Source organism: Aptenodytes patagonicus, chromosome 1, assembly GCF_965638725.1.
Source record: "Aptenodytes patagonicus chromosome 1, bAptPat1.pri.cur, whole genome shotgun sequence".
Classification (NCBI taxonomy): Eukaryota; Metazoa; Chordata; class Aves; order Sphenisciformes; family Spheniscidae; genus Aptenodytes; species Aptenodytes patagonicus.
Genome location: NC_134949.1, coordinates 72,169,574 through 72,241,662, shown reverse-complemented (window position 1 = coordinate 72,241,662; position 72,089 = coordinate 72,169,574). Strand labels below are relative to the sequence as shown.

At 39.7% G+C, this 72,089-nt stretch overlaps 1 protein-coding gene across 3 annotated transcripts; it reads right to left on the bottom strand.

The window, feature by feature from the left end:
- Positions 1 to 50,781: 50,781 nt before the first annotated feature.
- On the bottom strand, positions 50,782 to 59,733 carry MGST1 (microsomal glutathione S-transferase 1). Of its 3 annotated transcripts, none has more exons than XM_076342198.1 (4): positions 59,716 to 59,733; positions 56,703 to 56,850; positions 54,482 to 54,576; positions 50,782 to 51,398 (listed from the first exon to the last, which is right to left on the bottom strand). In XM_076342198.1, exons 2-4 carry the CDS (start codon positions 56,826 to 56,828, stop codon positions 51,152 to 51,154), a joined length of 468 nt encoding a protein of 155 aa, XP_076198313.1. In that variant the 5' UTR covers positions 56,829 to 56,850; positions 59,716 to 59,733; the 3' UTR covers positions 50,782 to 51,151. The 3 variants fall into 3 exon arrangements, with proteins under 3 accessions (XP_076198313.1, XP_076198294.1, XP_076198304.1); XM_076342179.1 differs by lacking the exon at positions 59,716 to 59,733 and adding an exon at positions 59,430 to 59,491; XM_076342189.1 differs by lacking the exon at positions 59,716 to 59,733 and adding an exon at positions 58,613 to 59,001.
- Positions 59,734 to 72,089: the final 12,356 nt, after the last annotated feature.

The window sequence follows — 72,089 nt, the reverse complement described above, 5'->3', positions numbered from 1 at the left end:
CACAGATTTTGCAGATTGGCTTCTGAGAAGAGTAGCATCAGTGGGGAGAATCTGGGTGTTTTACACCTATGCACTAATCCTGCAACAAAATGACTAAAAAGCATGCAGGAAAATAATTTTTTATTCATTTGTTTACCTACAAGATTTGTTTTAATAGGATCAGAAACACACGCACCCCCAATGCTCAACAACCCTCCAGGAGCAATTCTGTCTTAAGAATCCATTCTAGTCAAGAACAAAGCCGACTGTAAAGCTTCCCGCTACGCAGAGAGGTGTCTTTCCACAGTTGCACATACAGCCTCCTACACAAAGCAAAAGTTTTCCAGATGTCTGAGACTGAATCTTTTTCTGTACATTAAGAAAAAATTTTTAGAAGTCTAAGGAGACAAGACCATTTGGCAACACCTACCATAACATAATTATTTAATGGATATTTTATGGCAGCACATAGAGGCCCTAAATGATATCTGAGCTTCTCTGTGGTAGGTGTTATACATGCTAAGAGATGATCACTGCCCCCAGGAAGTTTATAAACTAAATAAATAGGACAAAGATCAAGCCAAGAGGAGCTTTATTATCTTCAGTTTACATATGGAGAACTGAAACACCAAGAGATAAAAATCTGGAAGTCCCACAGCGAGCCTGTGGCAAAGCGACGTTCTCCTAACTCCTAATCCATTGCTAGCTCCTTCCTCTCAGCCACGTCCTTTGCAAAACAAGGAGCTGTTTGAATTCTACATGCAAAGCAAAGCTTGGGCAGTGAGTGACAGAAAAAAACAGCAATTTATAACTGACATATGTCCTTTTCAACACAGATCTCAAAGAGCATTACAGAGACAGGTAATTCTCTCCTTTTCACAGAGTGGATTGCTCAAGCAGGGGAAGTAATTTGTAGCTTCACAGGATAGTTTGAAAGCATAATATGGTTGAAGTCTACTGTCCTCTGAACCTAACTGGATAGTCATGATTTTCCTCCTCTTGCAGAGTCTCATAGCAATAAAATGGTTTAGCCATGGTGATTCCTGTAGTGCTTTCAGTTGTCAGAGGATGCAGCCCAGGACTAAGGAATAGGGACCAGAGAAAGCCATTTTTTACACCTCCTGGACGCTAGGTCTGTGTCTTTCCCCATTCCAGTATAAATTAACACACCTCAGAAAGGTTTCTCTAATTTACCGTGGCTTTGAATGGCTTGTGATCAGCCAGAATAGTGGAGTGCTCTGCCCCCTCCCTCTGTCCCAATCAAGGGAATAGTGTGGGGTCATCGTGCCAAACATATGCTACATCCTTCTTGTGAGGTGTATTCCACACGGGGTGATCAATCTAACCCGGTGGCTCCTTTCCAGCAGCTGAGCCAGCACAAAGAGAGCTACACCAGAGCCCAAAATTGAGTACATTGTCTCTCATTGTGGTCAACTTCTGTTTGAAGGGACATGACAATCTTCCAGATTTTCTGTCTCTGTTACACAGGGGCCTGATCTCGTCTGCCTTGAACAGCCTCTGTCTTTTAAGTTCACTATATTCTTGATATTGCTAGAGGCAGAAACGGTAACAGCTACTTTATTTACTATAGTAGGGACAAATTAAAAAAAATCCTACAACTTTGTATTTAGAATACTGGGTATAATTGCATGTGGGTCATCATTTTTTGAAGAAGTCACTGCTATACGTATATATGTTTATATCAGGTACAGTTATCAGATTGGAGATGTCACTGCTTGGTTTATCTTTGTTTCCATTTGTCTTCCTAGTAAAGGACTTTTATGTTCTTCATAAGGTGAGATCAGAAAAAAGGAGAATGAGAAAAAAATCAGGAAATAATAGCAGCATCACTCCGTATTCTTTCCTCGAAATTAGCTGTAAGTCACACATTAGCCATTAACTCCTTTGACCTGTTCCTCTTTGAAAGATAGGTTCCACTTTAGGTTTCAACCTAAGACTTCAGTATCTTCAGCACTGACATAATCTTAATTGTTTTCTATATTTCTAAAAAGACATAAATGGGAGTTAGAAAGTAGATTATAGAAAAAATACATTTTCAAGGTAAGCCAAATGATCATAAAATCAGCTCTTGAAAACTCCCAGAAGTAAAATAGTACTGGGTAGCAGCAGTAGTAATGATTTGAAACATTTAAATTAAATATATGCACTCAAGACATCACTGTATCATGTGCTTAAAGTGTTGGGTTCAAATGCTAATTGGAGTATAAGATGAGAAATCCAAACACAAGTCAATTTTGATAAGAACGTGAATGCATTTATCAAAAAGATTTCAAAATGTTGATGTGAAGCCTCCTGGGATTGTTATGGATACACAGAAGATATGAACATAAAAACATAATTCATCTGTTCAAATTCCAATTCCATTCTGTTTATTTCAAGATGCAACAAATTTCTGCTCCTTCCCACTCTTTTTTTCATTTTTTTCAATGATGAGCTGCATCTACTTTTTAACTGACCCACATAGACTTTTTGAGTCCTGTCTCAGTGAATTATGGTAAGGAAACAACCAAGTAAATGTATGAGAAATAGAAGATCGCTTCTCTGATGGAAAGGTTATGGAAATAAAACATACCTAGACTGCAGTCACTACCAGCATTGCGTTCACAGAGGAGGGTAAAGTTTGGTCACCTCCCAAGCTCCTGCCTCCAGGAGAGGTGGCAGCTCACAGCTCCTGCTGGGTTTGGGACTCAGCCCATTTGCCGTGTTCAGCCGCACCGCTCAGACCACTGACCACTGTGGTGGACATGCCAAAGCTTCAGTACCAGTGGCAGCATCCTGTGGTAGCATGGGTTCCAGCAAAGAGCTTGCGCTGACTTTTATGCTCTCAGTATCAAGACTGCTACAGTACCTAAGCTGGCAGTGACTCCAGAGTAGTCATACCCAAACAAAATCCTTCACGAGACGAAGCTTTCTTCGGGGCCCTATGGCAACCCTTCTAAACAGAGCTGCTTGAAAATGGATTTACCATCCTCTACGGTATTTTGCTACTCCAGAATATATTTTTCTCTCAGAATGGGACAAAGTATCAAAATAGCTACACTTTTCACAGAACAAAGGACATCCCAGATTATTTAAGTGTGGACACTAACTAATGTAGTGCATCATGAAGATCGCCTCTAGCTGAAGAGGTCAGGATACAGTGCTGCATCCTAAAAGCTATACAGTGGTTGTGCAAAGGCAGAGAACTTTTATCTCAGTTGGAGTGAGAATTTTAACTCAAGTTTTCCTAGTGGAAAATTCAATTGAAAGAATATTTTTTCCTGTAGTAAAAAGTAATGTGATTAATATTTTCAAGAAAAATCTGTTTTTCAATGAAAAAATGTTTTGAAATTTTTCAGCCAGTCCTACTGGTATGTGAACACTGCTTGGTGCCTTTGTTTTCTTTCCATCAACAAAGCAGCAAAAGTTGAGCCCAGACTTTAAAGCCACGATAGCCCCCAACTCATTTAAAGGATATCAGATACAGACACTAAGCAATCCAGAAGTATCTCTCCATTGAATAAAAGAGGAGATGGTATATAAGACACATCTTTAGGATATGGATCAGTGCCTTCATGTGAATATTCATACTCATTCAGTGGCTACCATACATGGTTTCCAGTGAAAGAGGGAGAGCTTCCATGCAAAAACTGATGTGATCAAGCCCATAGAGACCATATCTTTCTGATATCCATCTATTAGAGAAATTATGACTGCATGAATTTTCTGAGTCCAAATACAGAGAACTTGATCTTGTAGCTTTAAAGTTCTTTCATGCAGGGTTGGTATTTTTTTTTCGTCAGTGAATATGTACACATAGTTTTCACAGGGAATACAGGATATAAGGGACAGTAAGTATGCTTCAGCATATGGTGAAACCATATGGTTGACTGCTTTTCTGCCTATACCATTTTATTTATTTATTTTAAATTATGTTATTCACATTATTAGTTGAGACCTCTTTAATTTATACAGCTATAAATATGATAGTTTAATTATGCTTAATTTTAAAAATATTATTTATTATTATTTGGGGTTAAGGAATGTGCACAGAACAGGGAAAAAATGGGCTGAATTTCCTACTGATGTAAATGAACAAAGCAATATCAGTACTTCAGATCAAAGAACTACAATTTTTATCATGCAGAAATCTTTGATTTGTCATGCAGATTCTGAATCTGGATTCCTCATAATATATTCTGCATGATTCTACAGGAGTTAAAAAACAGAAAACAATGAACATAGAGGTGTGCGAAATCTTGGCTTCTCGGTTCCTTGCCCAGTAAGTCACCAAAGAACGAAGCCCAGAAAGCCTGTCTATGTGCTGTTGAGGAGCCTGGAGAGGGAGGCAGGAGAAAAAGGTAAAATAGTAATTCCAGGGAGACCAACATGTTTCTATATAATTGGCATATTTTGATCTAAAAATGTTCCCATCATAAGCTGTGAGAACAGTGATGCAGCAGAAATTTTTCCCTAATTTTCAAGCTATTTCAAATTCAATTAGAAATACACTCCGAAACAAGGAATAGTCACATGGCAAAGAATTACAAAAAATATTATGCTAAGTGTCATTATTTACTATTCTATAACAAATATCTTGTTAGATCACAGTCCAGTTGCTAACACACTGGTGTCAGCCACCTCAAACTACTCTCTCTGTCTTGACACTGTTTTTTCATTGTGTCTCTCCTGAAGGGCTAGGGACCTGATCGAACAGGGAAATCTCCCATGCTTTTTGATCAGAGACTTTCTGGCTGTCATTGCCTTTTCTGTAGGAGAGAGGTGACAGTTCCCATTTGGATTGCTACCTAAGGAGATCAGATGCCTGGTCTAAAATCCCTACTTCAGCACAGACTTCTAATGTGAGCTTAAATATGTCACTTTGCCTTTTTGCACCTCAATTCCTTAACGCTAGCAAAGGAAGCGGAGCACTTCCCCACCCCTGAGGGCTAGACTGTGGGATGCTCCAAGGCCACGGGGACATGTAAGTAGCTCAGCCAGCTGTAAGACTTTGATCTCCAGAGTCTTCAATCCAGCATTTCAAAAGCACTTAATTCACAATGAGAGATTTTATATTTTCAAGAAACAGTTCAATTTTTTTAACAGAAGTTTTTTTAAACAGCTTACATAATCGCACATACAAGTTTCAGGACTTGATCTTATTATCTGTCTTTTACTGTAAACTCTCTGTTTTGGTGCAACATGAAGTTTGACCAAGAGGCACTACATCTATGCTGGCAGCAAGTCTGTGGATGTTGATATGCCAGGCAGGAGGTAGGTGATTTTTCTGGAGACATCGCTCACTTTCTCTAAGGGAAAATATGAAATAAAAAAGTATAGAATGACCTTGCACTAATAAGCCTCTGCCTCGAGACAATGATTAAACCTGGTAGCGCAAGGGTTGGTTTATGAGTAATATCAGCTAAGGCACTAATGAAAGTATCCCATTAAAAAAATGTATAACTTAGGGACTTGTCTGCACTGAGAAATTTGGTCACTGCCGTTGCTGCATTAATGTGGTCTGAAGTACAAACAGGAAGGTGTATCCAGGTATTGCAGCTGGCTCCTATTATTTCTAACAAAACTAATCAGCCAGTGGTCCTGCATATTTTACCAGGAGTGAAATCTGGATGTGAAATCTGCACTTTGAACCTAGTTCTAGTTCAAGGACTTTATTGTCCAAAGGTTCCTCATCACCAGTGTAGCTGCAATACTACTGCCAGGTGCTATGACTCGTACACTATGACTTGAACTGGTTTGTCCTGCACAAATATCAATGCAGTCATTCAAAATGTTATTCTTACACTCAGGAATATCATAGGAAAGGATCCACTTGAAAACATGTGCACAGCCTGGGTCAGAAATTAAGTCGTTTCTTTATTTTCTTCATTAAGGTTATTCTGAAAGCAAATTAATTTTCCCCATTTCATTTGAAAATTTCCATAGAAAAATAGACTTGGCTACTTCTGGTAATGATTAACACATACCCACAGATCTGTTGTGCACGCACAGCAGGTGTGATGGGTCCAGGCCATGCCAGGGTTTCTGTGCAATGTGCAAATCAGCTGCTGTGCACACGTACAGTAGCTCTGACACATCCAGTACCAAAGCTACTACCTCTAAATTGGGAAATTCTGCCAGCTTGTGGGCAACCAGCAAGACAACAGTAAAATCAGTCCAGCTGCAGAGAGACAACTTGAATGGCAACATACTCGTACATGAGAATAAGACCTCAGACATGTAAAGTACAGTTCCTTTGAGGTTTAGTGGCACCATTTTGAATTGTAGTATTTCAGTTGCCCATTTAAATCTTTCAGTGCATGATTGAAAAAAGCCCAAGAAAAATATAAGTCCATTTTCATAGGTCCAGAAAATTAAGAGTATCTTACCTGGGAAACTACTTTTTGTGATTTTAATATTTTTGAGAATCTTTTTTTAATCAGAAAAAAAATTGTTGGGAAATTCCAAGCAGCTGCAACATAGGCCCTGTCTAGAACAGAGCTTGGCCAGTGCCTCTAAAAATTGCTATACAACAAACAAAAAAGAAATAAAAGAAACCCAATAAAAGTAGCAGTGGTCTGTGACATCATTTAGGTCATGTATATTCTAACCTGTTTCTTCTCCATTGCAAATGTTTAAAAGGATTGCTATAACCACCAAATACCTTTTTATTTTCCATGCTATATTAACAATTGAACACCAATGAAGAAAGGTTACTGAGTGGTTATTTCCCACCCCTTGAGATTTAAGCATAAGCATGTTACAACTGTGTTTGGAGGAGGAGGGTAAGAAAACAACATATTGGTTGCAGGAAAAAAAGGCGCATTAAGCTATTTTTTAAGAAACTTGAATTTCTATACAGTAGAGTTCATATATTAATTCCTTTTATCAGGGAAAAATTGATGTTATCTATCCTTTGCTACAAATATTAAAGTAATTTTTAAAGTGACCTGAGACACAGCAGAGTGGAAGGACATCTATTTGAAAAAGTAAATGAAAAGCAAAGCAGAGTTCTCTGTATAATTCTGACTCTTACCAATGACTTGGACATATCTTTTCAAACAGTGAAAGGAAAGAATCTGCAGTTTCTGAGATTTTCTACATTCAGTTGCAGTACCTGAAAAAATTGCTAAAATAGAAGAGTATCTAAAAGGAAAGAAGAACAAATTTATTTTCTGACACAAGGACTCTTTTTGCTACTGGCCATAAAAGTTAAAGCAAACCTTCAACATAGTATCGGAAGGAGACACAAACAGCCACTATATCTCAGGTCAATCTTACAAACTGAAATCAGCTATTTTCCTACAACCATGTAAAACAAACTCCAGAATGTGGATTTTCTGTGTTCAGATTTGATTTGCAGACACTTCCTCATGCTATTCTACTTGCACGGGGAATAAACTTTAACTCCCCTTTTTTAACTCAGTCCTCCACAAGGTATGGCTTCATGTTTTTATTTCAACAAATCGAGAAATTATCAGATAAACGCATTAGTCAGCACTCTGTACATATACCCCTAGGTCACTATGAAATATATCTTTCTACCATGAAACAGTTATTCATTTACCAGCCACTGTGAACACACCAGATCATCCTCTCGGGGTCACTGAACTAACGGGATCTGTACCTTGGAGGACAGGCAGATTATTGGGGTTTGTGTCATAGTTTCCCCTTTACCTTCTACTCAGCCCCACTGGTGATTGGCAAAGATTTTATCGGTGGGACCAAAGTGGGTAAGGGCAGAGCAAAACACTCTGATCCTCCAGATTTCCAAACAGAAATCAAGTGCCACCGAGTTCAAACAGTTTCAGCTGCTGCTGGCTGCTGGTGGGCTGCTCCAGGAGCACCCGCATCTCTCCACAGAACTTGGCTTTCACACATAGCCCTAAGATCTATGAGAAACAGAATTTCACAGCCCAATTTGGGCTGCCTGGTCAGAAATCCCATCCAGATAACCTGGAACAACAGGAAGGAGAAACCTTTGCCCACGTCATGCTGGCTGCCAGCAGACAAGGAAGGGAGCAGCGGTGACACAGCCCTAGGTACGGCACCGCAGGGACGCAGAACCGCAGAAGTTGTTCACTATGTCTCTCTCGTCCTCATGACCTGCTGCAGGGAGCAGTCCCATTCCTCTGGCCAGACAGCATGGTGTGGCCCACACACTGTTCACGGCTTGTGCCATTTACAGTGCTCTGCCCACATGTACTTTTGAAGGGATCTCTGGCTAAATACTTACCACAAAGATCTTTGTACCTACCCACTTTCAGGTCTCTCTAGCAGACTGTGCTGTGCTCAACAGTTGTCCACGCATTGTTTGCCACATGGTCATGGCCTTCGTATTCCCACCATGGACCTTCATCTGGGCTGCTTTCATTTATTTTTATTTCTAGCAGCATACAAGACTGTGCTCCAACTTCTCAGCATGCAGAAGGCCATCCCTACAGATGTCCAGGGAAAATTCTGCAGCTGTAAATACTCTCTTCCCCTGTCTACACACTGTCACAAGGGCCCAACTCTTCTGGCTCCATGTGGCCCTCCTTTTGGCCTGGGACCCTTAAGAAATAACATTTCCATATAAAATGACTATGACAATGAGAGAGGTCTTCTGCAATCCAACATCCTTGTGCTTGGACAGCACACTCCTAAGAGTTACTGCCCTGAAGTAAAGAGCCCTCATGATGTAAGGGTGTGAGATGGTGTCAGGGGTGTTGGGACACTACTGAAAGACTAGGCTGGGTAAAGGGAGTAAGACTTGGTGCCATCACATTCATAGTGCGTATTGGCTCAATCCCTAAATTAATGTAACTGCCAGTCCATTCCTAGATTTTTCTCTGGAGAGAGACCTAGTCGATTCAGAAGGGATCTCAGGAGCAATCTAATATGTACATGACGTGGACAATCAGGGGAACAGATTTAGAGTGAAACGATGTTACTTAACCTGGCAGCATAAACATACTCTTCTGCTGTGATCAAGACCTGAATAGTAGTCAGCTAATGATGTAACACCCTGGTAGTATGCTACTGGAAAGAGGAATTATACGTCTCCTCCTTCCTAAATTTTTTGACTGCGTCTGCACATGGCTGTTCTGCTTGAAAGTGGTGGGACTTGTTTCAGGAACTCAGTGAGAGTCAAGGAACAACTAAATCAAGCCCACAGCAACTAGAACTGGGAAAGTATATATACATCATGCAGAAATCTCACTGATGGCATGTGCTCTGCTTCAATGGACCTGCACCCCATTGCAGAAGTTAGTTTGAAAACCCCAAAAGACAATTGTTGATATGGCAACTGATAACAAAAATACCAATTAGCAATTTTCAACATGTGATTGAGACCCTGGAAGTCTGCGTACTAACAAAACACGCCTAATCCCAGCAGGTTATCAGTCTTTGTTCAAGAATCTACAGCTCCATCAGATAATTCTTAGGGATACACAAATTATCAATACTTGAAAACCACTGACTAAATATGATTTGAGAAGCCAAACATTTTGAAACTCTTCTCTCCACACTACAATTAAATACAACAAATTTTAAAACTTTAAAATATAGCCCTCCACGGATAAAAACTTTGGAGCTATTGGTGTAAACAGCAGAATTCTTCCTTGTCTTCCGGAGACAAAATTACAGCCTTACAGTTTCTGGCATCCTTCAGGATGTTTCAGGTTTTCCATTTTTTGAGGGCTTGTCTTTGTTGTGTTTTGCATACATGAACATCTCTAAGAGGATGCATATGCGGTAGGTATGTGTGCATGTTGGAAGGTGGTGGTAGTTACACAGTCTCGGGAATTTTTTCTCATGTCTTCTGTGGGCTTCTTGTTTTGGTTTATAATTTATTGTCTGTATTTAGCTTACAGGCCTAGAGGTCTCTGAGTCTTCGATGCTACGAATATAAAATTACGGTATATTTTAAATGCTTTTCCATTTTGATAGTTCAGTATATCAGAGACACTGGTGAAGAATGATTCATTACCAAGAACAGTAAACTCCAGCCTTGCTCAAGGATCAGCCAGCACTTTATTGAGACTCCCATTTGGGCAGAAAAGTCCCTGAGACCTTGCCTAAGGAGTATAATTCCATGTAATGAAATCAATTCTGTTAACAACCACAGCAATTATTTTTGTATTTGAAAACATGAAACACTGTAGCCTCACCGCTAGCTGAACTGCAGCCACTTCTGCAGCAGGAATATTTTTTGTTTCAAAAGAAGGAAAAATGCAAAGGGGAGTGCAGAACTATGATCACTTATTGTGTTGTTGCACCCAAAATGAAAATGCTATGGGCAGGCAGAAGTAAGTGACAGCCCCCATTCTCCAACCCCAAATTTCTGTCTTAACGGTACACAACAGGTTAAAACAGTATGGAGAAAATACTATATTATTCAATCTTGTAATAAATTTCTGCAGGCAATATTTAGTAGCTCAGTTCAACCACTGGCCCCACTGGAGAGTTTTAGTGCTCTGAAGATTAAGATTAAATTCAGAAATAGCAAAGCCAAATTTTCTAGTTTTTTCAGGGGGCGGGAGGAGGATTATATACCCCTCTTATATGTACAAAATAAGTTTCCATTATTCAAGATTTGTTCCATAGATCAGTCACAAAGACAAGCATGCTTTTTCTGCAGTAAGCACAAACACTACCTTCATGACACAATGAGGTTTTGATAAACAGAAGCCTTTTAAGTAACATTATAGAAGTAACCATTTTTCCTTCATACCCTTTCAAAGGGGCACTGGCATTTTCAAAATGGCACACATGAATTACATACCAATCTAATGATCATACAGCACATTGGAAATTTACTCCTAAATGGCTTCTATTGTAAAAAGGTAGTCAATTTACATGTCAGAATAAAGAGGTCTAAACAGAAGGAAAGCCTGAATATCCTCACTTACACCAGTTTAATTCCACAGACTTCATTGACATTATTCCTGATTTGTGCCACTGGAAATGAAAAGAGAATCAGATATGAAGCATTGTAATGAATGATGATGTATTGGTGATCAAAGTAGAGTAGCCTTCCATCAAAGTACAGTGTGCATTACTAAGCTCATTTTGTTGTACTAAATGACTTAATTCTCAGAAGAGGAATAGTGCCAAGCCAGAGAGCTAAAATTAGTTCAAAAGTACACAACATATGAACATATACAGAAGAAAAATGAAAAAACAGAGAATAAAGAGTTGGTATTTTTCTCTCTCCATCTAAAGAACTCAACACAATTTACCATCTTGAATTATGTCAGCCTCATCACATTCCTTTAAGGAAAGCATTATACCAATTTGGAGATAATGAGAAGGCAAGATGTAAAGATTAAGGACATCATTTTCAGAATCACATCAATTATTTGGGAGCCTCAGTTCCTAGAACATATTGAAAGAACCAGAACTTCAGAAAAGCATTACATTAAAAAAATTTCCAGCAACTTAATGGGAAGAATGAATGTCCACAGTTTCTGAAAAATCTGGCTAACAGTTCCCGTAACTGAGCACCATGAAATTCAGTGGATACTTCTGGAAACATTAATCAGATCCAAACAAGCTGCATCAGAACCAGGACGAGGGCCTGGATCTTTTGATTCAGTCTTGCATCTTAATCACAAGATCTTTTATCATTCTTGTTCTAGTTCAGGGATTTAAATAGGGCCATTTTATAATTTGATGGACAGTTATCACATGGGTACAAACCTTCTCAGCAAGGATAGTTTGATCAGTAAATGATAAACCAGCTACACATTTTTCCAGTTAGCTATTGTCTCTTTTACTTTTCGTATTACGGATAAGCTCATGATAAGCTCATGATATCAGCCTGTACTAGTCACTCACTGTAAGAAGCAAAACTTCCTATTGTGCAGAAATAGATGACTGAACAAAGCCTCTATTCAGGCAGTGCCAGTAACAACTGTGGAACTTGTTTGCCTCACTCTTCGCTCATTTACCTGTAAACTCTGCTGCCTCTAACATCACACAGCTCTCAAGTAGACTCCAGAAGTACGTGACGTTACAGGGTTAATGGACTCAGTTGCCAAGATTCAACAGCCAAATAGAGATGGGTGTCAGATCTCTATATATAATCTCCCGTACATCCGGAGCTGGGAAATGGAATCTGTGCAAATGAGAGAGAGATAAAACTTAACCAAGTATGCCCTTAATGTTAAAAGCCTCAATCAAGACAATAATACCTCCATTTCGTAACTACAGGTTTTGCTTTACTTTAGCACCTGTTTATTAAACTCCTTGCCTCTCATATTCTGAAATGGAAATAAGCCAATTTTTGAAAGCGGTGGCAAAGGGGTTTTCATCACTGAGAGGCTCTAGGTGTGGATGAAGAGAAGCATGCTGATTACTTTCACTTTGTATTTTTATGTGCTAATTGTACTGCTCTTTCCTGTTCTTGAATGGTATAGGTACTTTGGAGATGTTTGATCCCAGTACCCCCGAATACTAGTACCCCCTGAAACGCTGCCACCTCTCTCAGTTTAAATTATCAAGATGCAAAAAAATAAAATCTATATCTGATAGGGAAATATAAAAATCCTAATCTTCGAGTCTTTCAAAATTACACTGGACAACACACTAGAAAAGATTACAATGAACAGGAATAATTTTTCACTGGCAGGGAGATGGACTAGGTAAATGAATCAGTCTTTTCTGTATCTAATTTCTATGATGGCAAGGCATGAACATTCTGACCAAGCAATTTACATTGATTTACAAGTATAAGTTATAAATCTGTGGGTTCATACATCAGGATTTCAGATCAGCTTATATAATGTGTATAAATATATTTTCACTTTATTTGTTAATGTATTGCAAATGAGGATATAAATCTGACATGAACACAAGTTTACCTAATTTTATTCATTTAAAATGACAATCACTCCTGTACAAACGGGTAGCAGAGGACTACAGCACAGGCTTTGCTCTGTTCTTTAGCCCAGGGTTAAACCTGCAAACTAAATTTGAATCACTTACTTGTCTTCTGAGATATTTCCTCTTGACTGCTTTCTTACCCTAAGAAATACATGCATTCTGAGGGCCAGATCCTCAACTATAATGCAACTAGAGCATCCTTCAGCTTAGTTCATCATCTTCAATAAAGTTATGTTAGTTTTCAACATTTGAGGATTTGAGGTGAAATCTTTGTTCCAATTAAATCAATAAGAGTTTTCCTATTGAATTCAAGGATTCAAGGATTTCATCCTTGGCCTTTCTATGTATACACATTTTTTTAAGACTAAAGTGATATACAACAGCTCTGTATAACATGCATGTAGCAGATCCTTTTATGGAAAGAGTAGAAAGCTCCTCAGACAGTGCACATCCTGTCTCCTTGCGAATAGTTTCTGAATGTTTATAAAACAAAATATAGGATGAGTTATGTCAAAGATTCATATAAATTTTCACCATTTATAAATATTTTCGACATATTTTGGACATAAATTAACATTTAAAATGTCTTTAAGCCTATCAAGCCAGCCATAGTCTAATTTTATATCAGCTAGCACATAGAATACTGTTTTATTTTGAGAGTCCTTCTTGTCTGTGATCACATTTTTGAACGAAGGGTTTCACATAAAACCAAAATGACAGTGGACATTTAACAGGAAAGGACTGAAGCAATAAATGTCCAAAGAGCAGCTGGATCCTGTTTCAGCCTGCATGAGCTGTACCAAATAACTGACAGTCTTATTGCCTTTCCATTTTACACAAAACTACAGTAAAAAAGTGGTATCTTCTGGAAGCTATTCCATGTGGAATGTAACTCATATTCTGGGCAGAGCAGTACTGTATTTGAGCAGCAGATAGTGGATCCATAGGTGTGTATTTCGAGAGAAATGTAATTGTGGAAATTAAAGACAGAAAAATTACCTGTAGGACCCAGCTCCATTTAAATCCATAACAGTTTTTCTATCTACTTCCATGGAAGTTGGAACAGGCCTCCTGGAGAGAAATCCCAGTTCCTTTTACCTTCTTTTAGCAAAAAACCTCCAGGACTGTACTCACAGAGTATAAGCATGACACAGTCATGGAGACTGCTAAAAAGAAAGAGTGATGTATCCTTCATTGTTTATCAGGTAGTACTAACTTGAAGTTGTTTTTGAATGTACTAAATTTCTTGTTTAATACCTTGTATATTTTATCAATTTTATATCAATTTTCTAATTGCAATGTGCTTTTCTCCCCTCCTCTTCTCCTGCTCATATTTCTAAGGGTGTAATGCAGTAAGAGTAAGGACTTGATCCTGTATGACCAAACACATGGAAGTCTTGCCTGAGATCAGTGGGTGTTTAAGACCTATAAACATTTACACATGCTAGCACCTCCATAGATTTAAACAACCTCCCTCTCTCCCTAAATTCAACACCTGGCAGAATCAAAGCAAGCTGGAGAGAAAAGGGCCCCACAAATTTTCACCTTTGTGCTTCTGCTTATATCTTATTACTTCTGCTAATTTTGCTGCAAAGCATAAAGTAAACTCTGCATTCCAATGTAATGTAAATGACATAATTTAATGTGACTAAGAGATATACAGATGGCATTGCATTTCCTCCGCAGTGTGGAGAGGTCAGACAGCAATTGGCTGTAACACAAACTAAGCTAATACAGAGCTACAAGCTGCCAGATCTTGGTCCCACTTACTAACAGCCTATACTATGTGAAGCAACTTTCTCAACTGTACTTAAGCAAGGGACAATGTTGGAAAACGTCAGTGTTCCAACTTAACAAATCTTAACATAAATAGGAAATATTTTAAAAGATTTTCATGACAAAGGCTTCAGAAGGAACAATCTTTTTGTTAAGTGTGCCTAGATCTACAGCTCATATATTACAGCAGTTTAGTCTTACCTTCTTTAGGAAAACTGCAAAAATAAATCTTGAAATTAGAAATAATTGTTCTTCTATTGTTCACTTTGATACACAAAAAAAGTTAACAATAATTTATGATCACAATTTCTCTAGTTTTTGTCTACTTTTAAGTGTCCAAAATATAACCAGTAACACTGTTACAAAATTATCTAGTTTCTAGTATACAATTCCCCCTTTAAATCTGATTCTAAGGAAAGTGGATTTAATAATTTTTCAATGCAAAAAATCTATACAACTTTGACTATGACTCCATCTACAAAGGATCCTGACTAATTTGTTTTATTTCAGAAATGTAAAAAGAGGCTTTAAAGCTGCCCCATCCATGTAGCTAAGGGATTCTACCTCATGACAAGCTGTTGAGCAAGGCAAGTCCAAGTAGAGGGAAGGAAGAGGGTCTGACAATACAGATGACCAAACTGTGCTGCTCTCCTAAGATTCTTAGCACTATAATGTGCTAGGATGTCCTTAGGAGATGCTACAAAATACAATAATAAACAAATACTTCCCTTAACAATATAATCAGCAGAGCAAGCCCCCTCATTCCCAGGGAAGGTGCAAAGACATTTTTGTCCCTACACATATGGGCAGATAGATTGTTAGATATTTGTAAACCAGCTGTTCAAATCTAAAACAACTTGGTTACTTGTCTTCTGCTGATTAATCATTAGTAATCACTTTCTGATCAGTAAAATCCACAAATATAAAAGCATGTAAAGAGTGAAACCATCCTCTATAGACACTGAGCTCCAAGTATCCCTCTGAAGATGTGCTGGAAAAGGCATCTGGGTTTGCAGCTGTGAATGAGTCTCAAACCACATGAGATTAATTTCTGGATCCAATCTGGAAATAAATTGGCTCTCTAACGTGCCTATACTTCAACAGAAGACTTCCAAAGAGTATATGCCCAATTATAGCAGCTCAGCTGAAATATGGTAACTTACAATGCCACTGTAATGTCATCACATACAGTTGTGTTCCCCGTTACTATTCAGCCACCTGAACCCTACGGAGCCATGGAGTAACAATCTGAACACTGTTGCCAATACTTGAACTTTTTCCACGAATATTGGAACACTTTATACGTTTCTTAAATCTCCAGATCCCCAAATCAGAAGATTATTAGAGGATATAAACTTATATTAAAAAAACAATGCTATTTCTAGACCTGGTTGCCTCAGAGAAAAGCTTAAAGTTTGCATAAAACAGAAGACAGTAAAAAGCATCCAGATTAATAATTTTAAAGGCAATCTAATGATTTCCTGAGGCCTGATTCATGCTTTTTGAACCTCTGAAGCTGTCAAAATTAATACTGACTGTAGGAAGATCTCACAACACTAAATGACTGTGCAATAAAATGGTAGAGGAAATTAAAAGCTGATAAACACAAAATAATACACAAAGTAAATGTATACTACAATGACAAGTTCTAAACTAGCTATTACCATTACAGAAGGAGATCTTGAAGTTACTATGTTTGCTCAGCAGTGTCAGTTTAGTGATCAATGCTTGTCAAAAACACAAACTGAACATCAGGAATGACTGAGAAAGGAACACAGATTAAAATGGAAAACATCATAATCTAGACCCAGTGCAACCACATCTTGATTATTGCTTGCAATTCTGTTTCCTTCCATGTCACACAGTAGGATCAGATAAGACACAAGGAAGGACACCCATCATTCCTTGAGTTATGAAACAGCTAATTCACAAGATTAAGTGAGGTTAAATAAATATCAGGTGAAATTAAAACATTTTCTGGAAAAGTTAGATGGATTCACAGTCACAATTGCAACTTCTTACATGCAATTTTGTAAACATTGACAAACACATACAGTAACTACAAAGTTTTTTAGATAAACACTGTCAAATACTTCCCTAATACTTACCCAAAACACGTTCTAGAGTTATGTACAATTTACACATGCCAGGAGTACTTTTCATGCTCCTTTTAAAAAAGACAAGCCCTTCTGCATGATTTTCCTGACCCATCATAGCTTAGATAGTTCGAACTTTGAGTAACAGTTGGAAATAAAAATATATTTTCCAAGTCATTCAGGCAAGACGTGTGGGCAGTGTTACACTCCTGAAGAGTGGGTGGCAGATGAAATTCACAGGCGGAACATATGCTGCTTTCTGTAAAAGCAATGCATACTGCCTGCTTTAGTGTGCCAGACCAAAGTCCTTTTGGCACCTGGGCTACCAAACTTCACGAAGGCATTCACGAATGCCCTTCAAAGATACAGCTGTAACAAAGCAGCACCAACAGTTATACATCTATTATGAACGTAAGAGGGCCAGATTTTATCCTTGCCTTTCCCTAATCCTATTCACTGCCCAAACTGTCAGTCAGTACAAACCAAGTAGCAAATTTGGCTTTTAGTTCTCTTTTTTCCCCTCGATCTTGTTGGTCATTTAGTACAAGACACCAAGCCTCTGCCCCTTCCACCCTGGTGCAGCAGTTCTGTCTTAAACCAGAAGCTACTCAAGTTAAATGCCAGTCTTCAATGTTTCAAATTTAGAATCTTTTTGAGGTGCTTGCTCTCAGAGTGCATTAGCTGGCTGCACTGCTTGATTAGCAATGCTTTTTCTGAGTGGTATATTTACTCCCAGGAGCACTTTATCATTTATCATACTTATGTTCATTTCACTCTTATCCCAATCGTGGCGGCTTTCATGTAAAATGTTAAAAAAAAAAAAGAAAAAGAAAACAAGATTAATACCTATTTAGTACACCTTTAATACCACCTTTAATGCGCGCGTGCGCGCGCACACACACTTCAGAGACAAATGTGTTCTGTAGCTTCTTTATGTTTGGCTTTTTAATTTTCTTCCTCAGAGTTATCTGAATGTAAGTACTAGGCAGAGCTGTGAGAAAATATAAAGCAATATAGAAATCTGCATATCACTAGAGAACCAAGAGGAACAATGGAAATTCAGGCCAACCATCTGGTCGAACACAATGCTCCATTTCAAAAAGTATCTCTTCGAGAATCCTGCTGCTGAAGTATAACGTGATTTTGGGTCACAGTCATTCTGACATCCCTGTTGCAGAGATTGCCTATGTACAGTTGGGTCAGATCTCTGGAATGTAATCTAACTCAGTCAGACATTTTCTTTTAATCTTTTGTCTTACAGGAACAATTGACACCATCTGTTTTCATAAGAAAGTGCTTTAGCAGACCTTCCATAGGTGGTATGGCCCCCAAGGGTGCAGCTGGAAGTGAGAGGAACCAAATGTGTTCTATGTTACAAGACACAGGAATCACAAAGCTACTTAAGCATCACAGAAGACAACTGAGGAGAGGTACCTCTTCATATAAATGAGTATTTTAGAGGGTAAGTTGGAAAAAAGTAATAATATTAATTTCTCAGAAATTCCCCTAACAAAAAGAAAACAACACTTTTACTATCTAGAGCAAGATTCTGTTTCACTCTCCTGAGTCCCTAAAAGAAACTTTTAATTTTAATTTGGAAACTTCTCATTGAGTAAGTTCTTGAGCTTACTTATTATTTCAAATCTGAGCTTTCCAGGGTCTTCTTTTCTTGTGTTCCAGGCTGGCAGGTTGTTGGAGTACTATAAAAATGAATTATCCTTCATTTACAGCTATCTAATTATATGATTCAGATTCCTGACTTACTACAACTAGCTTCAACACAAACTGTGTATCTTACTATTTAAATAATGTTGTGAAAAAGTATTTTTTACATATAAGAGACACAGAACAAGTACTCAGCAAATGGAAGGGAGATGGCTACAAAATAGGTATTTTAGGGCTGTGTTTTTTTAAGTTCTGTGAAACGTAAAGGGCTAAACTAATCAAAGTAGACTGAAAAAAATTTGTCATAGAAGGGCAGCTCGGTGCTTGGGAGAGTTAACAGAGCCCATAAAACAGTAGTTCTTTGGTTGTAATAATCACTACAATATTCCAGCAACCATTGCCAAAGCGGTGCTTCAGAGTGAACTTGGCTAAAGCATTTACCCTTTCTGGTTAATTCCAGCTGTTTCAAAAGTTGTTGAGGAACTTCATCAGAAGAGAGATTTTAAAAAGCTGTTAAGACAAGAGTCACAATGTTTCCTCTTCAAAGGACTGCTGTTATACAAAAGGACAGCAAATAGGATATTAGGCCCATTTCATGGGCCCCCCAAATTATGTTCTGTATTGTCAAAGGGCAGAAATCATCACAATTCCATGCAAAATCCATCACAGTTGTACACCAGTTATAACCCTTCAAGGCAGTGGAAAATCAGAACTAGTATCTCTACTAAGATATGATCTGCATTATGGAAGAAATGGTATTTTCATTCTACTTCATCATCCTCTTCCTCTTTCTTTTAGACATTGTCATATCCTCTCCAATCAACTGCTCTCCGAAGTTTGCTTGGCTTGTTTATTTTCCATCCTCCTAATCTTTCTTCCAGTCCTGAGGTCTACCTTATGGTACGTTATAGTGACTGAAAGATAGGAGGAAATTACATAAAGACCCCCACTAACGCTAGCAATTTCACCTTCAGAAGATGTAGCCCCTGTGGTTTCTTAAACTCGGAGGTTAAGGTCGAGGCACACATATGGGGAAGCCTGAGTGGCTGCTGAGTGAACTAGATGGTGCAGCACTGGGGGATGAATACACAGGTGGGCAGTCATCCTTATAGAATCATAGAATCATAGAATCATAGAATCATTGAGGTTGGAAAAGACCTCTAAGATCATCGAGTCCAACCGTCAACCCAACACCACCATGTCCACTAAACCATGTCCCTAAGTGCCTCATCTACTCGTCTTTTCAATACCTCCAGGGATGGGGACTCAACCACTTCCCTGGGCAGCATCTTCCAATGTTTAACCACTCTTTCAGGAAAGACATTTTTCCTCACGTCCAATCTAAACCTCCCCTGGTGCCACTTGAGGCCATTTCCTCTCGTCCTATCACTAGTTACTTGGGAGAAGAGACCGACCCCCACCTCGCTACAACCTCCTTTCAGGTCGTTGTAGAGAGCGATGAGGTCTCCCCTCAGCTTCCTTTTCTCCAGGCTAAACAACCTCAGTTCCCTCTAGCCGCTCCTCATAAGACTTGTTCTCCAGACCCCTCACCAGCCTCGTTGCCCTTCTCTGGACACGCTCCAGCACCTCAACGTCCTTCTTGTAGTGAGGGGCCCAAAACTGAACACAGTATTCGAGGTGTGGCCTCACCAGTGCCGAGTACAGGGGCACGATCACTTCCCTCCTCCTGCTGGCCACACTATTTCTGATACAGGCCAGGATGCCATTGGCCTTCTTGGCCGCCTGGGCACACTGCCGGCTCATGTTCAGCCGGCTGTCGACCAACACCCCCAGGTCCTTCTCTGCTGGGCAGCTTTCCAGCCACTCTTCCCCAAGCCTGTAGCGCTGCATGGGGTTGTTGTGGCCAAAGTGCAGGACCCGGCACTTGGCCTTGTTGAACCTCATACAATTGGCCTGGGCCCATCGATCCAGCCTGTCCAGGTCCCTCTGCAGAGCCTTCCTACCCTCGAGCAGGTCAACGCTCCCACCCAACTTGGTGTCGTCTGCAAACTTACTAAGGGTGCACTCGATCCCCTCATCCAGATCATCGATAAAGACATTGAACAAGACCGGCCCCAGTACTGAGCCCTGGGGAACACTGCTCGTGACCGGCCGCCAACTGGATTTGACTCCATTCACCACAACTCTCTGGGCCCGGCCGTCCAGCCAGTTTTTGACCCAGCGCAGAGTACACCTGTCTAAGCCGTGAGCCGCCAGCTTCTCTAGGAGAATGCTGTGGGAGACGGTGTCAAAGGCCTTACTGAAGTCCAGGTAGACCACATCCACAGCCTTTCCCTCATCCACTAGGCGGGTCACCTGGTCATAGAAGGAGATCAGGTTGGTCAGGCAGGACCTGCTTTTCATGAACCTGTGCTGGCTGGGCCGGATCCCCTGGTTGTCCCGCTCATGCCTTGTGAGCGCCCTCAAGATGAACTGCTCCATAATCTTCCCCGGCACCGAGGTCAGGCTGACAGGCCTGTAGTTCCCCGGATCCTCCTTCCGGCCCTTCTTGTGGATGGGCGTCACATTGGCAAGCCTCCAGTCGTCCGGGACCTCCCCCGTTAACCAGGACTGCTGATAAATGATGGAAAGCGGCTTGGCGAGCACCTCCGTCAGCTCCCTCAGCACTCTTGGGTGGATCCCATCCGGCCCCATAGACTTATGGCACCTTCCAAATGCTTTCGCTGGGTTCCCCAGCCTGCTACTGAACAGAAAGCACCAAAATGTGGATCTTGAGCAATACAGAGAAGTTACCCAGAAACAAAACCACCTATGACAATTTACACCAGCTGAAAGATTTGGGGTTTTTTAGAACAGACTCAGACTTTCAAGTTCAGAATTTGATAGATATATTAATGATCTAATATCTCATAAATTATTAATAATATATCTAATAGACGATTAGGTGTTTTTACATAAGGTTATTCACAGTTATTTTTATACATGCACAAGATTGTTATGCCACATAAATCACACTATTTTAGCAATTATGTATCTTAATATTTCCACGTATAAACCAGACACTACGTGGCAGTATAATAGAAAATAAAGCAACAAAGTCACAAAAATATTTAGAAACTTCTACCTAGCCGGGGGGGGGGGGGGAAAGAAAAAGAAAAAAGAATGGCTATTTCTGCTCTCAAAAACATTTATCTCAATAAAATTTAAGTCACTGCAGCAAAAAAAAGATAATCTGAAGTTTAAAAAAGAAATGTTTTGATATTTTTCTAATAGCAAGAAAAAAACCCTCTGATCTCTGGTTATTTAAATCTGTTAAATTCTGAGACATCAAATATAGTTCAAGAATTTATATGATAATGGTTTGGTCAATGAAATGAGAGGACTACGGATCATACTAACATGAAAATTAAAAGTGAATCTACTATGCAAAATTCAGTGTATCTGGGCTTGATCACTCCATATTCACAATCACAGTGCTGGATTATTTAGATCCATAATTTTGTTCTATCTATTATGAAAAAAGCAAATAATCCTCATCTGGCTTCAGACTTACAACATCCTCGCAACAAAACGCAAGTAAGGGACTGAGGCATAAAAGTTAACTGAGTTCAATAGGAACCAAACACTGAAATAAGTCTGAAAATATGGGCCAGAGGGATGTGGCCTGTAACGGCTTATGGGAATTTTCAAAATCAGCCCAGTAGCTTAACTGCCATTGCAGTGGCTAAATTTGAAGATTTTAAAATGTAGCCTTAACTGATTAGTCTCCATAGTAAAAGTAGTAGCAGAGCAGAGAACTAAACCTGAATGCCCAAAAGCCTATACACAAAAACCTGGACCTTACGTTTCTCCAAAATGAGTATGAAACTTGGCTTTTGCCTGGTCTGCCTCTGATATTTACTAATGACTCAAACAAAAAATTGATGAAAGTAGTTAAATTTGACAATGGTTCAATTTAAAGTGATTGTTAGTTGTGGGAAATTTCAGTTCTGACTCTGAAGGGAAACTAAAGAGGAGATGAAGCTTGTCAAGCTGACGGTTGCTGGCCAAAACGAATCTACATTCACAGACTGATGGTACATGAATGAGGTCCTTGGACAACAGATATTGTTGAAACCTCTGAGGAAGATGCTGGGGAATTGATTTGAATGCCATAATGAGTATATCTGCCCAGTTCCCTCAGCAGTTAAAAATAAAGTTAGAAGAAAGAGCAATCAAGAAACTTTAATGATAATATAAGACAATGGTTTACATTCAGTTTTGCTTTTGTCAGTTAAAGAGTTGGAAAAAAAAGAATAAAATAGGACAATGGTAGCTGAACATAAAAAGAATCCTCCATTTAAACATAATTTCTTTTTTCCTCAGATATATTTCTTGTTCAAAATGATTTTCCAATAATTCTGGCAAATCTTGATCTCTAGATTAATCACAATGAGTATGTTAATGCACACTCAAAATGAGAAGTCAGAGGACACAGAGGCCAGGTTTTTGCTGAAAATTTTCACGTCACCAACTTTACAATTTGCTGTTCAAGAATATTTTCTATTATTTACCTGTGTTTTGTTGTTTCCATGAAATTTTTTGACAGCAAATGAATGGAGTCATGGGGATATTTATTGAACGCTAGCACAGACAAAGGGAACTTTAAAAAACCTAATCAAAAAGTTGGGGAAGGATGAGTAAGGTACCCAAAATTCACAGGATTACAATGCGTAAATCAGCCTCTTCACTCTTCCTCCTCCCCTCAATACTTGGAAGGACTTTTAGGACCACTCGGAATGTAAGAGCAATCAAAATAAATCAGATATAAAATACTGTTTTGCAGTCATACTCAGTTGTTGAAAATTATTGGCACAAGAATTGTTATGGCTGCATTTAAAGCAATGTTTGTTGATTTTATAGTTGCTAATAGTGCACTCAGAGCTTTCTGTAAATTTTCTTGACTCTGTTTGTATGGTCTTAGCTCTGCATTAAGCTCATATGGACCTAATAGAGTCAGCAAGAATTTTGCAGGTTGAACTGTTCAGATGAGGTCATTTGCTCAAGATGTTTCAAATTTTGCAAGAACAGATGATCTTATGAGATGATTCCATTACAGAGGTCAAAAGTCTCATGAGAAGAACAATAGGAAATACCTTTCTTTCTTTGTCCCTAAAATGCCATATGAAAAGTATGCAATAATGTGAAGGAAGCCAAGGCAGGGAAAAGATAAGCAGAAGAACTTGTCTTCCCTTTAATTTCTCCCCCCACCTCTTATGCTTGCTATATAACACTGCTGCAATTTCTCAATGGAAAGGCTTCATCTTTCATCATAAATTGCTTTGGAATTCTGGTGGCATTAAAAAAATACACAAGAAGTCTGTAAGGGAGGGAGCATATAGAACAGGGCAGGTTGCAGCTCATGGGAAGGAGGTTCCATGTGTACATTGTGCTTTTCAGAGAACGACACAAAACTCGTTTTGATTTTGTGGATGAGTTAAAAACTGAATACAGTCAGCCCCCAGATCTGAGGTTTCCAGCACTATCTACAGAGGGGAAAAGATTTTTTTTTTTTTGTCCAGGTTAATAAATCAATCAATTTATGCATTACATATATGTGCAGAAAAGAGACGGAAGGCATTTTGTTTTCTTCTGAATGATCAAAGTGTTGGCCAATGTTATGGCTGGAGGCCAAACTAGACTGAAGATGGTTTGCTCCATTATGCCTACTGCTCTATTCTTATCTTGGAATGACAGCAATTACTCTATGTATTTTTAACTGTATTCTTCCATTATGGCAATAAATAGTTATTTAAATGCCATCAGTTTCAAATTACTCCACTGGAAAATACAGCAGGGAAAAGTATCAAAGACAAAGAACTTTTAAATAAATCTCATCTCCCCACCTGCCATATGAAGCAATTTCTATGCCAGGTGGCAGATGTTTATGATGGTGCTTAAAACAAGTAAAAATTAAATGGATCTCAAAACTTAATTGTTTTTTAGTGTAAAGGGCTCTCAATTAAAGGGAATTTTATTTTATTTTTTTGGTTACAGATCCTATCAGAAATGACCTGAAAACACAAAGCTCTGTAACATAAAAGAGATGATAAAGAGATCAGAATCTCAAGCATTAAAAGAGAATCTTCTTTCCTCAGTGTAATTTGATATATATCTCATAATCAGGCTATCATGACAGAGAACTCTTCATCCCTTCAGTATAACACTTAGACAGTACATGTGGAATTTTCTTGATGCATGACATTTTATATAGGATATAGATCAGACGTTTTTCTCAGATTTTCTGCAAGAAATATATTAGCAGTAGAACACCATTTTCAAAAATCCCTTTTGAAAACTGAGTGTGTATCTGATTATCAATTTTACAAGTGATCTTTTAGTTTATAAAATACTTAAGTCCTCTTCTAATTAGTATAATTTATCTAAGAACTGTAATTTCCACAAGATGGTTTTCACTGAACATTTTTCTTGCTGATGTTTCCTATATAAAGACCAACTATGTCTTTTTTTTAGGATGTCTTACATTTGTATACATGTTGCTATACTTGAAAATGACCATTCACATTAGGCCTTTTATGAATCAATGCCATATCTTAACATTGGTCTGTGTCTGCTCTACGTCAGAAGCTGGTATAGAAATTATATGTAAGTAGCATGTATTTTTGTTCCACACGAATTCCCCAGTTTATCAACATTGCCTCAGCTGAAGGAATGACAAAGGATTTACGTGTTCTTCTTTTATTCATCCTCTGCATGAGTTTCTGTAAAGTAGATGTGGGCCTAAGCAAGAACCTCACATAAACCATACCAATTGAATTGCTGAATGAGAGAGGAATTCCAAGAGCTGGACCACGGTACACAGGCATCAATTGAATCCTTGAGAAACCAAGATTTAGGGAAAAACAGCTTACCATCTCAGTGAGGATGTGGCATATAGCAGCAGAAACCTGGAGAAAATAAATTCCTGAGAAGGCAGCAAAAATACCATGAAGCACTTTTACACCTGTAGGACAAGGAAAAAAATTTGTTTGTGTTGTTATAGCTGCAAAGAATTCGTTGAACTGTCCTACACTAAAAAACAGCTCATATCAGAATTCAGGAGTATATTTCTAGAAAAGGGCTGTATGTGCGCTTCACTGTAGGGTGCCTGCACCCTTTAGGATACCTGGTCTCATTGATCTGAAGTATATGTCCTAGACTACAACAGTTGGTCTACTGCTAAATTTTAAGGAATAAGCCTTTATTGCAAACATAGTTGTGACAGTTCTGCATAGATATATGTTAGGCATTTTGACTGTGGAGTGTTTATAAGACCACAAATTCTGTAGTACTGAGGTGCTGAAATTATAGTTTGTGTTCTGCAAGGGGTATTCAAGTCAAGGAGTATCTAAGGGTGGTTTGTAGTCCAGCGCTGCTGCTCTCAACGCTGCTATGTAACATCATGGCCAGAGTTGATGCATTACCACTCTTCAAAAGCATGTGAATCCTTTCACTAGAAGAGAGATCTTTTGCTCCTGAAAAGTAATTATATCTAACGGCAATGGTTTTCACCAGTGTCTAAACTAGGCCCAGTATACTGTTAGTGGCTTTCATTTCTTCGTGACTGAGTTGCCAGTAGGATTGTCTGGGATAGTATGAAATCAACAGCTCCTTAGGTAGTAAAGAGGTATAAATGTAAATAATTTATGAACATAAAATGCTATCATTATGGCTCTTCTACTACCATTTTGATGAATACAAAGATGGCACTTTCCCAAATGCAAGTTCACTCAATTAAAACTACTCAATTAGCACAATACCACTGCCATTCAAGTCAACCAATATCGGTTCACTGCTCATTTAAAACCTAGTACAGAAGGAAGGGAGACAGGCTGTACTGTAGCTAAGGCTTCAAGGTACTACAGTAAAGAAGATTGCAATGAGTTAAAGTCATGACAAACTAAGTAAGATAGCAGATACAGTGAAAGCGGAGATAAAGCACAAAGGGATACCCGAGAGATTTAGTCAAAGATATTTCTGTGTTTCCAGCCATGACATACTTCAAACGGTCCAGTTTGTGCATCTTCTTTCCAAAATTCTGAGTCACTTTTGAGTCACAAGAAGAAATTGTTTCACACAATCCAGACAGGTCTATTATCCATCTTACTAACCCCTTCTGTGTTGTTTCTACTGTCTATTTTATGTAAGAACAACCAGCATCTCTCTGGTCACTGTTCTAATCTCTTCAGCAATGCGACAGAGGTGCAGGAAACTTGAGGGGGGAGAGGGTGTTTAGGAGGTTGACCACTAAACTCCACTTGGAAGTTCCAAATATATATAAATTACAAACTCACTATGTGCTTATGTTCTTGTTTGAGACATGACCTTTTGTCTGAAACCCACTAATAGTGAACATATGTCACAGTAGAAAACTCTTTGGCGCCCAAGTTATTTCAGTGCATCACAGTTAACAAATTGTAATTTCAGTTACATAGTTCCTCTGCTCATAATAAAGCAAATCTGTCACAGAAAAAAATAATCTTTCTTTCCCATAAAGACTTATAGTTAAAGCATGTAAGATTATAATTATGCAAGCTCATTAGGCGTACACAAGCTATACTTTTCCCTGTACAACTGAAATTCATTGATAAAACAATGAAGTGAACTAACACCCCTCCTAAATAAAGTTTCACCAGTAGCACTGTATGTTAATGGAGCTATTTCATTGTTAATGTGACTGACTGCTTATTGATTCTTGCAGTAATCCAGCAAGGGCTTCAGAGTACAATTTAGTTTGGAGAGCTACGGGTCCAACATCTATGCTCAATTACAACTTTCAGAAGGGTAGATCAATAAAATTTAAATTGCTTATGGTAATCACAACTTCAAATCATTGCGATCAGCATAAGCAATCTGCTGACCCCAGCCAAGCTCCTAAATTGAAACTTGTAATGAGTGGTCATTTAGTTTGGGTCCATTCATATTATTTTGGAGGCAGGTGATGAACAATTAAAGATCAGTCAGCACCTTCCCTACCCAGCATTCCCATCTGAATTCCCAAAGTACTAATATGTAGTAACCCTAGGGTATAGGCCTTTGCACTTCTTTGATGGGTATTCTGTATGAATAAGCAATTATATTTTCTATTAAACAATTTCAGTGTAATTGAATTAGCAGTTATAATATTGCTCGGGCAAGCAGAAGCTTTCCTAGGGAAAAATTAAGTGATATTGGGTAATTCAAATTAATTTATAAGACTGAAAAATGTAACCATTAAACGGAATTGTTCACCCTCCCAAAAAAATTACAATTAATGAGCATATTGTTTCAATGCATAAGTTTCCTAACAATTTGTTTTTTGGTCATAATAGCTTTTTCCCAGTTCATTATAAAAACCTGTCTATTATAATGAAAATTTCATAGGCTGTTTTCTTTGACAAAGCGGGTTGCAAGTTTAAACAAAGATAGCCTGCAGATTACTTTCACGATAAGAAGTCACCTTAGAATTACATTTTAATAAATCATTGACAATAAATCTTCTGCATTACAGCACTAGGGTTTAGAGAAGGAGGAAAAAAGGCAAATACAGAGAAAAAGATCAATGAAAATCCCCTTCTGCCAATATGAGAATAGATTGACCAACTCTAATGTAAAGTTTGCTACACACAAAAATAAAAGCTTAAAAAGCTTTATTTAAAAAAGATACAAAGCAAACAGCAATAAAGTCTGTACACAGATGCAGATTTAATCAACATATTCATTTATTAATACTCACCTAACAGCTTTTTGCAAATGGTCTGTATTCAGGATAGAAGTCACTGAATATTTAAACAAGCTAACAGACACTGATTTGGGAATATATTCATTAATAAAATGCCAAACACATGATTCCACTTCATGAGATTACATATTATTCACAAGTATTTGGAAAACTGATGGGCATTTCTATTTGAGATTCACAAAACGTTACATGGGTTTTAGCACAAACAGTGCTTTGCCTGAAGACTGTTTAAACTGGTTTAGTCATCCAACCAGAGAGGAATAACAATTCCTGTATTTTTACTTAGAACAAGAAGTCTTAAGGCCAGGAGCACTTAAGCTACATAAAATATCTCTTGCCATATTAACCAACAGCACAAAATACACCTTAGTTATGCCAGTTTTTGCACAGCTATACAGACAAAAATTTCAGTGGCTCATATTCTGGCAGGGGTGGGGAGAAGAAATCTAAGATAAACGACCCAGACAAAAGACATCCGTATGTGTTATGCAACACTTGGATGGTTTTCTGGGACAAATCTACCAAAAAATTCTTCCGATCACGGACAAAGTCTAATAATGTCCCTCACTAGCTTTCATAATCGCAGTACCATGAAAGTAAAAGGCAAAAACTAGAAGCGGTACATTCGGAGTTCTTGATTAAGCAGAATCCAGAACAAAAACCATGCCTCTGCCTATGAGTCTGCGGGTTACTTACACTGGAGAGGGCTTCTCCCCTCTGCCAGGCCTGTCATTTTATATGTAATGTAATTCTTCTTAAGAATATCAATCTTCTTTAAAAGTATACTGATGTTTTATAGCCTCTCCTGTTTTGCAATACAAATGATATAATTACTTGTTTCTCGCTGGAGGGGGTCCAGTTCTTTTACTTCATTTTTTAAATGCAAATCTTATTAAGCATTTTATCCTAAAATGGCTACTGCAAAGAGGGCAGTATGATCTCAGATGAAGATGGACAACACACCTCTGAAAATAAATACTAGGCAAGGAATGAAACCTGAATTAAAGCAGCATACCAAAAACTGAATTGATTACTTACTGAAATATGTTAACATGATGTAATGGGTAACTACTAAAATCAGATGTACAGTAATATTCCATGAATCACTGCTAGCTAGCCCACAACGAACAAAGACATAATAAAGAGCTCTGTTCACCAAAAATCTCAAATTTTATAATAGCTCTGAAATGTTCTGTTTATATAGTATAACAAATTTCTCACCACCTACAGCTTCACATTTGTTACTGTGGACAGACTGCAAACTTTCTTACAGTGGTGAGCAAAGCATTAACTCATTCCTGTGAGTAACTGCTCACTTGTTTGAGCTCGCTAATGACACCCTACTCTTGAGCTGGAGACCACAACCACTCAGAAATTCCTGGCAGCAACTGAGCTTGAAATTAGATTCTCCTGACCCAAAAGCACAAGTCCTTACTATTTAACTTAAAGCAGATTCGCCATGAGTTGTGCCCTATGAGACGTGACAAATGACTGAACAGTTCTGATTCCATCCATTAGAGGTCACTGGTACTTGTAAGCTAGCCAACTCATTACAGAACTGCAGAAAAGGGATTAATTAGTGTCCTAGCTTAGCTTCAATTATGGAACAATCCATATTCAAATTGTCTGTTGAATATGGTGGCCACTATATGAGAATTCTGGAAATTTAAAGATAATGACAGCATTGCATTTAGGAAGAAAAATGCAGTCTGTGGTGGGTTGACCCTGGCTGGACGCCAGGTGCCCACCAAAGCCGCTCCATCACACCCCCTTCTCAACTTGACAGGGGGAGAGAAAATATAATGGAAGACTCATGGGTCAAGATAAGGACAGGGAGAGATCATTCACCAATTACCGTCATGGGCAAAACAGACTCGCCTCAGGGAAATTAATTTTAATTTATTGCCAATCAAATCAGAGTAGGATAATGAGAAATAAAACCAAATCTTAAAACACCTTCCCCCCACCCTTCCCTTCTTCCTGGGCTTAACTTTACTCCCGATTTTCTCTACCTCCTCCCCGCCAGCGGCACAGGGGGATGGGGAATGGGGGTTGCGGTCAGTTCATCGCATGTTGTTTCTGCTGCTCCTTCCTCCTCAGGGGGAGGACTCCTCACACTCTTCCCCTGCTCCAGCGTGGGGTCCCTCCCATTGGAGACAGTCCTCCATGAACTTCTCCAACGTGAGTCCTTCCCACGGGCTGCAGTTCTTCACAAACTGCTCCATTGTGGGTCCCTTCCATGGGGGTGCAGTCCTTCAGGAACAGACTGCTCCAGCGTGGGTCCCCTGCGGGGTCACAAGTCCTGCCAGGAGCCTGCTCCAGCACGGGCTTCCCACAGGGTCACAGCCTCCTTTGGGCATCCACCTGCTCTGGCGTGGGGTCCTCCACGGGCTGCAGGTGGATATCTGCTCCACCATTAACCTCCATGGACTGCAGGGGGACAGCCTGCCTCGCCATGGTCTTCACCACAGGCTGCAGGGGAATCTCTGCTCCGGCACCTGGAGCACCTCCTCCCGCTCCTTCTTCACTGACCTGGGTGTCTGCAGAGTTGTTTCTCTCACATATTCTCACTCCTCTCTTCCGGCTGCAATTGCTGCTGTGCAGCAACTTTTTCCCCCTTCTTAAATACGTTATCCCAGAGGCGCTACCACCATCACTGATTGGCTCGGCCTTGGCCAGCAGCAGGTCCGTCTTGCAACCGGCTGGCATTGGCTCTATCAGACCTAGGGGAAGCTTCTGGCATTTTCTCACAGAAGCCACCCCTGTAGCCCCTCCACTACCAAAACCTTGCCACACAGACCAAATACACAGTCCAATGACATTGCCAATGTAGGGACTGAAGTCCATCCTGTGTCCCTCATAAATACTTTCATGTCAGGAAGATGTCCATATCCTCTCCAGCTCCACTGCTGGGAGAGTTAGGTTTATCCCTCTGTAGAAGACAGCTGGGCCAGCGTTGCCCTGTTTGTTCCAGCATGTGAAGTGCGCTCTCTGCAGTCCCAGAAATGTTGAAAGGAGAAAGTCCTTTCTCCCCTACTTCTCCCAACGCGGGGAAGAGCACAGTGACAAACAAAAGAGATATGAGTAGGTGATAGAAGATTCATATATAGACAGGTCTGTCCAAAGTGAATCTAAAAGGCAGAATTTTCAGTCTATATAATTAGCTCATAAATTAGTCTTTAATTATCTGGGGCCCATTGTCACCACATTAACAAATTCCTAACCTGTAAATTTTCTTTGATTTTTTAAGTCCTTCAGAAATCACAGCTGTCTTTTTCTTCCAGTAATTAGTAGATTTAAATATTTGAAGTCAAGGTATATAAGAAAGTCATAAATAATATGCATCCTTTCCTTAGGTAGATCTTCAAGACATTTTAAAATATAAAAGCAATATGACATTTTAAAGGTTTGTGAATTTCATGAAAGAAAGCTGCAAAATTGGCCTGAAAAATCCTTAATCCATTTATCCATAGAGTGAAAAAGTAACACTTCTATTTGAAAAAGAATAGCAGAAGTTATCAATTCCCTATGTGAGTAGAGTGGAGAAACAAGAGGAATATTCAAGGCTAGGTTCTGATCCAAGTTGCATAGCTATGTATCTGGGGAAGACTGTTTCTAATAGTTATTTCAGATTTTCTGTAAAGAAAGTTTTGATGAAAGCTTTAGGCTTCCTATCAGCTTTGTGTCTAAAAGGATTGATTTTCACGATATTTTTTATTTGCATATTTCATCGTACTTTTTCACTTGTCAGGAATCCTGCAGTAACATCAGCTTAACAGAATTCTTGAAGCAATTACTTGTGAGTTGAAAGCCTTACATCATAACTAAAGACAGTGCACCTAAACCAGGTCTTAAGCAACAAAGTTAAAAGGACAGTGTCATTACAATAGTGTAAGAACATCATTTATTGCCTTTAGGGAATATCAAACAGTGAAAGATACAACTTGTGGATTTGGCGCTATTGCAAAAATAAATATGCAATAGGATTGGCAGCTTATTAGAAAATCTTGTGGTTTGAATTAGGATGTCAGAAGAATGTGGGCCTATTGACACCATATTCTGTTGTCCTATACAGGTGGAAGAAGGTGAAGAAAAGCAATAGATGAACCAAGGGACAGAATTTGGCCCCCACTGTAAGGCTTAACCCTGAATCATGTTATTACTGTTAGCATGAATGAGCTGACCCACAATAGCTGTGAATTTGCATGCTCTTGACCTGTGCCAAACTCAGAGAAGTATTATTTATCTTAAAATTCCCCCACTGAAATTTAAACATTGTCACACTACTTTACATTTGCTTATAGGACAAATTTGCTCCAAAATAGAACTAGCAGGCTCAGCTGAAGACAGTAACCCTTTAAGAATGCAAGACCTGGATTGAATGGTTTAGCCTTAAAATTCTTCTTTTCTGCAAAGCTCTTCATTTCAGCAGAAATTTATGGATAATACAGGAGATGGTGAACAAAGAACTACCAACTGATTGCCATAGAACAGGAACACTTCCAAACGTACTTCAGTATTCCGGGACTGAGTGGTACTCGCATCATGCAGCCTATTCCCGTGACATTGTCTTGCAGTTTGTGGTACTTAGTGTTCTACATTAAGACATCGTGGAGTCATCTGCATAATTAACAAAAAATTAAAAGGCAGGAACTTGTGCTCTTAGTTATAGAAAATAACTTGAAAGGGCTGAAAAACTGGAGAAAAAATATCCCGTGCTGTGGACTTTTTTTTTCCCCCCCTTTAAAGAAGTATGATATGGAAAATATCATGAATCTTTGGGTCATGTGAGGTTTTGTGGACAGAAGCTGGATTTCAGCCTCAAGACACTGCATCTGATAGCCCATCCCCTTGGATCTGCTCTATTAAAAACTACCCCATGGACAAATCATGATCCTAAGAGTTAGCTAAAAGTAACCTCAAACCTTTCACCCTTTTTGTACTCACAAAGTAATCTAAACCCAGCACATTAAGAGACACATCAAAGAGTCCCCACTGGTTTTTGTAGGTGCAACTTCTGAGTCTCTCACTTCCTATTTTAGAGATAAGCCATGCAAAGACTTCATTCTGGCCCTTTGCCCCCAAAAGAGTTTTTACTGAAATGTGTGTTGCAGTAGAAAGATAAATAGTCAGTTACAGAAATCAATACAGCAAAATTCAATAAATAACAACAAACATCTACTGGAAAAGACCTAAACTTTTACTATGAAATAAGTTGTTTTACTTTCCTACGCTTGTACAATACGCACTTCTTTTGTACATTCACGTTCATAAAGAATATAACATCTTTCTGATTTTAAAGACTCAGGCAAAATGTGAGGCATACATTCCATTGCCTTCTTCAGAAGCTCCTCAGATCACTGTCTAAGAGCTCTTTGGAACCAGAACCAGAAACTCAAATGATATTAAACTGCATCACACATATAAATTTAGATCTCAAATTCACTTTAAACTATGGATGCAAGCTACAAAATACAGATCCAGATCTCATTAGCCTCAAGGTCTGCAGCTATCTGAATCTGACATTTTGACTTGGAGCCGTTTCTACCAGGAGTCAGAAAAAAAATTTCTCATTTTCCATTTAGTCATTCCCAGCATGTTTTGCTTACGAGTTTTTTTTTTTCGCTCTGTCCCTGCACTAAGAAGCCATTGAACCATCTGTAGTATTCAGATAATAATTTTCTTAGCTATAACTATATAATTCCACTAATGAGGGCTACTGGAGAGTCTGCTATCTTCCATTTCCAAAGACATTATTATAGTTTGATCTTTTGCATATGCAGGCATCACTCCACCTTATAGATGTGGTATAATGTATAAGAGATCATTTCTTAAAGAAACACTGTACTGGAGCAATGTATATAAATATCAAATGGCGTAACTAGCGAGAAATACCATTTTAGAGAGTCTGAAATTGTTAACCAGATGGACAGAATTCAGACAGGAGTTTTGGTTATAAGAAAATAATTAAAAAATAGTCTGGAAAACTTAAAAAATATTTTGTTTTAAAATGTTTCAACCTATTGTTTAAAAATTATGTTTTCACTTTAAAATCCATGAACATTTATTATCTAAGAACTGAAGGAATTAAATTCCATTAAAAAAAAATATTACAGGTTGCATGTCTCTAATTTTTCCTTTATAGTAGGAAACCCCAAATAAAATTCCCTTTGGTAATTAACCAACATGTTTCCATTTTTCAACTGAGATTGTGAACCAAAAGACCACCTTTAGATCACACCCATACAAAAAGGCAGCATTACTAATCACAGCAATAGATCAGACTCTCCAAAGGGCCAGACCTCAGACTTAGTTTATGGAAGTCCCTAAGAACTTAATATGATCTCGGGCCACAAGATCAAGATAATTATTCAGCTGGTAGCTGGACAATCTTCAGACGTAGTCTTCACATTGGCCTTTTCAGGATTTGCACAGTGCTCCCTCTGCAGAAGGAAGGTGATGCAGGAATCTGCTTTGTAGCCTTTGCGTAAGGGTCCTTGTGCCAGCACTCTACACTGAGTTCATGCTCACCATCTTCTCAAATAAAAATTATATGTTACATGTAAGAGATTCCTGATAACTCTTCATAATATGACCTGTCTGTGCCCTTTATAAGCACACAGCCTCTGTCGTCAGCTTCTGCTGACACAATAGCCTCTCCATTTGAGTCTGGAGTCCTCCAGCACAGAAGTGCCTTCTTAAATGGAGAGAGCATTTTGAAAATGCATTCTTCGGTTTGATGATGAAAAATGAATGTGAGAATAAAAGAATTCCTGTCGTTTCCTTGTGTACAAGACTCTCCTTGCAAAAATCAATGCGTGCCATTTTGGAACAGTATCACTAATGAAATTACCATAATCAAGAACTGCAAAGGCATCGATTACTAAACACAAAGCTAATAACAGCTTTGAACAAGATTCTGATGCCACTGAAGACTTACAGAATCCGGCCAGGATTTGTCTTTCTATCATCAAATAATCCCACTGAAAAGCTAAACATCTCTAACTATGAGCAGGTGATAAATCCAAGGTCATGGTTCTACAAGACACTGGCCCCTAATAACGTAACAAAAATGCTGGGCTTGCCAGACCCAAACCAAACTTGTCTTGCCAGTTCAGATTCATTCAAAAAATCGTCCCAGTATACTTCCTGCCAGATCATCTATCCTCTACCCTACAACCAGAATGATGCACAAAGCCGGCAGCAAATTGTGTGCTCTCGTTATTTTAACAGAAATAGCACTAATCATAGCTTTGTGATGGATCCAGACCAAATCTTTAAAGATAGATGATTCAAAGATGCACACAGCCAGTATGGATGATGCTGGGACTATGACCTCATTGACTTCGCCGAGATGATGTGTGATGTTAAACACATAAAATCTTACTTGGATTATGCCCAAACCACTCTGTAACTTCATCCATGAAGGAACATGAATCAATGATCCTTCTAAGCAGTTCAGACATGCAACTGTGTGTGCAGATAAATTTGTACTTAATTTTCATATGCATCTCCTAGATTCACCTGTCAGGTGCCTGATAGCTTAAATTGTACAGTGTCAGTAAATGTGCATGCAATTCTAGATGCAATGTTTTTGCCCAGCACGCTTAAAAAGTTCACGGATTCAACCTGTTTCACTGTTCTTGGTAATTTCAGAGGTCCAAACTGTCTAATTAAGCGTTCCCTAGTTTTCACGTATTTTCATTCTGTGAACCCTTAATGATTGGCACAGCTGAGGCCCCTCAGCCCCACATCTCGTGGTCATACAGTGAGAGCTGTACCCCAGTTACCCTGATTTAAAGCCAGTTGTTGTGGTTTAACCTCAGCCGGCAACCAAGCACCACACAACCACTCGCTCACTCCACCCCAGTGGGATGGGGGAGAGAATCGGAAGGGTACAAGTGAGAAAACTCGTGGGTTGAGATAAAGACAGTTTAATAGGGAAACCACAAGCTGCGCACGCAAGCAAAGCAAAACAAGGAATTCATTCACTACTTCCCATCGGCAGGCAGGTGTTCAGCCATCTCCAGGAAAGCAGGGCTCCATCACGTGTAACGGTTACTTGGGAAGACAAACGCCATCACTCCGAACGTGTCCCCCCCTTCCTTCTTCTTCCCCCAGCTTTATATACTGAGCATGACGTCATATGGTATGGAATATCCCTTTGGCCAGTTGGGGTCAGCTGTCCTGGCTGTGCCCCCTCCCAGCCCCCCGTGCACCTGCAGCCTCCTCAGTCGGTAGAGCATGGGAAGCTGAAAAATCCTTGACTAGTGTAAGCACTGCTTAGCAACAACTAAAACACCGGTGTGTTATCAACATTGTTCTCACCCTAAATCCAAAACACAGCACTGTACCAGCTACTAGGAAGGAAATTAACTCTATCCCTGCCGAAACCAGGACACCAATCCACATCCAACGTATGTGGATTCACTTGAAGGACTAGGACCGGATTGGCCAAAGCAAATAAAATGGAGCAAGTAATTAAGAGGAGGTTGTATCAAATGAGACCCTACAGGTATTTTCCATCTCCAACGGCTAAGAGTCACTCTGTTTTTCCCCCCCAATAAGATCTGAGGCAGTAAAAGGCCTCCAAAGACATCGCTCTTTCGCTAATGTCCAAAATGGTCTTTGTTTGCGTACAAACAACGTAGAAAGATATAAAAATAGGCTTAAATTAGCATATTGCCAAATTGGTCTACTGTAACAAGAGCTTTGAAGTCTGGCATGCTGACTGATTCCCCACAGGAAGTTGAGTACTCTGAAAACAATTAAGAACAAAAAAGGGGCGGGGGGGAGGAGAGAGGGAGCAGGCAAGTACAGTAGTTAAATTAAGCAAAGTGAGCCTTGGAACAGTCAAGGGACTAAACAAGCCATCGAATCACTTAATAACAGCACTGCTTTAGCAGCGGAGATAGACAACACCAACTGGATTTTTAGAAACTGAGACATTAAGGCTTGAAAAAGCAGAATGACAGAAGTTTAAATTAAATAAATGAAAATTACTTCAGAATATAATAGAAGGTAATAAGGCACCAAAACTGCCAGTAGTTATAGTAGCTAATCCTGTGTTCTAAAATTGATCCTAAAGTAAAAGCATTGTGCAATTTAAAAGTAATAAACATAATAATCCCTGCCATTTTACATAATAAATAAATCTTAACTACGTTTCCCATTTGTATAAAGCCTTGTGAAATGACAGTTTTGGTTGTTAAAAAAATCCAAATGTTTGTTTCACAAGGATATTATAGTGATGCAGTGGAATGTATTTTGAGGGGGAAGGTTAAAATATATTTTATAGGCAGTACTGAGTAAACATAACTATATCTGAAAACCGCACATGCCACACAAAGAAAGACCTTTCAGATTATACAATAAACATTTTACAATGTGGAATACCTTCTCTATAACATTTTGTCTACACTGAAATGCATAATTGCATACTGAAAGATGGTTACTATTATTATTATTAATGTTATGGTAGCATGCAGGGGAACTACTGTATAATTAGCAACAGTATCTGTCCCAAAGATCCTGTGACGTAGATAAGCAAAACAGGTACAGGTTTCACCATCTGTGTTTTACCAAATAGGAATGAGGTGCAGGGAAGATTAAAGGCTTACTCCAATTAACTAGTGAATCTCCAAGTAACTGATGGTTTCCAGATCGGGTCCCAGATTACTGGTCTAAGGGAACAGAAGGCTGTGGTTCAGGTGGGACCTGAACCTACATCCTTGCCTTCCCTATGCATGGCTTAGCACAAACTCATCAGAAATGAATTCTGTTCCTTTGGAGCCTCTCTTTACAAGCCACCCCTACAGGTGCTCCCGTACCTCCATGGTGAGGCACCCAAGAGGCATTACAAGGAACGTAGCTCTCCGTCCACAGCAATACATCTCAAATGTGCAAGATGGGCCCTTAAGCCTCAAGAACTTCACTGGCTTTTCCCCCTGCCACCTTCTGCCCCCTCCTTTATACACACACAGCAGCACCTCTATATTTTGATCATCCCCACTACAAGTGTTAGGACAAGGTTATACTATTTTTTAAAAACTTTGGTAACTAACTTTTGAGAACAAGACTTCAGTAACTAACCTTTCTGGTTGCCAAGAAAAGTTGTGGAATCTCCACCGTTGGAGGTGTTCGAGACTCAGCTGGTCAAGGCCCTGAGCTAGCTGACCTAATTGGACCTGCTTTGAGCAGGGGTGTTGGATGAGATGATCTCCAGAGGTCCCTTCCAGCCTAAATTACTTTATGATTCTATGTTATGTATTTTTACTTCAGATGTCTTCCTTGACATGCTAAAAAATTCATTTCTTTCAAACCCCCACCCAACATTTCTTATCTTACAGAAAAGAGTCCACATGTCCTTCAAGGTATGGAGTACTATAAAAATGAACTAGATATTTCTACAAAGCATGTCTGCTGATAACATGTAAGTCCTGTACCCCTTCTAAGTCTTTCTAAAGTCCTAAAGAGAAAGACACGCATTTATCCTTTGTTCTCTTGCAACTCAAAGCCCGTACAGTATGTGAGAACTCTAAACACTGAGGTTGTAGGACAAGCCAGGAGACCCATGCTGACCTCAATAGCCCAAAGAATCACCTTTATTGTGATAAAGTAACTGTTCTTTGAGAATGTATTATGGATGCCACTATAGAAGATCAGTAAGCATTATCCTGTCAGAATAGCAGCTTTGAGAAAATCCAGCTGCCTTGAATACTGATGTATGTTACTGCATTCCCAAATTTAGTAACCAAGGAAAAGCTGGAGAGCTTGATACTGACATTCACACTTCTGGCCAAAGTAACATGTATCAGAAAGAATAATTTGAAGTGGGAGATCTACAGAACTCTCTCAGGAGGGACTTCTGCACAAGTCTTACTATGTTTCGGTTCCTCTCTGGACTATCTAACCACTGCATAGACTTTAAAACAGCAATACTATAAAATGAAAGAAAACTAAGTAGTACTTCTTTGTAAGTAAAAAAACATAGCCTAGAAAAGCTAAGTGAGAGGGAAACATGTTCAGGATGAGGCTGAAGAAGACTACGGAGATTGTCTTGTCTTATGGATGAGACTCCATTCAAACTTTCTTGGCTGCCTATATCAAGAACCTTCTTCATTTTGAAAATATCTTCTAACTTTCATGTCTTATCTCAAGACTTCCTGGTCATCTTGGAACAATCTTTTTGTAAAGTGCTCAGTTTTTATCACAACTATCAAGTGAGGAGAAAGGAGCAGGGTATGATCTAGCCATGGCTCTCTGAGGTTTGGTGGAAGAGATCTGAAAACAGAGTAGTATCTAGCAGACTTGCACTACTCTGTTCAAAAGCCACCACATGAATGTCACCATATCCCCCTCAAGCTTAAAAATCACCTCAGCTGGAACTCTCCTTAGACAGTATGAAACATCGGCATTTGTTTGTTACCATTCTTTTTATTGATTGTTCTTGCCTTTTCATTATTTCCTCTTCTTTCTTTAATATTATGTATTAATATTACAGTACCACCTATAGCAACAAATTAAAATTGCAGCTTCCATCAGAAACATGATCCTGTTACGCTAGGTTCTGTACAAATCTCACTGGTAGTAAGATACAGTCCCTTGCTCAAAATGGCAAAAATAAAGGTGACAGAAACAAAATCAAAGCAAAAAGAGGTGGCCCAGCTCCTGTCACATGTCAACAGTAGAAGAGGTTTCCTCATTCCAAGTCCAAGGTACCACACTGCTTTACTTTTTTCTTTGGCACTTTGCCTTTTGTCTCTTTGTCTCTTCTTCTCTTACTTTACAACTGAACATTTATGCCTAAGAGTGTGTGAGAGTGTATGTGTGTGACCTACAACTCAGCCAACTTGTATACAGGCAATTTCAGTAGTTAGTATTTGTTTAAGCTTCAATTCTTTTATTAATAAAAGTTTGGAGACTGGAAACAGAAGTACAGAGATATTACCTGACTTGGTCAAAAATAAGATTGGGATAGAATACAGGCCTTTTGGTGCTCCAGTTATAAAACTCTTAGTTTTTATGAGCAGAAGCAAGCAACTGCTACTCTCAGTCAGAGCTATCTGTAACCAGGTTCTCACAATATCAAGGCCCTGCTAATAAAACCTACCTGCCAGCATTTGGTGCCTCCCTAATACGACTACATAAAACAGGTCCATGAGTGGGCCAAATGAGCCCACATGCCTGCAAAGAAACGTCAAGTCCCCACTGGATAAGGCTTCTTCGTTCATTAAAGTCAGTTACTGTCCTGCTAGGGGGGGAAGAAAAAAAATATCATCAGAAGAGTTTCACTTTGTATGCATTCCTGGTCAGCACTAAACATCTTTCTGGGTAGCAAGTGAGAATATAGGAGATTTTAAATGCTTTCTTTGAAAGTAGAAAAATATATCTTTTAAGCAATCAAGCGTTAACTGTGAGAATTAAAAATATCTGTTCCATATGTTCAAGTCACAAGTAAAGTAATATTAAGTATGTACAAGAAAGTTCAGGTAGGAAGAGCAAATGATTAAAATAAAAGTCCCTTGGGTCAAAACGCAAGAGTAGTGGACATAGATAAAGTACCAGGGAAAAGAGATGAAATACAAACAGGATGTGCTGTGGTGTCCAAATGAGACACATTACTAAAAAAAGTGTTGCATCATTAACCACTCCATCAACTGGCTCTGCCAGGGCTGCAATGGACTTTATATTGCCAACACCAAGTCCACTGACAGCACAGAGACCTTGGAGAATATGAGGATCTCAGATCACTCTCTGGTATGTTTGCTAGTCTCACTTTAATACTTCAAAACAGAAGGAGAAAATTGATAATCAAACTTAAAGAGAAACAGCATTTATATTAGCAGCTGAAAAACAATTTCAGTTGTGTGATGGGCCTCTCAATATAGGACTGAGATCGGTATCTTCTGTATTGGTATCTCAATGGTCAGGTAGTCCCTGGTCTTCAGTGGATGTGACATGCATTGTCCACAAGTTGCATTGCTTTTGTCACTGGTGCTGGGGTAGCTCTCTAGAAGCCATGCAGTGCCCTGAACAGAAAACTTCCCAAGAGTCTTTCAATATCCCAAATCAATAGTTCTGACCTGAACCCATACACTCAAACTAAAGTGCTGAATGCCACCAATTTGCCCTGCAGTCCACGGAAACTGATGATCTTCAATGCCTCTAGAATCAGTCCCCTAATGATGAGCCCTGTCTGGCCTCCATGGCATTCCCCAGTACATAGCCCACTGTGTGACCAAATACAGACCATCTTGAGCAGCTCCAGACTCCAATTTTAAGTGCTGTTGGAACTATTAATTCAGAGGGGGTGGTTCTAGATAAAAGAGAAGTTTGTGTAAGCATAGTTAAATGTTATCTGTAGGTAAGTGCATAGAAAATGCATTGGGTCCATTGTAAAAATAATTAATTGTGGTGTTTTACAAAACAAAATATTTTGATTTCTCCAATCAGGGCAATTTTAATGATTTTTTCAGTTTGTTTCAAAAAGTTTATTCAGATCTAACAAATTTTATTCAATTTTTAAAATTATAATTTTTAGAGGTTGCCATAAAAACCACTCAGTTTGTCTATTGAAACTGCTAAGCTCAGTCCATGTAAATTTTCAGACAAAATTCTTAGTAACTGAAAGAGTTAAAGGAAAAATACCTTTTTTTCTTACTCTGTGAAATACACAAAGCAAATGTGGATTATTTGTATGCTTTGGGTTTAGTCATATTCACTCTTTCATTTCCATGTCAGTGAAGTAGACAGTACCTCCTTTAGCATGGTTTATATTTTCACACACACACACACACGCGCACACACAAAAAAAGCCACCAACAAGAATGAGAAAAACATGGTTAAAAATAGGATGCTCTTGATTGCAATCCCACAGAAACTGGCAAAAGGACATGGGGACATGAAGCTCCTATTAGCCTGTTTGTTTTTAATTGACTAGATTTCAAGTTGACAGTGGCCCTTTTAGCAGTGTACAGAACAAAACAGCACCACATGGCCAGCAGGATCCATTTTAAAGTAGTGCTCTCTTATGTCCCCTGCTGAGGATTGCACCGTATGAGCCATCAGTAACGCCAAGTCAAAGGCCATCCATCAATAAAGCTCTTGCTGTGATCAAGAATATGTAAACAATGGACCAGCCACTTCTAGTGGTAGTTATAGCAGAGCTAAAGCTGAAGTAGGGTGGCACCTACCTGACAGTTTTTTTCTCTGAAATTTTACAAAATATAATATTTTATCTGGACACCGTTGCTTGCAGTAAATATTTTAGTGCAGACTGTATTCTGTACATACTGAATTAAATGAATGGAATATGACAGACACTACTTGTCTAGATACAAAGCCTGTGAAAGTCAGTGGGAACATTTCCATCCAATTCACTGGTCTCTGAATTACGTCTATAGTCAATACACTGTAACCCAGATATCATAGCGATGAGAACTAAATAAATAACATACCGATGTGTCCTCTCTCGTTACATACACTCTTAAAAGTACACTTTTATTTAGTACAGTTCAACACATCTGGGCTAAGTTTCTCTTTGTAGATGTACGTGTGCCTGGAATTAAAAATTCCTACAATGGAAGTTCACTGAGAACAGGTTATTATTTCAGAAGGAAAAGACCCATAGAATTTAATAGGGATTGTTGCTTTTCTTCATCCTTCTTACATTCCTGCTATAGGATGGATTAAGCTTTCTGTGGGAAGGATTTACTTCTATATAGCCTGGAATAGTTTCCCTAAATCCTGTTAGCTTCATTTTGCAGGGTGGGTTTCTCCATCATTCGTGCACCTATAAGACTTAACTGGTCAAATTAAGAAAATCATATAAACCCCCTTGCAAGGACATACGTTCTCTGACCTTAACCAACTCTGTTGCCATCCGTCCCTGTACATGACTCACCCCATTCTGTCACATTACCATTGACAAGGACATATAAAGCCACAAAAGAAGTTGATGGACATCCGCTCCAGAGCATTAGCTACCTTGCTCTGTGCTCCTGAGATCTGACTGTGCCTTTTGACAGCTCTCCAAGCACATTTCCCTATTTCTAGAATGAAACTGAACCTTTGCACTTTATTATTGTTATTATTATTATTGTTCTCTTTCAGCAAAAAGGTAATTGGGCATGAAAAGTTCAAATCCATTAAATAAAAACTCAATTTAAAATATTTTCCATCCACCAAGCAAGGTCCTATTCATTATGCTGACACTGTACTCCACCTCTGTGCCAAGTGGATCACTCAAAGATGCCCCCCACCACTTTCCTGGCATTTCGTGTGACAAGTAAATCTGCTGTGCACACATTGCTTTCTAGGGCATCCCAGTTTTGTATAAATACAAGCAATATTTTTTTACAGCACCTTTAAATTCCCGAGTTGAATTCTGTAACTATCAAGATACTTTCAAGTAAACTATTTGCGCTGAGTCTCTCCTCTGGATATTTTGGCAGACAGACACAGCTTCTGAGTTTTATTTCCGCTTCTTTACTCACTTCAAGTTTTTGAACAGCCTCAGTCCTGTTCAGATTACCCTACTGCTAAATACAAATCATAAAATGTATTTACTTATCAAAAACAATAGCAGACAATTAAAATATAAATTGCCTAGCTCTCTAGGAACCTCAGTAGAAGAATTCAGATGTTGCAGTTACCTGGTGCCTTATTAATTTAAAAAAGCAAAACAACACAAAACATTCTAATGCTTCAGCCACAGGTTAAATATTCTGTTTTCACAAAGGTCACTTTTTCCATAAAGTTCTTCTTAGTACAAGTTTACTGTACGGAGACACTATTTTGCCTTAATATCCATTATAAATTTCTTCTTTAAAGCTTGCAAAATATTTTCCCCCTACAACTCAATCTGCCAGAGATGCAGAGCACAGCTACTTTATTCTTCACAGGCCCAGTCCTGAAACCTAATAAAAAAGCCAAAGAGGGACATCTAGTGGTACCATACACGAAATTAAGAATGAGCAGAGGGAAGAAAAACCTACTGCCATGCCTATGAATCTGAGAGAATCGCTCGTTTCTCATCAGGAATGAAGAAATGTTGAAGGGAAGACCAAAATTAAAGAAAGGAAAAAGTCCACCCATTTTATTATTTTCTAACACATAGACACTTACCTTGGTAATATACTTAACACTAAACTCCACTTGGGCAAAGCAGAAAGATGAAGCAAAACAAAAGGAGAGCTAACAGTCATTCTTTTGAGTGAGTCCGGTTTGTCTGAAGAAAGTTGGATTCCTCAAAATGAACTGAATCTAAATGAAACAGCCATAAACAAACAACGCTGCCACAGAACTCCAGACACAAAGAAGGAAACTGCACCCCGGTTTTCATCTGCAGAACAATCCCAAGGAAAACCAAGAGGAGCCGCAGAACTAATTTCATTTACCTTGAAAGTACACAGGTATATCAAACTCCAACCAAGGACTGAGCATCAACGGAAACTAAATTCCAGTTTGACAAAACTTCCAAAAACTCACCAAATGAGCAAACGATAAATTTAGTGCTTATCACTTATATTAGCAGTGAACATTTCATCATAATCATCATGAAGCACTCATGAAATATTAGTGGAATAAGCCACCTGTCAGCTAACGAGGCAGATCAGTAGCACTGGACCCTTCTCCCAGCTGAAGATAAGGAGAGATCGACAGCAAACTCCAAATTGCTGGAGAGACAACAGAAGAGCTGAGCAGCACAAGCTACCTGGTCCCAGCTAACTTTAGTACCAAAGAGTACCTGTATTTGTAACAAAGTGGGTCTTTCTTATGAAAACACCCCTTTAAGAGTACAGAAGGGACACCCACATGAAGAGTACCTAAGTTGCCAGCCCTGCTCTCTGAGAAATGCAGCCTCTAAGATGGACCATACCTGCTCAAAGGTTTGATGCGAGAATCCCATAGTAAACAACTTTGTGTTGTATAGCTACCCAGCATTAAATAAATGAGGCAGTCATGCACGCTAGAATGTAACTGCAGGCTCGTTAAGGAAAACTGAGTTTGTAGTGTCACTTTCTATCAAAAGAGGAAGCAGATGAAGTTCTACCTTTATAGCAATTATAGAGAGGTCTCTTAGACACCTAGAGATTAAGAATTTTAACCTACCTTGAGCACTTCTGTGGCAATTCCACGTACACCAATCCCTACAGCTCCTCTCTAAAGTGAAGGTTAAAGAGATGAAGCTCAGAAATTCTTCCGAGAAATGTGGGACAACCTACAGAGCTGAACCCTTTCTGCCCAGCTCCCAGACAAACTCACCCTTGCTCTGAAGGTCCTTTCTGATTTCCATGAATGTATCGCAGTGAAAAGGGATACTTTTCCATAAATTTGAAAACAAGTGTCATATATGACTTTCCACACGCAAAAAAATAATCATCCTCTCCAATGTTGTAGGTGTGATGTCATTTTTGGGGCAGTTTCACAGGCTATTATTCGTAGTCACGCAATGCCAACTCCTACCTCCCACAGCAGTGGCCTGTGTGCCACAGGTGCCTCAAGAGGCAACTGATTAAACAGAATTAGCTACCGAGTTGACCCAGCCCATGGGTCATCTTCATTCTGATTTGAGGTATTTATAATCCTCTTTGCAGATATTTAATGACTGGATACACACGGAAAAACATTCTTAAAAATGAACTTATTTTAAATAGAGATAGTAACGTGGGTTTATAAAATAAAATCACAGAAGCAGAAAGCTATCTGCCTCTCTTACAACGCTTCATCTACTAGTCTTCATCCAGTTTGCTGCCTGATGCTGTGCTAAGCTATCATTAAAGTATTTTCCCTCTTTCAGTCCTCCCTTTCTTTTTTTTCCTCCTTATTGTTTCTGCAGGACTGACACTACCTTCTGAATTTATCCCCCCTCACTGGACGAGCAGTACCCATGAGACAAACACTCTTCTTTTTTTCTTTTTATTTTTAAAAGACAGGTTTCTTGGAACTTCCTCTTCTTAAGGTCTCTCAAAAGTCCACCAGCACATATAAGATGTAGAATAAAAGAAAGATGCACACTGGGATCCACCAGCAAAGAACTAGATATAAAAGCATTCAATTGTGGAGATTATGTGGCCACTGCTAAAATAATCTCCTTTAATGTATAAAAATAGATTAGCTTTAAACGTGTTTCCATGGCAAAAGCAGCCACCTGGCAAGCAGGTCAGTACTTGAAAATGCTGTGTCAAGGAATGGAGTTAGGAGTCAAGGAATGACTAGTTAACAGAAGTCAGCCACCATTCCCCTGCCCATATTACAACTCAGTAGGGTTTGAAGAAAGCGTGCTGGAGATGTAATTTTCCACTCTTTTCTAAGCATCCACTTCAAGATGCTTCACTGCAGGCTAGCAAGGAATGCCCTACATCACTGTAGTACTACTTACAGAATTTATGACATAGGATCATGGTTACAACTTCATACATTCCAAGCCTTTGTGCAGAATACAGCCCCGTGTGTGCATATTCACCGTAACATATATTCCTAAGAATGCTTAATTAGCACTATTATACAGAAAAAAACTTTGGGCATTATACCTCACATTTCTCATGCCTACTTTTAAAACAGAAGAGTACTATTTTTTTACATGCAGAAAGGGGCTCTAAATTTTTGTTTTTCCGAGAGTGTACAGGAGTAAAGAGCAGAGTGCTTTGTAGGAGGAAAGCACCTGCTTAAAATATTTCATATTCCTCCTTGTACTGCAATAATTTAATAGTAACTGCCTCGATCAAGAAAACAAACAACAAACAAACCAACAAAAAGAACCTATGCTGTTTTTAAAGACTATGTTTAGTGTGCATATATTCCAGAGAGAAACAATGTCATAGAAAAGAGTGAATCAATGCCTGCCTCCCAAAGTCTCTGAATGAAGATCACACACCTTTCTGGAAGTCATGCTGTGACTAAACTAACCTCAGCAGAAGGGCAGCCATTCCATGGCATATTTTCCACTAGAGGTCAGGCTGAAGGAGCTAATGATCTATTTTAGCTTTCAAAATCTATGAGTGGGAGTTACTAATCAAGATTTGGAAGCTCAAAAATCAGTATTTAGTTAATAGTGCTTTGCTTCACTTAAAGTGAATCACAAAGACATATTTTTCTAAGTGTCCAACAGCTGGAGGTATTTAATCATGAGAGTATTTTAAGGTATGTCAATACAACCTTTCACAGAGCACTTGATGTGCCATCTCAGTTGGCAGGACGAGGTTTGGAAAAGAGAAAAGTTCTGCCTAAACTTCAGCCTTGAAATGAAAAACATGTTAGTTTGAATAATAACAGACAACATTCCTGTTACTTTTAAAAGGGTATTTTTAAAGTTTTGCTTTTTAGTTTTTGCTTTTAGAAAGGACATACATTACAAGCATTTTCCACCAAAAATCTAGATTGAATTTGGTTCTGTAAATAACTAGGAAGAGACACAGCTAAGCATGGAGTATATGACCATAACAGGCTTCAGGTGACTAGAAAATTTTTCAAAACCCCAAAGTGATTTGAATTAGGAGCCTAAGCTCTTCTTTTCCCCTATTTTGGTGACTTATGCAATTCCATCACTTTCAGAAACATTGACCTAGCTTGTTGAAATAAATACCTTGAAGGAAGTGAAGTTCAGATATACACTTGCTTCTGAAAATTCAAGGAAACATTTAATGTATCATTCATAGTTTTAAACACCTGCTTTGTTGTGACAGGACACGAAGTCATGCTCAAATGGCAAGTCCTAGCTCAGAGCTCTTTGCCAGGCACCAGCCCTCTCAACAACTCACTGCCTTCAGCGTTATCTGTCTGCAGCCATGAAAACCAGACAAAGGAACTTTGGCCAAAGCCACATAAGCATTTACCCATAGAGTCAAAAACTAAATTGAGGAATTGCTTACATGTTTACAATTCTGAAAACGAAGCAGCCCATGAAATTCACTCAGAGACGAAACCAGCTAACTAGGTCAAGCTATGTCAGCTAGCATTTTAAAGTACCTCATGGTCAACTATTAGAGCCACTTCAAAGATACACAAAGTACTTTGGAGAAGTAAGAATATAAAATGCCAGGAATAATTGGCAGAGAAAAGAAAACCTGTAGTTTCTCCAGTCGCCTAAGATTAGTGGTGGGAATAACAGGTATAAGGAACAGAAATGAAGCCTAGAAGACGTTGGTTTGACCTCTTCTTATATGTCTGCCATGGACTAGCCTTTTCTGTACTTTCACCAGGTCAAAAGCAGCATACCTGCTGATAACAGCCAGTCATTTCATCAGAGTTACAGATTATTTCATTTAATGATTTTGTAACAGAACCTGGTAACGGCAGTCCAAAATCCACATGTGCATATTTTAAAAGGTGAAAATTCAGTTTAGCTCAGTAATACATTCAACTAATACACTCTTTTTCCTTTACTAGTTCTCCTGAAAATAAGCTAACCTTTTAAAATTTACAGCTGTACAAGAACAGGTACAGTATACCTCTCTAAGGCATGGCCTGGAGAAATGCAAGAGCTGTTTGACAAAGACAACTCCAACACACTTCCACGGAGCTGGCACTCAGAGTTTGACTGAAGCTGGTAAGGCAGATTTCCCAGATTGAGCACGTAGCCCACCCAGATGCACAGATTGTATTTGTGGGAGCAAAGGAAAATAAAATATACGTTTAAAATAAATGCAAGAGAAACACAGAATAATATTGAATCACTCTAGGTATTTCTAAGGGTTTCCGCTTATCTTTTCTACTTCTCAGCACATAGCGAGTGTATATTCAGGGCTTTGAAACCACCGAGCAAATGGAAGGGATTTAAAACTACTTTTGTTTCAAATGTAAGATCACAGAAATAAAGACAGGCTCCAGGTAATTCTCTTCAGAATGAGATTGCTGTACAGAAGCTTGACGCAAAAGGAGTTAAAAATGCTGTTCCTGGATATGTCTGGCAATGACAACTAGGCTTGTCAAAAGAGCCTTTTTGGTGCTGAAGGAAAGGGCTCGCTCTGCTGCTGAATTTCAAATGGGTCCCTCAGCATGATGGCTACTTTCCCATTGTTTTAAATTGATAGAAAGACACACAGCTGGAAAGAAGAGGCAAGCTACAAAGAAGTGAGGGAAATACAGCTTTAGATGCTGGTATTACAATATAAGGAGCCAGATTAGCCACAGACAGATCAATCTGAGTTGGCAAGTTGACTCTGACGACTGGTTTGGGCCCCAGCTCAAGGCCCCAGGCTGGCCTCTTCTCCCTCCATCACTAGTCTTTCTCAAGCTAGGAGGAGCTGATGGCCAATCTTACCTTGTTACAATGATACCATCCAAGTTAGCTGGTCTCAAGATCCCATGAAAAGCTAGCAAAGAAAGAATAGGAGGGAAACAGCACAGGTAGGAAGCGGTGGAGAAAGATGTGAGGAGAAGAAACACGAAAACCCATATTTCCTGCTGGAGTCCCTGGTAACCCAGAGGTGGTGATGTGTGCTTACTCTGCAATCTCAGGAACTGAAGCTCCACAATGTTCTACTTTTAATCCTCCTCTCTTAAGCATCCTCCTTCTAGAGGATCCAGCTCTTCAGTATTTCACTCATTAGTGAGATTTAATTTCTGGTAAATCAATGTTAACTTCTTGATTTCAGGTCCCACCCTTCTCTTGTTTAGTAGACATGACTTAAACACTATCCTTGAATTGCAATAAAAAACTCCCTTCTTTGATTTAAAGCAGTCTGTCTGTACCCTTCCTGACAACTCCTGCAACCCTTTTCAGTTACAGCCTAACGCAACACTGCACGGACTTCCACTGGTTCACCTGACAACTGTGGGTAGATAGGTAGGCCCTCCTGTGATATGCCTTGCGGTACTACATCCACTTCTCCCACGCTAAAAGAAGAGAAAAGCAAAGCCTTTGACATATGGAGGCAGCAGAGAGAACTCTCCAGCTCCTCTCTGGGCTATCCCTTAGCAGCACAGCTTCTGGGGTAGGAAAGTAAACCAAGCATGTTGCACTCTGACTTCTGCCATTTAAAACTTATCAACGACCAGCACACTGGATATAAAAACTCTTCTGGGTCACTTTTTTTTTTCTCTTGAAATCTTGTGCTATTATTTAAGCCACAGCTACAAAACCAAACAAAACAAAAGAGACCAGGAAGAGTCTTTAAAGAAAATATTTCAAACTAACACACCATAGAAAGATATAAGCAAAGAGCAAAATTTTCTATCAGCAACATATTTATGACAGTATGACATGCAAACTAATTATATATTCACATCTCAATTATTTGATATATACATTTGCAAGTGTCACTCAGTTTATGCTGAATTTATTAAAAAAACCAACAAAACTACGAAGAGTCTACACTTTATTCAGTCACAAAACCTACGTTTAGAGTAACTTCAACAAAAAGAATCACTTCAAATTTTCACCAGTGTCACTAAACAGAGTCTAGCCCAAATACTTTTTTTCTTTTTAATCTATTCAACTGAGAGAAATTGAGCTGCAACAGTTTGGGTTTTTTAATCCCGAAGTGGATTATACAAACAACAATTTCATCAAAGATTCTTTACAACAAGCCTAGCATTACTGGTTATATCTTATTATAAGGTAAGCATTCTTCAAAAACTGGATGATTGGAATCTCTTCCAGATACATAGTGACATGCTATTTGCTGGTTGCAGTGAGAAGAGTCAAAATGAAAACAAAAATACAAACACTCTTTTTTTTCCTCTTGTCTTTATTGATTTAGACTTCAGAGCTACAGCCAAAAATAGTGCATCTGTAGAAAATTACCACACATGCTATCAATACAGCATCATCGCATGTTTAGAATCATAAGCACTTGACAAATCGCAAAGGGAACATTCAATCTAACATTTTGGCAATGCAGCCCATGAATAGGGAATACAGGGAGAAGGATTTTTTTTCCTCCAAGAAGAAGTATTTCTGAACAGGAATGAAAAGCCTCTGTTAAAAAATTAATTCCAGTCACCATGGAAAACTCATGCTGGCTCATTCTAGACATCAACATACACTGCTGGAAGCTTTGCGTGGAATGTTGAATGGTACACAGAAGCTACGACTCTGTTACAGGTACAACGCCGTCTTCAGCACTTTGTATGCCATCGAGATGGTCACTGCATATCCAGCTGCCCAAGACAAACCTCTGCTGGGCTGCGGAAGAGGGATCAAGTACGCGAAAGTGTGAGTGATCCTAGCCCCAGCGAAGATCCTGAAATGCAGCAAGGCTGTGTACAGCTCAGGGCCACTAAGAGCATACAGCAGTCCAATGCCGAGAAATGGGACAATATTTTCAAGGTCATTCAGGTGGCCTCTGGGGAAAGAAGCAAAGGTGTTTTACAGTATTACATTTTGTTGAATAAACCACTTCAAGCATCATTATTTCTCAGCATCTTCAGATCATGCTACTGTTAAGGCCCTAACACAACTGCTGGCTTCCTCTGCAGTGGGGACTTGATTCAGCTACTGAAATGATTTCGGCATGTTCACGTGACATTGCTCTGGTCTCTCTTGCCACACCCCACATTTTTAAGCTTCTCATCTTCTGTATGAAAAGTCTTAGTTTTTCCTCAGGATCTTGGTAATATTAGGGACTTACGTGAGGTATATGAGCGCACCTGCGTGTGCAAGAATGCAAGGAAAGGCAGGGAAGAAGACACCTGGAATTTGCTGTAGCCTCTCTCAACTGAACATCAATTAACTGGATGACTGTGACTGCAACTACTAGACTTCATGCCCCAGATGGTCTATTCCAATCCCATAAACTCAGTTTCTAGTCTCCATAAAGAAAATATGAAATATCCTATATATGAAACATTCTATCAAATCTTCATGAAGTTCAATCATCTTGAAGAATGTTATTTTTGAGCATCTAGCAGGTGTGACAGTTACGCTTTTGGTTCATTTTCTTCACCACTAAGCACTAAAATAGCTGAAAAATGTTTGAAATTTTGAAACCATAATATAATTTACTAAAAATGTGTTGAGACTGAACTCCAGATCTTGAAGTATTCTTACACGCCTCTTCCTAAACCTTCCCTGCTCCCTTTACCTCTTTAGATAAATTATACTTCCAGCCAAATTTACTGATTGAAACAACCTCTAAGCCTTACTAATTATGTCATATTTCACAGCCAACTAGAATCAGAACATGGTGCTGTTTTGCAGCTGCTTTCTGAACTCATTTATCATTACAAGGAACCATATCCTCCAGCTTTTTTTTTTTCCTCAAAAAAAGTACACTGAAGAAAGTAATGTCTTTTCTATACCCATAAACAGAACAAATTCCAGTCACTTATATAGAAGAGAAGCCATGCTAAATCTATGTGGCATTATCTGTTGCCATGAAGCTTGCAAAAGTGTCCTGGTTTAACCCCAGTCGGCAACTAAGCACCACACAGCCACTCGCTCACTCCGTCCCCCGCCCCCGCTGGGATGGGGGAGAGAATCGGAAGGGTAAAAGTGAGAAAACTCGTGGGTTGAGATAAAGACAGTTTAATAGGTAAAGCAAAAGCCATGCGCGCAAGCAAAGCAAAAGAAGGAATTCATTCACTCCTTCCCATTGGCAGGCAGGTGTTCAACCATCTCCAGGAAAGCAGGGCTCCATCACGTGTAATGGTTACTTGGGAAGACAAACGTCATCACTCGGAACATCCCCCCTCTTCCTTCTTCTTCCCCCAGCTGTATATGCTGAGCATGACGTCATATGGTATGGAATATCCCTTTGGTCAGTTGGGGTCAGCTGTCCCGGCTGTGTCCCCTCCCAGCTTCTTGTGCACCCCCAGCCTACTCGCTGGTGGGGTGGTGTGAGAAGCAGAAAAGGCCTTGACTCTGTGTCAGCACTGCTCAGCAGTAACTAAAACATCCCTGTATTATCAACACTGTTTCCAGCACAAATCCAAAACATAGCCCCATACTAGCTACTAGGAAGAAAATTAACTCTATCCCAGCCAAAACCAGCACAAAAAGAAAACAGATGAAATTTCCATTAAGAACCATTGCTGGGAGGAAAAAATGGATGCTGCAACACCAATGGAGTAACTAGAACCAAGTTGACTTACTAGGTCTGGGAAGTCTGAGCAGCTCTGCGAAACAGCAACACAGGATTTGATACTACAGCGTTTTAAAAATCTAATCTGTGTAAATGACTCTGTGAGGTGGTTGTCATTTCTCTAACATAACAATTTGAGTTAAAAGAGCATCTGGTCATGAAGTTAGCATCGACTTAGTTGTCCTCTTAGAATTTACAAATAGAAAGGAATTACTCCTCACCAAAAAGCACCCATTTTTATATAACAATCAGCAAATTAAACAACTAACGACTCCCTAAACCACTCAGGGGGAGAAAAGGAAAGTTCAGAGCATCTTGAAGGTCCACTGAGATTAGACTCTTCTTTCTGAGATTTTAATCCAGAAGAGACATACAGAAATATACTAGCCTTCATGGAACCACAGGCATCTACATTTGCAAGGATGCACTGTTCTGAAATCAGAGCTGATACTTATTTTCAAGATCTTCCCTAATGGTGGTTTAAATGAGAACAGTTCATTCACATTCAAGTTTTCGGTATACAAATATATATAGCAAATAAACTGTTAGCTTCATTAAGGAACAGTGATATGGAAAGCATTCCATTAAAGCTTTCCTTGTTAGCACAGGTATATCAAACAGCATCTCTGAAGTTATGATTTTGGTAACTGAAAATTTTGCCATCAGCTAAATAAAATTAAATAAGCTGCAACATTTAGCCCACTGAAATACATCTTACATTCTGCCATGAATCTTGCAAAACAAAATACATACACCGCAGGCTGCACACTGCCATACTATTAATAGCATTATTCCAGAAGGCTGGTCAACTTTCCTGTAGAACTGACACATCAGTGAGTAACCTCGATTCAATCCAGCAAAAAGGCTTTGACTCCCACGCAATACGATTTGCCAGATTAACGCCCTCATTACAACTCTGCAGTTCCATGACTTTAACATAGTTTTACTCCTCTTCTCCCTGTTATTTCCTTTACACTTTAGGAAAAGACGCAATTATTGCAACTGGTGTTCAAATTATATAGAAAGCTGATTTACACTTCAGGTACACTGCTTCATACCAAATCAACTTACGGTCGGACTTTACAATCTTCTCACCACTTCCCCCATGCATACAGGATACTATCCAAGAGTTAGCTATTATAACCAGACAATGACTTATTATTTTTAGTATGCATGCTGACCATTTGAATGTGGAACGGTTTGTTCATTTAGACAAATTAATGTATTAGATTATTACATAAAGCAAAACACACACAGGCTTGCCAAAGAGAATGGGGTGAAATTAATTCCTTGATTTGGTATTATTCTGCTATTTAAAATAATTTTTAAAGACTGCTATGCATTACCTGCGTACACGTTCAACATCTGGATCAGTCCGCAGATATTTTTTAGCATTCTCGCCTTTACCAAATGATGCTGTATCTTCTGGGTTGACAAATGCCTATTTCAAACATAAACACACAAGAGACATTAGAAGCCAGAATGTTTTTTCTAGTCAAGGCAGCTTGCTATAAAGGTCACTCTTTTTACTAATGCCTCTATAACCTCACATAACTTACCCGAAGTTAAATGCACGGGGAATAATATATTGTTCACTGCATTACTGCTTTCTTGAGCCTAGCTTGTATGTGGCTTGCGTGCTGATGAAGTAATGTAATGTAATTTATGCATGTAGATAAAGCCTTCTTCTAAGATGGACAAGCATGGCAGACGACTGATACTCAGCCTGAAATAATGCCAGTGGGCTGAAGGAACATAAGGACCTGGAAGGCAGAACTACTGTCTGTACTGCCTAATTCTCTTTTTCACTATTCTTGACAAATTATCTGAAAGTCCTTTTGGATCCCTTCCTTCTTCAGAAGTCTACACAGCAATAGCATGCAAGAGACTCATCCCATTCTCATTTATGACCAAAAAAGTTTCTCCCTTTCCTCTTAGGTACAAATTTTTCCACTTATATGACCCGTTATTACCACCAAATACTGTAAGACACTATTTGAAAACAACATTTAATTCTGTTAGTGCACACTGCAGTAGATGTCTCCTTGCTGACACATGGTAACACATGCATTCTGTGGACCGTTCAGGCTACGCAGGCTTAAGTGAAGAAAACCTTCTGATTTTAGGAGAGCTACATGATTGCTTTCTGAGACAGTCTTGATTCCTTTCTGTGAAATATACTTGGCCTAAAAATTCTGGAGACACATTAACAGTATCAGCATCAGCAACACTTTACCTTCTCTTGCTCCACTAACTGCTTTCCTCCATTTTTTCTTAACATTTTAAAGACTTTTTTATATTAAATAGGAAATAAAAATTACTTTACTAATTTGTCTGCTTGTAATATTACTGTCCATCTTAAGAAAACCAAGTACTCCAAATTAATGAAGGCCCAATTGTCACCTGCATTCATACAGATCATAATACAGTATGAGCATTAATACAGGACTCCACTGTATCTACATATAGGACCAGTACAGCTGACGTGCTTCCACAGGAGCAAAAGGAAATAAGGTTACGACACAGACATCCGCCTCCTGTTTTGAACATATAGGACAGGCTGTGTGGTCTACTATGCTCAATCTTCAGCCGTGCCAAAGACCTAGAGAGCTATCAGAAACCAGCTCAAATGCTGTGCTATTAGGACTTCATGAACCACAGAACAGTTCAGCTGGGTTCTCTTGCACCCAGCAGGAACAAAAAGCAGCATTTCACCTAAAGGACTGCAACAAAATCCTTGAAGCACACACCGCCATGCAGAAGCAGATCTCACAAGAACAGCCATATGGGGCAAACTCAGGGCTCTTTCAGCCCAGGACCGAGTGTTACCAACAGTGACCATGAGCAGATGCCTAGAGAAGACCAAGACCAGGGCAAACACAACACGATGCTTCCCATGAGCACTCTCTCCTAAGCTAGATGCAGATTCTGCATTATTTAGTAAACCTCAGTGGATCTTTCATACACCTACCTAGCCTACACATCAATCCACGTAAATTTTCAGCCTGACTCTCATTCTAGAAAAAAATTAGATTTTTTTTTTTAGATAATGACCTACCTGCAATGGGAAGGCTAAAACAATTAGGGAATGTAAAGAGCTTTAGAATTACTGCATGAAAGGGTTATAGATGCATAAAAGTCCACTTCATATCCCCTCTTCTGACCCTACTAGTTGGTTATTCATGTTACATGGCTCCATATCACATTGTATTTGCTTTAGAAATTGGATACCCTGGACACCAGCTTTCTGCAGAAGACAGTGGAAATTACAGTTATTAAAAACTCTTATTTAAAAATAATAGAAATGTTTTAGAAGGGTAGAGTAAGTCAAACGAAACTGTAAGATACAGTCTCATAATTATCTCATAATTAGGTTAAAGACATCATCCATTTGAGACCAACAAAGCACCAGCACACCAAACTCAGAATATCATTAGAGGAGGGAGGAGGAAGAAAAAGAACAGCACCAGCATATGAAAGCTGAAAAGAAAAGAAACACCTGTGATATTTCTGTGTTTCAATACAAATTTCAATCTATTCTACTAGACAGTATTCCCAATTTCTTACCTTTCTTGTGATTCTGAAGTATGCTGTTATAAGACTCATTAGCATCATTTTTAGAAGAACAATAGTTGTATAAGTAGCATAAGCCCAGAAGACTTCATTGTCAATTAACTGGGTCAATTTAGCCATTTCTCCACTTCTCACTGATGACCTTTAAAAAACATTAAAGTTAGGCTAACATCGTAGCAATCCAAAGTTCTGACAAGGTTGTCAGAAAAAAAGAGGCCTTTTTTTAGCCTCACTGCAACAACCGCACAATTTTGCCACTGTGAAAAGTTTATTTTCAAACAAATTTATTTTTCCTCAGTTTATTTTCACAATGGCATAATGTAATACTTTAAGATGAGAAATTATATTATCATTTAATATTTCACTTCCATTATATCTGCTTATTAAACTGTCAAAATATAAACCACCAAAATATTTAATGTAATTGCAGAAACAAAATTTAGTCACAGAAATCAGTACACTTTTGAAATAACACAAGGAGTTAGACTGATTTTAGACCAATTCATTTGAACTAGTGAATTTCCCTAAGCAGTTACGAGGACAGAAGGAGCGTGATGACATACTATACATACTATATTGTTTAAAGAGGAAAATTAGTATTGCGTACCTTTTTTTTTTTTTGGTAAAATGACACAATTATAATTGCACTTCAGCTTTCAAACCAACCAGTATCTTCCCACCCAGCAATAACTTGTGATCAAACTGAGTTAAGCACACATTTTTCTGCTTTGAGACCTTGTTCTTAAAAATGCTTTTAGTGTGATTCACGGGCAAAGGTCAAGTTGTAGTGACAAAAAGCAGAGAACTATTTATGCTTTTATCATGGGAGGTTTAAGCTAATGAACTCTCTTTCCAATGAGACCATACCAAACCCGCAATGCTATGGAGGCGGTACCTTTTGTCAACACCGTAAAGTTAAGAATGTGATGAGGACTGAATGAATGTAAAACAAAAAGCATGTCCACTTGCATATTCAATTTGTGCTCTGCACGGAGCAAGGCTTTTGCCTTTCCAAGTGCTTCAATCATGCACTTACTGAGTAGGAATCCATAAAACTAGTGTGTCTTAGCTTCACTCGAGACCAAAATAAATGTACTTTTTGTTATAGTTAATTTCATTATTTCCTATGATATCATTTTAACAATAGTAATTAAAAAGTTAATAATAATATTAACTTGATTACAGTTCTAACAATCTCTCATCTTGCTTTCAGCACGGAGTCACTGCCAGCTATAGCCAAACAAGGGAAACTGGACGAGAGGAGAGCAGTAGAAGACTATTGCTCTGAAGGCACATCCTTGGTGGGGAGGTAAGCAGCTGTTTGCTCAGTGAAACAAATCTAGCCTTGCCTGGACCTGTCTGCCTGTGGTGATGGGATTTTGCTCCCTCTTTTATCCTTTCCAAAACAGTCCTTGGGTCACCAGGCCAAGCACTGGGTCTAGGGATTACGAGAAATTCAGTGTAACTTTCCTTCCTCTCACTTCACAGTACAGCAGTTCTCAAGATAATCAGCAATTCGGCAAAGATTTTTCTCAGCAGTTTCTACAGAACCTGCACAGTTTCACACAACAAAAAGAAAGTAAATCTGTGGCTTCAGAGTGTTTTTCCTTACTGGATTTTAAAGCCATGCTAAAAACATATCCAAGAACTACGCAAAGTCATGAGAAACCATTCACCGGTACCCCTGTGTGCTTCCCACTGGAACTGCACCACATTTATCCATTTTCCCTACGTGTAGTGTTGGCCCTTCCGAACTCTCATAAAGCCCAGGCCTCGCCTTCACCACAAAAAGGAAAGATCAAAACCTTACCAAAGACAAAGAATTCATAGTTTTAACACCAGCAGAAACGCCAAAATAAACCCCACATACTAAAACAGCACAGGGCTTAATGGGATATGCTTACCAAGACTACAAACAGCCTGATCTGCAAATGTAATACCTCCCTGTGGTGCAAATGCAAAATCCGGGCCTGGTAAGTGCAGAGGTCTAGATCACATGTAAAGGGTCTTAGAAGCAAAACGGGTATGAAGGTGCGTCAGCCGCTGTGCCCTCGGCGGGAGCACAGCTATGCTCGCGTTCCCCCTCACGCGTGACTTTGTCCCAACGCTGGCTGACCGTGCCGCTGTGACCAGCAGTATCAGCGCTGGGACGGCCTTCTGTTATTTGTTAAAACGCGACTTTTCAAAGCGCGCTCAAACTGCTGTTCATCGCCCGGCGAGGCCCTGCGCCCCGCTGCAAACTCAGTTCCGAAACAAGCGGGTCCGGCAGCCAGGCGCGGCCGCCGGCGCCGCTCCCTCGCCCAGGCCCCTGCGCTTATCAACGCAGCCCGGCCTGCACGCACGCTGGTTTCACTTCATGCTTGCCGGGGGAGGGGGGGGGGGGGGGGGGACGACAAGGATCCGCACGACAGGAAAGCCCCGGCCCAGGCCCCGGCCCCGCGGGGAGCCCCGGGGCGCTGCCCCCGCCGACCGCCGCGGGCACCGGGCCGCTCCCCGCGCCGCCCCCCACCACACCCGACCGCCGCCTGCGCAGGGCGACAGGCTTCAACGCCCCCTGAGGAAACATCCCGCCGTCTTTTGCGGAGCGGCCCTGGCCCCGCGCCCCCCTCACCGCTCCCCGCGGAGGATTTCGCGCCTGGAAGGCGGCGAGGGAAAGGGGGGCAGGGGGACCTTCCCCTCCCGCCCGGCAGCGGGAGCCGCCATCGCGCAGCGCCCACGCACCTCGCCCGCGTCCCCTCGGAGAGCGCGCACGCCGCGGCAACCCCCGCTTGCTCCCGGCCGGCCACTGCGCCTCCGCCCGCCCCGGGGCCCGGCCCGGCCCGGCCCCTCCCGGTCCCGCTTCACCTCGCCTCGCCCCCTCGGGCGTGGAGGCGGGTCCCGGCCTGGCTCGCCGTGAGGTCTGGGCGCCGCTGCCGCCCCCGCGGAGCCGCTGTTTGCCGCGGGCCGCCGCGGCTTTCGGGGCCGGTGGCGTGGTGGGCAGATCGCCGGTTCGTCTGCGCTGGCTCACCCAGGAAAGGCAGGGTTCAGGCCCAGACCCCAGCAAACGTTACTTGGGAGGAAAAGAAGGAAAACCAGGAAAAACAAACAAGCAAAAAAAAGCCCTCCCGTCTGAACACCCTTGGGCTTTGAGACAGAGGGAAACCAAAGATCATGACCCAGCCAGGCTTTGTTAGAGACACGCCATCCAGCGATTGCACAAACTCCCAAGCAGGCTCAAAGTTTACCTGAAAAACTATGTAAAGCACCTAAAGCCTCAGTACTTTGGGCCCCTACGTTGTTTTGCTGGATCTGAACTTTTACCACAAGAAAAAAATCCAAAAACGCTTGCGCTGCCAAGCCATCGGTGCTGTTCCGGTCAATATGCATCATGTTGCTTTGCAAAGCATAACAGAAAATAAAGGAACTTGAGGGCTGGCCACAGACTTCCCCTACGGGTATGCTAGGATGTGATGAAAGGAGGAAACATGGTGTCTGAGCTTCCCACTGCTTCTTCAGAGAAAATTATGCTATTCCCACAGCACTCCTTCTCATAACCAGAGCAATGCTTGTGACTAAGCCGCTCATGATAAACAAGACTGAAGAAGATGGAGATAAATGTACTCAGGTGCCCAGTAAACATTTCAGAAATAATCCTAAAGGTTGTGTGCAAAGTCAGAAAGGGATACAATTTTTAAAGCTGCATCATTACAGAAAAACGAGTCTTAGGTACATATATTCAGCATTCATTGATGTTCTATGCTTCATGTCATGTTAAATACCTGTGTGTGCAGACCTTTGTGACTCTTCTTATTAATCATCAAACACAGCAAAACTCGTTTGAGCAAGGACTGTAGTATCAGAACTGTTTTTAAATGATAGTAGAAGTTGGGTTCAACAACCTTTGTTCTCGCTAAGAACACAGCAAATAGTATTTCCACTGAAGTCAACAAAACAACTCACGTGAGCATGGATCCATCCCAGGGAATGGATTTATTTTAAAAAAATTGAAGCATTTCTGCAGCTCATAACTTACTTCAGGGCAGGAATTGTATCTCCATAAATTTTTGTACACCACCTAACACATAATATATACCAATCACATAGTGTAACTACTGCTATTGCAATAAAACTATGATCATTTTCTATTACCACCTTTTTTTTTGTTTGGCATTCTTACTTGAAGCCAGTTTAAAAAGAAGGTAAACTTATTAAGTTAACAGAGTTAAACTAAATCCACATTATTATACTTGAGAAGAAAAGCTGGTCATTGGTTTATACGCAGTTCTCAGAACTAGACCTGGAAATACCAGAAAGACAGGAGAAAGGCCATTTTCATTACTTGTAGGTAGGATATAAAAAGAAGCAGAAATGCAGCTAGAAATTCTGCAAAAATCACCCCTTCTTTTGGATTTCACATTCCTGTTTTACAGATTCTGGAAATTTAGATTGATTTATGTGACCTTAAAAAATGTTTCTGAAATTGAGAAAGCTTACATGTTCCCAGTCTTTGAATTTTGAGGCCAACACCTTGTTAATTTCTTCCTACCATCACTGAATTCCCCTAATTCTAAGGAAGGTACAGAAAGAAGATATGAGGAAGAGAGGAGGACAAGAAGGGAGCGAAAAGAGGAGGGAAGGAGGAAAGAAAAAGAAAAAAAAAAGGAAAAAAGTAGAAAAAAAAAGTAGAAAAAAGAAAAATAGAAAAAAAAGAAAAGAGGTAGGGGAAGGGGAAGGAAGGGAAGGGAAAGCAGAAAAAAAAGAAGAAAGGGAAGAGAAAAAGATAAAAGGAAATAAAGTAAGACAAAAGATGATAAAAGGTAAATAAAAGAAAAAGAGAAAAGAAAAATAAAGGAAAAGGAAAAACAGAAAGAAAGGAAGGAAAGAGAAAGAAAAAGAGAGAAAAGAAACAAGAAGAGAAGCCAATATTTCTTGCAGACCCTGAACCATTTTAGGGTGGGGAGAAGAGGAGTCTTAAGTAGAGTGCAAAACCGGGGCCATAGTCAGTAAGCAGAAGTAAACTTGTGCTCAAGGTCTATTTTCTTCTCAAAGTTCAGTGGCAGCGTAAAGTGCCTGTACAACATTTGAAAACTGCTGTGATCTAAGTGAGGTTAGATACATAACTGTGGTGATAGTTGCTCCTGAGGGGCCCATTCTCACAGTCCTTACTCATGTGAATTGTCCTTTTGATGCTAATAGGATTACTCTTGTAAATCAGGGATGCCATATCAGCCCGATGCCCAGGGTTATACTGATCATGAAGGGCTTGATCTTGCAAACCTCATTCATGTGAGCAACCCTTTTTCGTGACAATTTTCCCATTGACTTGAAGAACTATCCATATAGCCAGAGACAGTAGAATCAGGACACAAATTTAGGGTCAGCATAAAAGTAGGAATACAAGAGTTTTTCATTTAACCTCCAGCAAGGAATAGATACTCCCAAAGAAGGCCAGGTAAGTGCAATCATTCTCTTTTGACTGCAAGGAAGGCAAGGGAGAGGCACGTATTGATCAGCCTTGTTCCATCCTGTCTCCTTCTCTGGCTCCATTTATTCACCATGATTAGAGTGGTAAAGAAGGCACCCGCAATACATTTTCACCACACCTGAAGCTTCTGTTCACCACCCCCTTGCTAACATAAATTAGTTGTTTCCTCAAATAGCTCTTCTGTAAAACTGACAAATTATGCCCTCCTGCGTTAAATCAACCAGTGATTTACAGAGTAAAAAAATCATGAGCACTAAGATTCAGTCCATATTTTAACTTAAATTCTGAAATACTGTTTAAATGCCAAAAGGAAAGTGTTACAGAAATGTTTAGTATAACGGACCAGAGTCAGTTTTTGTGCTACTCCATTAAAACCTACACCCTCTGGTTAGAAAGCACTTTCGCTATATCAAATGTTGACACCTATGTAATTTCGCTGTGATTCACATGCTTCTGCTTCAGAGGATCTCAAACTGCTGCCTGGTTTCTCTGGGGAGCTGCTTCAAAAACAGCAAGAAAGGATCTTTCTTCAGTTAGGAACGCTTCCTGCTGTGTATAGCTCGGTGAAGGCTTCTCTGGCATAAGCTGCCTTTTGGTTGAGCTTCTACCTCCAAAACAGCTGTGTCCACCCATCCGTCTCTTTTATTCAGGCCACTGTTCGGAGGAAAACAGTTCTCAGTAGTGGAATTCAAGTTGTTTGAAGAATTCCAGTTGCTCACTTAGGAGGCAGAAACAATAGTATATAATTTAAGTAACCAGTCACAGTGGGTGGTGACGAACAAGCAGTGAGAGAAAGTGAAAGGAGACAATCTCCACAAAGCACAAGAATGGTCATATCTGCCGATTGTCTGCTCAGTTATACATCGTTAATACATTATTCAAAAATCCCACAAAGCTCATTTGCTGGTCACTTAAAGACACAATGAGTAAATTCTCTGAAGTTGCTTACTGTCTTCCATCAAGTAGCACCATTGATTGCTACAAGGAATATGCAAGACAGGGATCAAAAGTTGTGATGTGGACATACCATAAGAAATACTCCAACACATGAAAAATATCTGTAGACTGTTGCCCTGCACAGCTTGATGTCCCAGTTGAGGAACAATCCAGAAAGGTATTGGTGGGCATATAGGTAAACCCTTTCAGTAGGCCTATATATAAGCGCATCATGGACCATTTTTTGCCTTGATTCCTCTTTCACTGCACATGAATACTCTAGCAATGGTTGCGCTTCTGAAAATACGTCTGCAGCACAGAACCAGCTTTGCAGCTGACAGCAATGCATATGCGGTGAGGTATTTAAAGTCCTGTGTTGTACTGAAGGGAAAAGGGCATGAACCTCAGCTTTTGTGATGCTATTTGATCTGTACAATTGTTTTTATTAGGAAAGCAAGATGTTGTATACCATTAAAGGCCATGAGAGTCAATATCATAATGCTCAGATGTGCCAATAAAACAGATTTTGCAGAAACCATAGTAAGTTACTTTTAAACTTATCCATTGAGAAGTTATTTGTTAAGCATTATTAAATACAGCTTGCAGAACAAAATCTGATCCTTTAAAATAACACTGAAGTAGCAGAAGGACAAAAATACTCATTATAAAAGCAGAAAGGTTATCAAGTTTCACTTCACAGATTGAACAGAAAGGAGACAAAGTATAAAGAGCAAAGTGAGCTTTAAGACATTGAGGTTTTAATCATTAATGGAGTCCCGTAAAGATAAGTTTTCCTTGTTATACTACTGCTCTGCTCTAGTGGCACAAGAAAATTACAAAACTTTAGACCAAACTGGAAGGTTTCTTGCTACAGTGCCACTCCAAATGCACATAGAAGGCTTACAGTCAGTTTAAGTGAGCTACTGAGAAGACACAGAGATGATTAAAAGTATCTAGTAAGAAGTTGCCACGGTATCTCTGCAGACAAGAGATTCCTAGAAGTAAACAAGCAAAAGTTTTACAGATACTGGAGATATCTGTAGACATACAGACCTGGTATATCTATAGACAAATAGGTAAAGTTATAAAGTTAACTTTTAAAGTGCTCCCAAATCATACTGTGATGTTTTTATACTCATGTAGATGTAGGTATTTATGTAAGGCAGTGAAAGAGCAAGGCCCTGTGGATTGAAGCAAGCTCATTTTTCCATGAAGCTACTAAACTGCTCTATGATGGTCTGAACATTTGGTCACTGTTAATCTTAACTGGATTCTTATCACAGTTGAATGTCAATAGGCTAAATGGTCCTGTCGCTCATTATTAGTCACCTAAAATTGTCGTTTCTTAACACGTTGTATATATATCACTGGTGGGATGTGAGCCATGTTTAGCTAATAGAGCAGCTTCTGCCTGGCAGTTTGGAGATGCTTATGGGAGCTGAAGGCAGGCAAGGAGAGGTGCACTTCTGCGCAAGTGGTTATCTTTGAGGAGTGACCGTCTGGAAGAGAGAACTTAAGTGTTGCATGTAAGCAAGATATTGATCAGTAGTAATCACCTGCCCTGTCAACTGGCATTTATCACTGATCTGGTGGTAGGACTGTGGGTGGGATTCTGTAGAAGTACTAGATCAGAGGATGTGGGGAGAGGAAACAGGCGCCCCAGCCTTTGGGTGTCTGTTGTCATCCTGCAGGAAATGAAGGCTGGAGATTCCTGCCTTCAGCAATTCAGCTGTCTCCAACTCACAGCTTGAAAGAAGTTGTGTAATGAACGCAGAGTGAGTACATTCTGCTCCGTGAGGAATGAGTGCCCAAAGTGTGCTTGTGTGGGAGTTAAATTTGTGTTTGAGTTGTTCTTATGTAAGGGTTAAGAGGCAAACTGTGTAGTCAGTGTGAGCCAAACATCATTGTTTTAAAAAATCGATTATCTGCAATTACAGGGCCTAGTCCAACAGTACCTTCGCAATATACAGAGCCTTCCCAGGTAGCACAGTTATTTTTATTAGCAACCTTCCCTTCCTCAGCTGTCTGTACGAAGCCAAGTTTAGAGTCAGCAAAATGACTTGGAACCAGCACATTTTATCCCCAACAGGCCAACCAACCACAATTAAACTGTATTACCATACATTAGGCTTTAAAGGGCTTCCTTTAGTGCAGTATATAAAAGGCTGTAAGGAGAGACAGAGAGGGAAAGGAGAAGACAAACATTTCACATGTAATGGGTTAAAGTCCTCCCCGATGTAAGTCCATTGACTTCAGTTGGCTAGGGATGAATACAGACAATTCAATGTTTAACAATCAGCAACTTTTGCTTAGTTGGCAAGAAAAGGTACAATTTAAGGTCCAGAGCCTTCCCTGTGCTCTTTCTGTCTTCCCATATCTTCACTCGGTTGCAGTAGCTCTCTGCTAACAGGAACGACACTCTGCAGGGTTGGCTGTTGGGTGTTTTCTGCTGTGGTGCAAGATTACTCCTCATGTTTTTATGGTGCAGCAGTAGACTTTAATAGTCACCTGAGACAATTATTCAGATACTGTATTGTGCAGTAAGATTGCTTTTGAACAGCTGCAGAAATACTTAGCAGAGACACACTCCCTAAAGCCCTGGGATGGGAAATAAAAACAAACAAACCACAGCAGCAAGACAAGAGTCTGCATCTTACTCTGTCTTTTAGCTTGTAAAAAAAGGAATTGTGTAAGTGATTTAAAAGTTAATTGTGACAGGGACCATTTTTCATTTAGTGGTCCATATAACGCCCAGTAATAATAGGCTACAAATTTATATTCAGACACTATCCAAACACAAATCCTCTTTGGGCAGAGTTGTGACCCAGTATATGGTGCTTTGCCAGGCAATTCTCATTAAAAAGATAAAGAGGCGATAAGATAGGGATGCAATTATTCTCTCCAGTAGTGATGATGTTCTTTGGTGCAATCCCATTTACAAAGAACATCATGAAATCATACGTTCCTCTGGTAGAAATAGGCAATTTTCTTTCTCATAGCTTCAACCTTGCCATTCTGATGAGTACTATGCCTTAACAAAAATACCATTTCTTTTTTTTTTCCCCCAAGCCATGGTAACCAGTGTTTCTCTGTTATACTCTGTTGCAACTAATTAATTTCCCTGCCGTTGCAATTCTAACCAATCCTGGTGAAAGTCTTTTGGCCGATATAACACCTTGTGGCTTAGCTTGATGCTCTATGTTGTTTTAAGTCTCACCATACAAAGGGATATTCAGCTGCACTGTCTATTTAGCTTGAATAAAGAGTGCTCATAAACACATAAAATTTTATGGAATCTCTTAATAGCTATCTGGTCATCAAATCCTGCCTCCAGCTCTGGACTCAGGAGGATCTGGCAGTACAGCAGAGGGAGAGAAGTACTCTTGCTTAGTTTGGTGTCTGAGAAGAATCCCTGCTTCTTTTTTTTCTGCAGATGGGCAGTCGGCAGGGGCTCAGTAGGCTCTGCTGACCCACTCCTCCACTGTATCATAACCACTTTTCTCTTAAGACACAGTTTGAACATTTCGTCAGCATTTTCTCCCAGCATGACCCTGCAGGCAAAGTCAAGCTGGGACAATGTTTTGTACTAAATACAGTGTGTGATATGTTAGGAATTTAGTGGCTGAAAGACTGCTTGCTCACTTTTTACTGATGTGTGCTTCAGTGAAGTTGCACTTGATTTACAGCTGGATAAGCAAAATCAGAATCAGACCCTTGCTGCTCATTTCTGTGGGAGCAGGACTGGGCCTTACGTGCTCTTGTGCTCATTATATACCTCAGTATCAAGTCTCACAGCTTTGATTCATAGAGTTCTCTTTAATTTGGTACATGCAGGCTTCCAGACTAGATCACATAGCAGCAGGATAACAATCCTCAGGAGAGCATTTCAGTTTGAGAAATTCATGAAGAGGGTGACTTTGCTGCTTACTTTCAATGACACTTGTGGAATAGGAAAGAGAAGTGAATGAAATGGAATTGCCAGCCTGTTTCAAAATGTATGCTCTATTATACAGCAGATGACAAATAGCATCCTCAATAACATAGTTCTGGTAGCTGTGCGAGTTTTTGTTGGGTTGTTGTTTTTTCCCCGCTGTAATCTGTCTTTTCACATGTAGGGCACAGTTTTCTTACCTGTGTGCACTGCACACGGGAGCTCTGAAATACCCCTGTATGCCCTTCTGCATAGAAGGTATCCACAGGCCTTGCCTGAGGTGGAGGTAAGCAGGAGGAACAGAGCTTCTTTCTGCCGTGCGGCAGGGAAAGACCTTTAATTCACCCCTTTCCTCCTCCCATCTCCAGCACTCTGACCAGGAGTGTTGAATTCAGAGCGGGAGAGGAGGCGTCACATTGTGAAATGGTACAGATCTAGGGCAGGTCACTTCCTTATGGAGCAAAACCAGGTTTCTTCCTGCTGCTTTTCTGAGCTGTGAAAAATCGTATGTGCCTCCTTACACGGGAAGGATTGCAAGGCAATAATCTTGCCTTCTTTCAGCAGGAATGAGCTACTCTCCTATTGGCTAAGGCATTTTACTATATATTTGGGTATATTGAAGCTGAGGGAAAAATACAGTAGCTGTAGTGAGTCTTCAATATATGTATATGTATAAAATGACTGTAGGAGCTCTGCAGCAAGAGAAGATGAGAAAGTGTTCCTAAAAGAAAAATAATCAGCTTCCCACTTTGAGCACAGCAGGATTTTGCCCCTTTCCACGGAAGATTGGCTTCCCAGCATGGTAGCTACACCAAGAGTATTGGGAATTGAGCTCTTGATGCTCTTCACCCCATCCTAATTTCTACATAGATGCATATTTGCAATGGGCAATATCTTCTTATTGGCCTCTAATAGTAGCATGAACTGTCTTTGTACAAGAAAAAATACTTTCTTGTGAAGCTGAATAAGGGATTTTGGTGGGATTACATGTTGAAGAGAGAGTTGGAAAAACGTGATTGACTGTATCCTAAGAACAGAACAAAGTGAAGGTACTTAACATACATCCTCCTCTTAGTCCGTGTCATATTGCCCTGGCAAAAGTGTCCCAGAGTATGCGGGTCATGAGCTAGACTTTTAGCTCTAGTGAAGTAAAGAAGCTACAAACTGAGGATCTGTATATTGCGAGGGAGCGTGGAACACAAAAGGCAAAATGAATCATAGAGACCCATGTTCTTAATGCTATTGGGAAGTGTCCTTTAAAGTAATTTGCCTTCCAAAAAATCCTGGGTTAGAATGCAGTCAGAGAAGGCATGCGATGTATGTTAAGAGAAGGGAAAATTGCAGTAGCGTTGCTTCACTACTTCTAGTGAGATTGCATGACTGCTATCAGATAAACCATGTTTGGGTGGATATATATTTGGGCACTGCAATCCAATAGAGACCCAGGTACTAATGCATCCTGATTTCAGAATTAGTTCCTTTGCTTTGGTGGGTTTTCATTCCAGCCTCACTGCTTCTTTTAAAAGGGTTATTTTGTGACGCATTTAATTTTAGTGTATCAAGATTCTGTATGTGTGTGCACTCACGCTGTTAGAATTTGTGGGAATATGCTTGAAAATGGTGCTTTTAGTACAAAAACTAGTCATATGTGTGCAGATCCAATCATTTACTGCCTTGTCCAAGAAATTCATTTATTTCTGTTTCATCAGATGATCTTACTGACAATTGTCAAAAGTTATTCAATAGCAGTCATATTCATGCCTTTTACATATTTTCTTCCTGAAACTTTATAGCCCATTTGAGCTCAGAGAAATCATCTAGCAAACCGATCTCCAACAGAAATTTTTCAAAGCCTCCTTTAACCCTTTTTAGGGACTTCTTGTGTGTATATGTTTTTATGTCTTGTGCTGTACTGTTCAGACTCGGCAAGGGATCATGAAGAATAATGATCTTGCTCAGGTATGCACAGCATGGAGCACTGTACATACAGTCACACTGAGGCCAGTTATGCAGTAGTTCATGAGATACAAACAAACAAAAGTTGATTCAATAATAATAATATGGCCCATATTGGCCAAGTTCAATTTGTAATGCTTTGTACTGAGTAGAGAGTTACCTGATTCATCAGATAACTAAATCTGAGGTGGGGCAGGCAAATTACAATCTTCCTAAAAGGGCAGATAATACTTAGTATGTTGCTCCCCCCTTCCTTATTCCAAGGACAGGAATAGAAAGGCTTGTAATACCCACCTCAACAATGACCTGAATGAACTACAAGAAGAGGTGAGAGAATAACCAGTCAATGATGACAACTCAGTTCTTGGATCCTCCTGTGAAACCTGACAAAAATGCTGCTACAGCAGTCACATACTGTCATTTGCTGGGAAGTGAACTAAGATCCTGAACTTGTTTCAACAGCCAGATGAACAATTAATTGTCAGATGATGACTTTTGGTCACTAGCAATCCTGACATTATGGTAGCAGGGATGAAGATTTGCTGCTCCACTTCTACCTTGTGGGCTTCATAAATGTCTCTGTGTGCAGTAGCTTTTGATCTTTCAGGTTGTGATCCAAAGTCTACCAAAGTCAATGAAAAGACCAACTACTTTAGACCTTGTGTTCAGTAAATGTTAAATATCCTTTTCCAGAAAACTCTGTATCTAAAGTCAATGAAGTTCAAGTCCATGAATCATACATGGTCCTTCTAGCTCCAGTTTTTCTGGACTTTGGTGACCTAGAAACCAACAACTGTCTCACCTCAGTAGCTCTGTTGAAACCTGTTGCTGAGTACCATGCCCAGGTGTTCACAGAATGGTTTTTATCACAAGCATCTGTTGTAACGCTTAATCCATCCTTATCGATGGGCAGCCTTTTGAAGAGGAAGCTTCAGATGTTGTGCTTACTCTAGGATGGAAGCCAAGTTCTGTTCTCCCTTGCGCTGAAACTGACTGTTCTTCCTAGGCAAGACTGCAGGATTTGCTCCTTAACTTTTTAACAGTTACATAATTAACTTGTCACAGAGTTAAGTGACTATCCCTAGTTTGGGGGTGTATTTTTTCTCCATCCTTCTTTCATTTTTCTCAGCTGTTACCACCGCACTGCATGACGCACTCATTCACTTCATTGCCTTCCCAGTCTACAGCAGTCAAAGCTAATGGCTGTTCAGCTTCATAAATGAACCCCTTTATCCGCCCTGCATAACCTTATAACCCAAGGGCAGATACTAGCCCCATATATTTAAATTATGTATAAGTTCACCATTACTCTTTGTTCATGTTTTCTTTAAATCTTTCATGGTTACTTCAGTAATTTAATTCTGAATTTTCAGGTGCACTGTTTCATTTTTAGGCTCTAAAAAACCTCTCTGAAATTGTGCCTACTCTACTTTTGAAGCCAGTTCAGGGACCCTTATGACTCCTTCTTACCACTCAGTATTCCCTCTGCTCTTCCCATGACAGGGCAGATAGATTTATATTAATGGTACATAAGGAAGGTCAAGGGCACATTACAGTGGCCTGATTTGCTTGAATGCTGTCTTTCTGCTACTGGCCTTCCACAGAAGGTCCTGTTAAACTCTGTGGACATTCCATTCAATCATGAGCATCAGTGCAGGTTTCCTTCCTTTACTAAATTTTATTGAATAAACAAGCCACCGAGAAAGTTTCATGACCTTTTATGATATGTTCAGAAACATGTAAAATATAACTATTGCTTAATGGGCTGATACTCACTTGAAGTCAAGTCCTTTGACTACCATTCTTGCAGAAATAAGAGTAGCTGACGTGTTTCTTCCACTGCAAGAGACCTGATCTAAATCCTATCGAAGCCAACAGGTTTTTTTTTTCCTAACCTGTGGGACATGGCTCACACTCAGATTAAGTGACTCACAAGGATTTCAGTTATTTTTATGCTTTTGAAAAATAAGCCCAGTCACAAGTAGTGGCACCTCTAAACCTGAATTTTCCCAGTGATAAAGAAGATTCGTAGAGTGGATGCTGAATGAGTAGGGCCTATCTGGAGTTTAACTCTCAGAAGTGCAGAGAGTGATAGCAATGGCATATATTTCCTAAGAACTTTACCCTACAACAGCTAGAGATAACTTATCAGAGTAAACACTGATGGGACAAAGCTTCCATATAGTAAGTCCATGCCAGCCAGGAATCTCGACATCTCTTATAAAGCAGCAAACTTAATTTTTCACTTCTGCACTTTTGTGCAGTAGTTTTAACAAAGAATACTGGTTGGCTCCCTGTGTAAATTCCTTAGAGAATCAAAGTTCATTGTATAACACTGGAAGGAAGGAAGAAGGAAGGAAGGAAGGAAAATAGTAGTGTATTGTAATGTCTTTCTGCAGAATGAGTAGTGGTTAAAATGTACTAGCCAGGGGTTTTCTTAGAGTCTTTTATCAGTTTGATTTACATATCGGCAATGATGGAGGACTAGGACAGGTTGTAATGAAACGTGGTTTAATTTCTCCACTTCTGTTGTGGCACCAATGCTCTAAATGTAGCATGCTTTATTAAAAATAACGTAAGTACTGTTATTTGATATTTTAACTAGAGCAGTAGCTACATGTTCCAGTTTAGCTACATGCTTTAAAAGCATAAAATAAAAGTCAGACCTGTCACAACACCTAAAAGTGGATATATATGCTTAACTGTGCAATTGCATTAATGTCAATAATGTGTACATTGTGCACAAATTTAGACATGACCATAACTCATTGCAAGATTCAGGCTTACGTTGGAGCAGTAGTAAATTTTTTTTACTTTTACTACTAGCTTAACAAGCAATAAGAGAGGGTGGTGGGAAGATTCGAAGGTTATTCTCTATACATGCCGAGGCCTGATTATGTACTGCACAACCTAGTGATGATTCCTGTTACATTTGTGGAAATACCTGAAAGAGTCTACAGAGCGATTTGGGTAGAAGGAGTTCAGGTATTTATGGAAGCTCCCTGTGTTGGTCTTATGGGGGCTGGGTGAGTTGAACTTCTCCCACAGTGCTTAACTTCTTCCTTACAACCTGCATGTATTGACCTACACAATT

Coding starts and splice junctions, on each gene's coding strand:
- MGST1 (XM_076342198.1), bottom strand. CDS start 56,828: ATGGCTAAATTGACCCAGTTAATTGACAATGAAGTCTTCTGGGCTTAT. Junction 54,577..56,702: donor ACTTCAGAATCACAAGAAAG/GTAAGAAATTGG, acceptor TGTTTGAAATAG/GCATTTGTCAACCCAGAAGA. Junction 51,399..54,481: donor GATGTTGAACGTGTACGCAG/GTAATGCATAGC, acceptor TTCTTTCCCCAG/AGGCCACCTGAATGACCTTG.